This window comes from Brassica rapa, chromosome A02 (genome assembly GCF_000309985.2).
Source record: "Brassica rapa cultivar Chiifu-401-42 chromosome A02, CAAS_Brap_v3.01, whole genome shotgun sequence".
Taxonomy (NCBI): domain Eukaryota; kingdom Viridiplantae; phylum Streptophyta; class Magnoliopsida; order Brassicales; family Brassicaceae; genus Brassica; species Brassica rapa.
The window spans coordinates 21567383-21634018 of record NC_024796.2 but is presented as its reverse complement, the minus strand read 5'-3'; the positions used below and the strand labels follow the sequence as shown (position 1 = coordinate 21634018).

The 66636-nt window shown below is 30.9% G+C and overlaps 5 protein-coding genes and 1 long non-coding RNA gene across 15 annotated transcripts; 3 read left to right on the top strand and 3 right to left on the bottom strand.

The window, feature by feature from the left end:
• Positions 1-65: 65 nt before the first annotated feature.
• On the top strand, positions 66-4373 carry LOC103853610 (cyclin-T1-5). Of its 4 annotated transcripts, XM_009130519.3 has the most exons (8): positions 71-343; positions 701-935; positions 1258-1339; positions 1507-1641; positions 1763-1938; positions 2019-2170; positions 2256-3166; positions 4134-4373. In XM_009130519.3, the coding sequence occupies exons 2-7, from the start codon at positions 709-711 to the stop codon at positions 3161-3163; spliced, it is 1680 nt and encodes a 559-aa protein (XP_009128767.1). In that variant the 5' UTR covers positions 71-343; positions 701-708; the 3' UTR covers positions 3164-3166; positions 4134-4373. The 4 variants fall into 4 exon arrangements, with proteins under 4 accessions (XP_009128765.1, XP_009128766.1, XP_009128767.1 ...); XM_009130517.3 differs by lacking the exon at positions 4134-4373 and having other exon boundaries at positions 66-343; positions 698-935; positions 2256-3370; XM_009130518.3 differs by lacking the exon at positions 4134-4373 and having other exon boundaries at positions 66-348; positions 2256-3370.
• LOC103853611 (regulatory protein NPR3) lies at positions 3966-10658 on the bottom strand. Its single transcript, XM_033284023.1, has 3 exons — positions 4752-10658; positions 4480-4680; positions 3966-4390 (listed from the first exon to the last, which is right to left on the bottom strand). The coding sequence occupies exons 1-3, from the start codon at positions 6067-6069 to the stop codon at positions 4116-4118; spliced, it is 1794 nt and encodes a 597-aa protein (XP_033139914.1). The 5' UTR covers positions 6070-10658; the 3' UTR covers positions 3966-4115.
• Positions 10659-19437: 8779 nt separating this feature from the next.
• LOC103853609 (probable zinc transporter 8) lies at positions 19438-24574 on the top strand. The gene is made up of 3 exons (XM_009130513.3): positions 19438-20025; positions 20104-20253; positions 20778-24574. Exons 1-3 carry the CDS (start codon positions 19438-19440, stop codon positions 21081-21083), a joined length of 1044 nt encoding a protein of 347 aa, XP_009128761.1. The 3' UTR covers positions 21084-24574.
• Positions 24575-29017: 4443 nt separating this feature from the next.
• LOC108870519 lies at positions 29018-40031 on the top strand. 7 transcript variants are annotated; one of them, XR_004454931.1, is made up of 7 exons: positions 29018-29200; positions 29405-29488; positions 29636-29716; positions 36136-36298; positions 36670-36743; positions 38919-39078; positions 39190-40031. It is a non-coding gene; the product is annotated as an uncharacterized LOC108870519 (long non-coding RNA). The 7 variants fall into 7 exon arrangements; XR_004454927.1 differs by having other exon boundaries at positions 29405-29716; XR_004454932.1 differs by lacking the exon at positions 29405-29488 and having other exon boundaries at positions 29060-29200.
• Positions 36892-39418, bottom strand: LOC117131725 (replication protein A 70 kDa DNA-binding subunit C-like). Its single transcript, XM_033284027.1, has 10 exons — positions 39179-39418; positions 38837-39098; positions 38656-38752; positions 38439-38566; positions 38269-38353; positions 38049-38181; positions 37790-37974; positions 37591-37714; positions 37290-37508; positions 36892-37194 (listed from the first exon to the last, which is right to left on the bottom strand). The coding sequence occupies exons 1-10, from the start codon at positions 39335-39337 to the stop codon at positions 37048-37050; spliced, it is 1539 nt and encodes a 512-aa protein (XP_033139918.1). The 5' UTR covers positions 39338-39418; the 3' UTR covers positions 36892-37047.
• Positions 40032-42436: 2405 nt separating the features above from the next.
• Positions 42437-43884, bottom strand: LOC103848472 (BOI-related E3 ubiquitin-protein ligase 1). Its single transcript, XM_009125374.3, has 2 exons — positions 43521-43884; positions 42437-43438 (listed from the first exon to the last, which is right to left on the bottom strand). The coding sequence occupies exons 1-2, from the start codon at positions 43574-43576 to the stop codon at positions 42604-42606; spliced, it is 891 nt and encodes a 296-aa protein (XP_009123622.1). The 5' UTR covers positions 43577-43884; the 3' UTR covers positions 42437-42603.
• Positions 43885-66636: the final 22752 nt, after the last annotated feature.

Here is a 66636-nt window from a genome sequence, read left to right as displayed (position 1 = left end):
TTTTATATTCTCGTTCGATTTCAGATTTGGTTCAAATAAAATTCAAAAGTCGAAAATAACACAAAACGATTATTATTTTTTTGGAATCGTTTAGGGTTTGGAATTTGGACTCGTTGTTTTCTGGAGTCCTACAAAATACGATTAGCTAACTAACTGCGACAAAAACGATTATTATTTATTTTGCTTAAACGAAAAAAGGGCAAGAGTCTGTTGTTGCAGCTGTTTGGTCTTTAAATCAGACTCTTGAGACCTCTCCATCTTGTTTCGCTTCTCGCGAGTTCTAAAAGTTAGGGTTTGTTCGAGTCACGCCGTATTCTTCTTCTCCGAAGTGATATCATCGCAGGTAAGGCATCATCTCCTTCGTTCGATTACTCTGGTATTGAATTTTCGTTTGATTTTGCTTCTTCAATCGATCTTTATTTTCTTCTTCCCACCGTCTACTGAATTTTCAACGAAATTTTGAACTTTCCAATTGATTTCTCTACAAACACAACACTTTGGATCTGATCTTTTGAGCAAAAAAAAAAAGTTTCGAACTTTGTACTCAGAATGTATCTAATTGGCCAAGTGTGTCCGATTAGTGGTGGCTTAGTTCGTTTCCATTTGATTTGATTTAATTATCTTGAAGATGAACCCCCTCCCTTTGATAGCTGCTAGATCATTCCTTGTTTATGATCTGCTTTTGATTATTTTTAAGAAGATACAACAATGGCTGGAGTACTAGCTGGGGAATGTTCGTACGGTGAGAGTGGAGTATCATCTCACTCGAGGAATTCTCATGAAAAGCAAGACGAGCTTTCCCGCTGGTACTTTGGAAGAAAAGAAATTGAAGAAAATTCACCCTCGAGGCTGGATGGTATTGACTTGAAGAAGGAAACTTACCTCCGCAAATCCTACTGTACATTTCTCCAGGACTTGGGCATGAGATTGAAAGTGTAAGTTCCCTTTTTCTGTTTTTAGTAGCTTCAAGCTTGCTTGGTCTATCTTTACTTCATATTCTTCCAAGATAGTATCCAGATTGTAGGCATAGTTGTTTAGTGTAATTAGAATTTGGTGTAAAGTGTTTTTTTTATGTCAGTGTTTCTTTTATTACCGTAATTACAAGGAACATATAGTTATTATTGGTGAAGACCGAAGAGATTGTTGCCGTACTGTCTGAATTTTACTTCTTCTAGTCATGGTTTCTGCTATGTGCAAAGCTTTCATTTTTTTTATTTTGTTCTCACTGAAAGTGGCTGATATAGTTTTCCAAATCAGTCCCCAGGTTACAATAGCTACAGCGATTATATTCTGTCATCGATTCTTCTTTCGCCAGTCACATGCAAAGAATGACAGAAGGGTAAGTTTATTGTTTTCCACCCGAACAAGTTGAATGCTTAAGATTTATAGACTTTACTCTTGTCTTGTTGTTGGAATCACTATGTTGTAGTCTGGCTAGTGTAGAATTTGAGATATTGTAGTGTTATGGTCTATCCTTATACCTAGATCTTCATGTTGTTTCCACAGACAATTGCAACTGTATGTATGTTCCTTGCTGGAAAAGTTGAGGAAACTCCACGGCCCTTGAATAACGTTATTTCTGTATCCTATGAGATAATCAACAAGAAGGATCCTGGTGCTGCCCAGAAAATCAAGCAAAAGGTATTCATCATGCTTACAAATCGAGCTGAAAGTATCTGGTACTTTTGCCGATATATTGTGTTTTATTTGACGTTGAGGTTGTACTATAAGCACATATATTGATGTATATCACTTTTTGCAGGAAGTATATGAGCAACAAAAAGAACTTATACTAAACGGAGAAAAGATAGTACTTTCTACACTAGGCTTTGACCTCAATGTTCTCCATCCTTATAAACCCCTTGTAGAAGCAATAAAGAAGTTTAAGGTTGCCCAGAATGCTCTTGCCCAAGTTGCCTGGAATTTTGTTAATGATGGGTACGTTTGAAGTCCTGTTTCCTTCTAAATTCTATGTGTATTGTATTTTCGTCTTCATACAAATGGAAAGTGGCTTGCAGTCTGCGGACATCACTCTGCCTGCAATTCCAGCCTCATCACATTGCGGCTGGTGCAATTTTTCTTGCGGCCAAGTTCCTTAAAGTGAAGTTACCATCAGATGGAGAGAAGGTTTGGTGGCAAGAGTTTGATGTTACACCTCGACAATTGGAGGGTATGTACATGATGAAAATGATATGAAGGCTCTTGTTTCCTTTTTTTTCTTGATTTTAAGAGTGATCGCCTTTTGTTTGTTTCAGATGTTAGCAACCAAATGCTTGAGCTTTATGAGCAAAACCGTGTACCTGCATCTCAAGGAAGCGAAGTAGAAAGTAGTGTGGGTGGAGGGTCAGCTCATCGTCCAGGCTCTAGAAATGCAACGTCAACAGATGAGCATGTTGGTTCTAGGCAAGCATCAGCACGTTCAAGCCATGAACCTTCAAACTCTGATAATCATGGGGGTTCATCGAAAGGCGGTTTGGATCAGAACAATGGCAATGGGGATGTTGAGGCAGTTAATGCCAGTGTCGATCACAAAGAGGAGATAAAGAGAGAAAGAGAAGAAAGCCTGCATCATGCAGCTAACTCTAGACCTTTAGTTGAGGGAGCTGGGAAGGACAATTCAGAAAGAGAGAGTGGAGAGCTTCCAGATGATGGCGCTGTTCATAAATCTAGAAACGTTGAAACAGGTGTTGTTGCCCCAATCGGCCAATCGCCAAAGGACTTGAAAATGCTCCGGGATAAGGTGTTGAAGGCTAAGCGAGAGAAGGCTAAGAAGTTGCTAGGTGAAAGAACAATGAAAAAGGATTTGATGGATGAGGATGATTTCATTGAAAGAGAGCTGGAAGATGTGGAACTAGCTGTTGAGGATGAAAACGCCAAGCAAAAGAATGTACCAAAGGCCGAGAACTCTGATCTCATGGGCACAGAACATGGGGCAGTAAAAAATGCAGAAGAAGGTGAAATGGTAAACGATGTGTCTCAAATGATGCATAGCAGAAAGAGAAAAATGGGAAGCCCTCCTGAGAAGCAGTCCGAAGGAAAGAGACGCCACAGTAGCGAGAACGGTGAACAAGGCCACAAGACGAGCAGAGGTGGTAGTAGTAGTAGTAGTCATCATGGTGACAGAGAGCACAGAAGACACTCGCAAGAGAGAAACCATTCATGAGAGGTAATGATTATTAAAACTGCTACTCCTGAATTCATCTTATGGTCTTTCTTTCTAAGGACCTTTGGCACTTTGATGATGCCTAACCATGTGAACATGACATTCTACATGGGGTCGGTTCAGTCGTTGGAACCATGCTCGGTGTATGTTATGTTTGATTATATAATGATTATATTATAATCTATTTGTGCCCATTTTGCACAATCCAACACTATATGACTCATCATCCTAAAAGGATGTTGAGTAGCAGCTCATTAGGTTTTCCTTCTAATAATTTACTTCCATTTGGTTTAAATATATAGCTCATTGGGGAAAAGTTAGTTTTGGGTCGTTGCCTGAGAAACTTATCATAGGGGTGGGTGATTTGGTCAAGTCACTTTGATAACTTATTTGTACGCATACGTTGCTCAGGTTGAATTTACTTTTGATAGCTTCTCCAAAATATTTCTTACTACAACGACTTTTTTTTATCCCCCCCACCCCGCGGAAATATTACAATGTTCACTAAGAGTTGGTATTTGATGGGAAGGAGATACACCTTTGTACGGGTTCCTCCTAACCTCTCTTTAAGACTTGACTGAATAATGCTCAGCAAATTGTTATCCACTTATCTGCCCCTCCTGGTCTGCTCGATACCCATATCTTCAGTGACCAAAGAATTCAGCTAACATCTATTTACTGGGACTTACCAGTGAAGGTTCTTGTTCAGAATGCATTATTACAGGTTGCTGTTTGGAATTGGAACAGTGGTTCTTGTCCACCATTAGTCTCTTTCTCTTGCAACTATGTAAATATACATCTATGAGAAAAAACAAAAGGTTGCATGTGGTTAGAATGTTTTGGGTTAATATTCCTATGTTTATTGTTGTACAAGTAACTCTATCCATTATCTTTACTAAAACTGAACCTATAAGTATCTGAGCAGAGATATCTAACCATATTCAACTTATTTTCATGCTGAGTTCTCCAGACCATCTCTTAAAGAAGAAGACGAAGGAGAGGATGACGCAGAAAGACAAGACGGCGCAATCTTAGACTCTTTGTCTTTTCTATATGCCTTTTGGACATCATCCTTAAGCTCTCTATATCTCATTCTTTTTAATCTTCTCTCTTGTGGAGATCCTTTCTCACTATGCAAGTCATCGAGAATATCATCATCTATGTACTCTTCCATGTACTTATCTAAAACCTCTGAGCCATATGGAAAATACCTTCTACCTGTCTCAACTGCATTGTTAAACGTGTACTGAAGTCAGCCAAGAGAAAATAGAAAAGAAGAGACGCTCACAAAAGAGCAAATCTTTTTTTCTTCTTACCGGTTTTCATTAGAGCCTCCATACGAGTAAGAAGTCTTTTGGTTTGCATATGAGGAGTTTCGTTTAAATCAACCTGACTCAAGTTTCCTGTTAACCCATTTGAAGGCGGGGGAAGACCAGTGAACTCGCTTGTACCTTCTACATTAGCAATGTCCATAGCCACATTAGCTTCTGTTGGAAAGAACAACTGAGCAAGCCCCACTGCAGGAACAAAAAAAGCTCAATGGTTCAACAGAAATGTCACAAGAATCTGCCAATTATCAGTCGTTTACCTCTCTTTTCTAGGTATAACAGTCTCATTTGGAGATCTTCAGGCATAGAGAGGGAACACATTGGCGTATCAGCAACCATAGGGTTCCTCCTAACCTCTCTTTCCAAGAGATCTATGCACAGCCTTGCTTTACTAGCTTCCCTCTTTTTGGCTGTCTTTGTATGATAATCCTTTGGAGTTGTCAGTCTCCTACATATATTAACCGCACTGCGTCCATCAGAAGTGAAGCTAGATGCATTGGCGCCTTCCTTGAGAAGAGATATGATGATGGACGGCTCTTTACGCATGGCAGCGAAATGAAGAACCGAGTAGCCACGTGAGTTTCTGTGATTGACATCACCTAAACCAAGAGCAAGTATCTCTGCAACAACTTTGGGATCACTATACACCACTGAGTAATGCAGACCATTGGCTTCATCTAGAGTGATATCTGACTCGGTCAAAAGAAGCTTCACAAGCTCAACGTCATCTGAATCCAAAGCCTTGAGGATTTTCCCAACTCTCTCAAGCATTTTATCTGAAACCTTGGGACTGTTCTCTTCTTCCTCTAGTGGAGACTTGAGACGAATCTGTTTGATTCTCTCAGCTACTTCTAAAGGAACCATCTTTTCAATACAGAACCTGTAGAGATCAGACCTAGCCACTCTCTCAATGCATTGATCAAGCAGCTGAGTCAACTTACAATGGAAAGCAACCAAAAGAATAGGAATAACATTCTCAACCAGAGACTTCTCCACAAAGTTACAAAGCCGCCGCTGAAAAGATGAAACAAGCTCAGGCACTTGGAGGATAGATGAAGCATACATCAACTCAACAACGAAATCAATGGCAGGTCGACAAGATTCATGAGCACAAAGAGAGTCTACACAAGTGGAAACCTGCAAAGGAAACGACTTTAACCTCCCAGTGTAGACATAACTCAGGAAGTAAACAAAAGCTTCATGCCCAACAACAGGCAACACCTCTTTCAAATGGAACTTTGGTCTCTCAATCTTGGAACGTTTCTTGTCTTTCTTGAACAGTTGCTCGAAAAACTTGCTCCTTGCAGCCAAAATGCATCTGTGAACACCAACGGGAACACCCTCGACAATGATCTCTGCATCTGTGTAATCACAGTCTGGGCTACTGAGAAGCTGCTCAAGATTGGAGCTGAGTTTGGTTAGACTGATCACTTCGAGGTTAGAGGCTGAGCTTGGTGAGATATGGTTAGACCCAGTAGAGACGTTAGAGAAACGAGAAGACGTGAAGCTTAAAGATGATGATGGTTCAGTTAAAGTAGCCATCTTTTCATGCAGAAAAAAACTCTGTTTTCGAACCATACAGACTTTAAGATTACAGATTCAAGAGTTGTGTAATTCACATTTAAAATAGAGAATCAATCAAACCCTGCAAAACCCAGAACAGAAAGATGAAAAAGGATTGGGCTTTGAAGACAGGACAAAAGTTTCAAATTTTCAGACAGAGCATCATTGCTCTTGCACCTCTGAATCAATGTAATATCAAAGTCAAAAGGAAAGGGGCAAGCTTTGGAATCTGAAGAATGAAGTTAAGAAGATCTATCAAGGGAAAGTCAAGAAGAAGGGATATATGTGAGTTTGAGAACACAAATAGGTGAAGTGACGGTGAAAGAAAGAGACAGCTTCTTTGTGAAGATGAGATGAGAAAAAAACAAATGACTAATAATAATTTCTGTTTTAATAATGACGAACTCAAGTCTACATTGAAATCATCATGTGGTCCAAAGAATGCATAAAGAAAGACTCAAATGAAAGTTGACAAGCATAAATAAAGATTCCATGATTATGCAAAGATTTTCTGGAGGAAATAAATTAAGACAATTCTACAGAAAAAAGTTGACAACGTTTCATATATGTGAAAAGGTTTTTGGCATATTTGTAGGTTTATATACTAATATTGTTTTCACCTGGAGAAGTAGCCAAAGTCAAGATAGTATTATTAGAAGAAAGAGCCAATCGTCACGAGTGATGACGGAGCGAACGGCATACGACGGGTGCTGTGATGTGAAGACGTCGTAAATGATGTCGGTTTCGAGAAAGGTAGATAAATCATTAAACTATAGCTACTGGTTATTAGGTCCGGGACTTTTATCCGAGATCCGGATTCGATCCGAAAATCCGGATATCCAGAATGGCCGAATCCGGATCGAGATAGTAAAATATTGGATCCGTCAAAGCTGGATCCGAATCCAGATATCTTGATTTTTTAGTCCGGATATCCGGATCCATAAGTTTTATTAATAACTATTTCAGAAATAGTAATATCTATATATAAAAACTAACTTTATTTAATATTTTTTTTATTTTTATAATAGTATATGTAAATTTTGTAATAATATACACAGAAATAATTAAAAACATTATACTTTTTATTTTTAATATATATATATATAATATTATTTTATTTATTTATTTTAAGGATTCAAATCTGGATCCGGATATCCGCTGGATATTACAATTTTTAGAAGGATATCCGAGAACCCCGAATCCGGATAAGGATAGTAAGATTATGGATCCGCCGGATAAGGATCTGGATCCGGATACCTTAAAATTGCTCGGATATCTGATCCGTCCCAGGCCTAGTTGTGATATCCATAAAGTCATTATTTACATACTTTTATTTATTCTCCTTTAACTATCCAAAAGACATACCATGTGTAAAACTATACTGTTAGAATATTTAAAAAAAAATTCCCATCATTTTATAATAAAGTTGAATTTGAATGTGTTTTTTTGATAAAATCCCCTATATAATAAAAAGACACATTTGACATTAATGTGTTCACACTATATTTACCACGTGGCAGTTTCACAACGATTTAAAAATAAATACACAGACATGTCACATATAAAGAGTTTCTCAACTAAATTCTACATAAATATGTTGACACAATGTATTACTTTATGTCTTTTAATATAAAACTCACATCAAAAATTCCACAGGTTATACAAAGTTTTCACATAGAAATACAATTTGCAAAAAAATTACTAATGTCTAGACCTATTTTATTTTTACTTAGTTTTATTTTAATAATTTTATCTTTCATGTGTTATTTTGAATAAAAATATCTTTTAATGTTAATTAACGATATTTTTATATATTTATCAATCACCTTTATATACGTTTACATATATATACATGTGCACATTGACGTGTGCACCTATATAATTAAATATTTACCTCAAGTGAGGATTCAAATTCTTTTGAAAATTGGAATATTCTTTTTAATCTTTTCTTTCACCAACGACCAAATTGTAATAAAATGATTTGTCTTAATAATTTTGTTCTTCAACTACTATCTAGATTTTAATTGAAACCATTGATTGGGCATCAAGACTGCATAAAATTCATATAACATGAAACCAAACAAAATTTAATAGTTTTTGGTTATTATCGAAAAAATCAAAACCTCAAACATTGTAACTGAAAAAACAAAATAAATATGGATTTAGAATGTTAGTTATATTTTAAGTGATTAAAAACCAAAAAAACAACGTAAAACCAAACCGTTCTCCAGATTAAACAGACCTAATGTCTTTTATTTTTAAAAATAATAAAATTAATAATCTCATCTCGCGCAAGACGTGGATTATTACCTAGTGTAAATATATAACCAAATAAAAGATGGTTACATTAGCTGCATATGCCGGTTGCTTCTATGGCCAGAAAGAAAAGAATTTGAATGTTCATGTTAAGATAATTGTAATATCATATCTATTTTTTATTCTGTTAATTCTATCATTTATGCTAGTCTTGGGGATTCAGATATTTGGTTCGGGTAGGATCCGTTCGGTTCCGGATCTACCAGATAAATGATTAATATACTCAATAAGTACAATAAAATTTTGGTTTGGGTTTCTTCGGTTTCAGGTCGGTTACGGATACCCGTTTAATATATGAATCAAATATATATAAAAAGTATTAGTTAATATATTAATTGAAGTGGTTTAATGGTTACACACTTGCCTATTCGTCCATCTAGCCATGGTTCAAGTCACAAAAGTATAAATTTTATAAATATTTTAATATATAAATATTATATACAGTATATATTTTTAACTAGATGATGGTTTGCACTTCGTGCGGTTTAATCTGTGTTAAACTAATTTTAATTTTAACGTAATTTTTTATTTTAATCTAAATTATTTAATTAATTTCAAAAAATTAAATTAATCAGATATATAATTTGAATTTTCTATTACAATGCAACTTAGATAACGGTCTGGTATTTACAAAATCTTTTGTTTATTCTATTACCATACTACGCATATAAAAATAATCATCATCATAACAACCTAATAATGTCTTATTAATACTTTAGATTAACATAAAAGATAATCTACAAAATAAAACTGTAGTCACCAATTATCAGTGAAATATATGAAAACAAACCCATATTCATCAAAAAAAATTATGATTTAACATTTTTTTCCCAATGATTCCTACAAACATTAGTTTAATTATATTTTAAATGACCGACAAAATAAAAATTGTATTTTAAATAAATTTCCTCGTCAATGGAGTTTATAGTGACACCTATTAACAAAATATACAATAATTAAAACATGCTTCTATTTAACTAAAATTTTATAAACTAAAAATAGTAAATTATATACATCTTGTAAAAGCTGGATTTTTTAACTATAACAGCAAGAGATTATATCCTTTGGACTCGTAGCTTTTGATGGTAAGCCTGATGTTAAACCATAACATAATTCTTTGGTGATATAAAAGAGAAGAAAGCTTCCTTTACAAAATAATAAAAAATATTATACAATTTAATCTTACTAAAGCAAACATACTATGAAGATAGATATAAAATTATAGCTAAAATTTAATAATGCCGTTAATAATTATCCTGATTATAATGAAAAGTATTTATTAGATAATCACTATTTTTTAAAGCTAACAATTCATAAAATTATTTATTTAAACTAATGATTCAACCTAAGATCATGGAAAATATGACAAATAAACTTCTAAAATTAATAAAAACATGAAAAATAAGTAAAATAACATGGAATAAGTAAAATAATCTAAAATCATGGAGAACAAGATAAATATTATAACTAATGATTTAACCTAAAATCATGAAAAATGTGACAAATAAGCTTCAAAAACTTAATAAAAATGATAAATAAGAAAAATAACCTAAAATCGTGTAGAACATGACAAATAAGCACAATAACTTCTCAAATAAAATTTAAAATGGTTTGGTGGCAACACTGTTCTCACTCTTCTTATCTAACCCGGGTTCGAACGGGGTTGATTACATTTTACCATATATTCTGGATTTTAAGGATGAATTTCTATTTAATCAGGTACCCGATCGGTTCTGGGTAAGAATCAGAACCGAACCGATATCCATGGGCATAAGGCTGTAAAACCCGATAGGTATATATGGCATTACCGAAACCGATCCGAACCGGCCCATTTCAGGTCAGTTCTGGTTTGGGTTTTCAGTTCAGGTTTTTCTTGCACACGGCTAATTTATGCTATCAAAAGAATATTTTTATTTTATCTTTATATTTCTACCATTTATACAATTTTTTATATTTTGAATGCTCAAATAAGAGTTTGCAAAAATATTGTCTAGAATTCAATTATTTGATTCTTTGCTTTATTTTGATTTCATCTTTAGATTTCTAAGTGTGTGAAACATTAGTAGTTCTTAGACATAAGCTTAACCTTTGTTTTTGTGATTAAATCATATTTAAGTTTTCACATATTGAAAGAATCAATTAACCTACCAGATTGAGTGGGAGAAATTACATGTTTACCACTTTCATGGTACCACTTTTCATTTTTACCACCACTAATGAGACATTTTCAAAAATACATTCTTCATTAAGTGGCAAAAGAATTTTATGCCCTTGTTATTTATATATATAATAAATCATTATTTAAATAAAATAAAAAAATAAAAAATATAAAAATATAAAAATAAAAAAATGTAAATTTTTTATGTTTTTGAATTATACTTTTTCAAATTCGAATTTTTTTATAAATTTTTTTTTTTGAATTTGTTTTCGAATTTTTATTTTGTTTTCAAATTTCTTTTTGAAAAACAGAAATTATGTTTGAAACTATTTTTTAAAAATTTTTATATATTTTTTAAGTATTTATTTATATATTTATTAAAATCATAAATTTCACATTCCAAAAACCCTACCCCATCCCTCAACTCTAAACCCTAAGTCTAGATTAGTTAATCCTAAGGGTATAATTGTATTTTACACTTCATTAAAAGTAAAGGTAAAAGTGGTTAGTGTAAACATGAAAAGTGGTATTATGAATGTGGTATTTGTGGCAATTTCCCTTGAGTGAGTCCATCAACTCAACCAGATTGAAAATGTCGATCGCCTATCATCACTACCACCTTCATCAGTTTTTATCGATGATTATTGATCATTGTTTGTAAAATTGTGGAGTGATTTTGAATCTTGCATCAGTTTTTTCTACATAATATATAGAATAAATATTTACCTCCATATCATACAAAATTATCGTAAACAATGATTTTTTCAAAATAGTATATAATCTAGATAAGCGTCACATTAATTAATATGAATCTTTAAAAAAAAAATCAAACCCCATATAGAATACAAAAAAAAACCCTTTAAATTCTTAAACTTGACCAAATGGTTTCCACATCTACTCTATTAAAATAGAGTCCTAAAATATATCTACTGTTTTCAAGTCGTTTTTAATTTTCAGACCCATTACTAGAGAGTTACATGTGACATTAGTTATAAACTGATTAATAAATAAACCGATGACATATTTAAATCGTACCACCACATCGGATTATTTAACCAAACCATTATTCTTACTATCGATTTCATTAACAATAAACCGGTTATCTATTATTATAAACGTAGATGCAATACACAACTCTTATATATCAATTACATCTTACATACAAACTTTTCTTAGAGAAACATGCTTACTGCACTTCGTTTCATTACTCGAAGCACCACAATTTCTTCAGTCTTTGCTTTAGTTCATATCAATAACTGCATAAGATCAAATTCAAATTCGATATAAGAATAGTACAGTACACAACTCATACATCGTACGCACATACTCTGCTTAGACAAACTTAGTCTACTTGGACACACACTTTACTTCGCTTCATTTCATAACTTGAATCACGAAATCTAAACATACATTACACCTGCAAGTTTTTAACATTTATTTTCATTCGCATTATGACATAATATTGTCAACCATATAAACTTTAATCTTATATATAGATTATATCTGTTTTTTCATTATATTTATTTAATTTTTCTTATGTTAATCTACACTTACCATAGAAGAACTAACGTACAACATATAGTAGATTACTCTATTCATATATTTATATATATTTTTAAATCGTTTTGAAAATATAACTTATCCTCAAAGTATATCTAATTTGTTACAATAGATTTATATATGTTCTCAACTTTCTGATCAAGTATACAATAACGTGTTCTGCAAACTAAATATTCTTATTTTCGAACCATCAGTTATAATATCTTGCCACCACATCATAATAGATTTGATCAAATCTAAACTAGCTTTTCGTCCAAGTAAAAAAAGATCTAACAACTTAATTATGTTGAGAACATATTTTCCTTATTCATTTATTTTTGAAAACAGAAAATATTTTTGCAGGACACGTCATTGTGTTGCTTTGCAAATAAATGGGCAATACGATTATGGGTCTTTACCAACTAAAACTAATATTATGGAAGTTGAAATTTAAATAATAAAAAATAGTATATAATATATCCACAAACAATATTATAATTAAAAATATATAAAAACTCTATTTTGGAAATAATTTGTTTTTTTAATGTAATATTGTAATCTCAGTAACAGTTAAAAAGTTTTGTTTAAATAATTTGCTTATAAATTATGGATCTCAAAGATATTAACATTTATTTATATCGGATGTTGGAATTTAAAAAAAAACAGTATATATTATATCCACAAACAATATTATAAACAAAACTATATATATAAAAAACTATGGATTTTTTATAAATAATTTATATATTCTAATCTCAGTAACAATTAGAAAGATTTGTTTAAATAATTTCCGCCCTTGAAAAGGGCGGGTTACTATCTAGTTTACTCGTTAAATGTATAAATTGTAAAAATAATTTGACTTCAAAAAATATCTTTAACTTGTGGTTGCAATTTCACATATGTAGCCTCTCACCAGAGTTTGACTCCATTTGTTTGCAAAATATTAATGAAAAGAATGATATGATCAAGCTTGGGAACATATTTAGTAACGGATGTATGGTACGCTCAGTATGGAAGAGAAATAAACATATTCTTTGATTTTTGTACAAGAAAGAGCCAATATTCAAATGGTAAGTTGATAACTAAACAAAAACTGATGCAACTACCATAGACTGATGTCGACTAAATTTCAGTATGGAAGACAAATACCATAGTCAACCTTGATTCGGAGCTGACAAGAAGGTGGATAATAACTAGCAGTGGCTGTCGACTAAAGGTGCATCACTTGGTTGATACAATGCGAGTTGCACGAAAAGTATCACGTTACATGTGCAAAACTGATGCCAAAATGCAGATGGGACAATGTAAGTGTTGCATAGATTACATATATGATAGTTCCTTTCTAACACCTTTTTCTTATCAATAGATGACTTTGTCATGCTATGCCCTTTAGATGCATCCTCTAAGTTCCCCTGTGAAGAGACTAATCCAAAAATAAAAGAAATGATAAGTTATTATGTACATTATTTCTTTTTATATTATCATTTAAAATATTTATTTTTATACTATCATTCAAATAGTCATTTTTAAGTTTTTAACACAAAAAGTCTTCAATGAGGAAAATGACCAAAATAGTCATTTTTATTTTGAAAATTTTAATTTTAATTTTATTTTTTTTAAAAAAATTTGAAACTCTATCCTCAAAAACCCACTCCTTACTCTAAACTCTAAGTCTAGATTAGTTAACCCTAGGGTATAAATATATTTTTACCCTTTAATAAAACTTATTTTGGTCATTTTTCTTATCGAGAGTTATTTTTGTGACAAAAACTTAAAAATGACTATCTTAGAGAATTTTTCTATATTTTAAATTTATTTATTATATTTTTTTTATGTCAAATGGTAATATAATATATTTATTCTTATTATGTACATCATTTCTTTTTATACTATCATTTAAAATATTTTGAATTAAAAGAACTGGTAATTTTTATGTACATTATTTCCTTTTATACAATCATTTAAAATATTTCTTTTTATACTACCATTCAAATAGTCATTTTTAAGTTTTTGACACAAAAATAGTCCTCAATGAGAAAAATGACCAAAATAGCCCTTTTTATTTTGAAAATTTTAATATTTATTTTTATTTTTTAAAATTTGAAACCGTATCCTCAAAAACCCACTTCTTACTCTAAACTCTAGGATATAAATATATTTTTACCCTTTAATAAAACTTCTTTTGGTCATTTTTCTCATCGAGGGTTATTTTTGTGACAAAAACTTAACAATGACTATCTTAGGAAATTTTTCTATATTGTATATTTATTTATTATTTTTTTTGTTTTTATATTAAGTGGTAATATTACGATAGATGTTTAGTGTAAATTTTTATTCTTATATTGTTTATTTGCTTATTATTTATTTAACTATACATTTTTTCCACTTAACTATACATTTTTCAGATTTATGTTTAATTTAATTCTACCCTTTAATAAAACTTATTTTGGTCATTTTTCTTTTTGAGGGTTATTTTGTGATAAATGTTTTAAAAAGACTATCTTAGAGAATTTCTCTAAAAGAAAACTTTTCCACTTTAATTATGTTTGTTTTCAAAGAAAATATATGTATATTCTATGTCTCCATATACTTCCAAAGAGTTATTCGAAATTTGCTTTTGTCAAAAATTTAACAATATACGACATTCAAAATACAAATTCAAATGATCAATAAACATATAGTTAAGTTTCAAGGGTGTTAAAACTTATCCAATAAAAAATACTTCCCTTTAAACGACATCAGACGAATTAAAATACCTTTAAATTTGTTTTGTCAGATCATCGATCTTTTTGTCAACTGGTAATATTAAACAAAAACATAAATTACAAGATAGACCCAAAAGAAAGGATAAGCATGAAAAAACTAAGGTCCTCGAATGTTACGAACCGCTCCGTTCCGCTCTGCACTGCAAATAACAGTAACAAAAATCTCTACATATACCATATATCTATACGTTTTTATAACTGTTAAAATCGCACCGCAGTTAAACCGCTTGTCCCGCACCGCTCAAACCGCAATTATCATTCGGAGCCTAACTAGTTAAATAGTCCAAGAGGCCCAACTTTATAATATAACTTGCAGCCTTAAGCCTAGCAAGAGAAACCGTCGGGGAAGAGATGAAGAGTCACCCACCACGTGTTCAGTCGACAAACGATTTAGAAACACGCGTCAAAGAAACAGCCATCGTCTTCCTATGGAGCTAGAGAGAGGCGTGCGACGACAGAATTCCACAACCAGTAGAGACGAGCTGGAGAAGAAGCCGCTCAAACAGAGCAACCCTCACCACGATCGGCATCGTTAAACCTAAACTAACGGATTAAACGTTTCCAAAAAGAAATTCAACCGGTTTCAATCGAGATTATCAACTTCGATTATCTTATATGAACAATCTGTCATCCTAAATGATAAGGATAAGCTTGAGAATGAAACTACCCGAACAGAGGGGAAGGAAGAGAAATCAAAGGATTAGCTCAAGAGTCTGTTGCAAAAGAGAACGAAAAAAATGCCAATTAAACATAAAACCGGGGAAAAAATCCGGGAGGAAGCCAGCAAAGATGATGCGACAGAAGCCATCACTTCCAAGAGGCAAAAGCCGGCGAAGACGTTGCTAGAGAGACACCGCTTCCCAGAGTCAGGGCCCGAAGGACATGAGTGTATGTCGCAAGAAACCATCGGCAATCAAAACAAAAAAATATACAAAAAACAAAAAAAAAACAATCACTCTCTCTCTTCCCTATGAAAGATCCCAGAGAGGGAACATAGATGAGAGAGAGAGAGAGAGCTCTCCAACTAACGACTTGTTTTCTTTCTCTGCCATATCATAATCTAAGTGTTAAATTATAATATCAAAAATCTTATGATAAATATTAAACATGTTATAAAATTAACACTATCCTTTCGCGCAGGGAAACTAGTATTAGTAGTTCTTTCAAATGTAAACAGAATCTATAATATAATTGTTGAGTTTTTGCTCACTCCTCAGCACACCACGTCAGCGTTTTATGGGTTCCACTTTTAAAAAGTGTGAAAAAGTGTTAAGCCCATAACTCGAACCCAGGTTATTGAGATATAAACACCAACATTTATACCAACATTTATACCACTAAGCTAAATGGTACTTTGTACATTGATGGCCGAACCTAATATAAGTTTATGAAGGTCGAAATCCTTTGTTTCTTCGGCTTCCTCTAAGGGTCGGGCCTACAAGTATATTATGGGTTTCAATTTTAAATGAGCTAGATTCATCACGTTATATAAAAAAAATCAAGTTTGCAACAATTATAGTTTTCTCATATTGTAAAATGTTGTCGTTTAACATGAGTTTGAGTTCTTTTCATCATTGTCTCAAACAAATTTAAGTTACAGAGTTGCGCCGTGTGTCTGTTCGTAATCTATTTTTTCACCGGTGAACTCTTCATGTCACCATCTTTAATCGCTTAATCATAAATGTTCCTGATTTGTAGCCCCTCTGTAAACCCTATATATATGATTCTCATCTTTGATGAACCCAATCTCTATCTCCACAAAACTTATTGATTCCTCTTAGCTTTAACCATCTCCTAGAAAATGTTTCTCTCTACCTCTCCAGTTCCTCAAACCGGCGTCCCAGTGTCCGTCACTCAACCTTCGAGTCTCTCCGTCTTGGTCGTAGTAGGCAGAGCATAGCCTCTGGCTTCCTCCGTTTATGGGATTCCCTGAACTTCAAGAAAGATAAGGAGTTTGTGGGAATTACAGTTCTATTCCTTGATGAAAAGGTAAGTTAATAGTCGATCTATCACACTTATTTAACATTTTTTTAATTGATTTCCTGATTCTTTGTTGAATAATATTATTTGCAGATTCCGTGATTTATGGGTTTACTCCCGTCGGACGTGCTAATCATTACATGCCATCTTTGAAAGCAGGTTCCATTGTGAAAGTCGATCGTTTTGAGGTTGCTAGGTGCTCAAGCATGTACAAGATAACTGATCATCCATTTCTCATTTGTTTCATCTCACTAACCATTATTGATGAAGTCATCACGGGTGCTCCTGAGATTAATCTCCAGTCAAGATTAGACTGTTCGACAATCTCCAAGTGATTGTGAACACAAACCTAGAACTCCCATGTATATTATCATATTGCATATGGGTTGATATTATGTTTCGATATCATAATTGATATTCAAACTCGCATATGTGGTTGGAAAAAATTGTTCTGTCCAGGGCTCTGACTGTACCAAAGAAACAACTCGAGTCGTTATCTGTCTCCTTATGATCCGTAAGAAACAATATACACATAATTCCCTTTATATTATTGTCTATATTGTGCTAACATCAATAATCAAAAATATTTCATACCCAAGATTTGTGGTCGTCTATTTATATCCCTTACTTATCAATCTAATTTTACACAAATCTTTATTTTACAGCTTAAAAGAAACCACAATAACTCAAACAATCAAAACACCAAAAACTAGAATCCCAAAAAAGACGAATCATTAATGATCGCCTCTCTTTTTGTCTAATCTTACAAATAAACTTCAAAACAAATATAATAAACCAATCAACACAACTAAAATTCAACGACACGTACATTGATCCAGCTAAACAAATACAAACTACATGACCAGCTATTTAACAATTTACAAACTTACTTTCGGAAATGCTTACGAAGAAGACGAAGACGACAACCAAGATCAGTGAAATTATCTAAACAAAAAAAAGCAGAATAAATTACAAACTCTGATAAATACAAATAACAATGATTTTTGCTTACATATTACCTATCAAATAAAAGAGACACAAACACAGTCATACCAGGAGATACAAGAGACAATCCTAACATATACAAAGGCGGCAACAACATCTCCACCTGCTCACTCCTCTTGTCTTATGAAACTAGCTTACATGCTCAATGTCAACAGGCCAATACTATTGTATTCTTATGAGAAATACATATATTCGTTTAAAACCGTTAAGGCCCAGATACTAATTGTCATTCATTTTATAGTTATTTCTACAAGTCTTCATATATTTGTTTTAAAGGTCCGGTAAAAGCAACAAGTTTAAAATAAAAAACATATAATCAACATAATAAGAATTAAAAAAAATATTATTTAATACACACAACTTACACAACTAAACTAGAAAAAAAATATCCAGAAGCAAAAAGGTACTCTCAACAACCTTAATATAATTTATGTAATCTCAATAATACAAGTAACAAATTAAAAAGACAAACAAACAATATGTCTCAATGACACATCAAGCTTCAATGACACATCAAGCAACACCACGAACTGTATCAATCACATTACTAACACAATTTAGTTCTTCATGGGTGGAGAACAGTGCATACACAGTTCATCATCACAACTCTAATCCTATAACAATAAAATACTTGAAAAATAATGATTAACCCAAAACGTAAAATTCACAGATCCAATAATCCTAACAAATATTGAGATAAAACAAAAACTTTGTCCACAACTCCGCGCTTATGCGGAGGCAATAGCCCGAGTTCCTATATAGTTGTTGTCTTGTAGATTAATGGAACTATAATTTTAATTGTATAATTACCGTAGACTTATTAACAAGCGAAAGCATGAATGAAGCTTTTAAATCCTCAATCGGCGTGAGCTTGGCCAAATAATCCATGGAATGTACTGATAGGAATATTTGATATTTTATACTATAAAATAAAACTGAAGCTGTATTAAGTTTACTATATATGTATAGTGGATCTTATAATTAGACTAATCTACCTCCAACCAGATAGACCTTCGCGTATTTCATTGCATCGCGTTGAACATTCATATCTATGTTGGTATTGACTCGTGTATCATGCATTTTTGTTCTCCCTAAAGATATAAAACAAATATTAATGCATGCCACTATCATCACATAAAAACACCCGTCACATTATGTATTCCTTTTTTTTGTCTGATCAACACATTATGTATTCCTTTTCTTTTTCTTTTTTTTTTTGCTAAAACACATTATTTATTCCTCTATCTATATATATGGATCGTAAAACATACACATTAAAAAGATTTCAATTTTTGTTACTATTATATTTTAACATTGAGTAGAGAATTATCTTATAAGTAGACTAATCTACATCCAACCAAATAGACCTTGATGTATTTTCTTTGCATCGGGTTGAATCTCTATATTGATGTTGACTCGTGTGTGATGCGTTATTTTGTTTTCCATAGATATAAAACGAATAATAATACATGTCAATGTCGTCATATAAGAACACCTGGCATATCATGTGCCACATTGTGGCACATTATGTTGTCATCTATATAATATGGATATGAAAGTTTGAAACATACACATTACAGACCTTTCACTTTACTACAAAGTACAAACCCAAATCTAAAAATGACTACAACCACACAACACATGAATCTAATCGTCGTCGTCCTTCTCATAATCTCATTTGCTATAGCTCCGGCAATCTCAACGGTTCCGAAAGAATGCGAAACCGATTCAACAAACTCATGCATCGACAAAACCAAAGCATTACCCCTCAAAATCATAGCTATCGTTGCTATCCTCGTGACAAGCATGATAGGTGTCACGGCTCCTCTCTTCAGCCGATATGTACCGTTCCTAAGTCCAGACGGAAAAATCTTCATGGTCATCAAGTGTTTTGCATCTGGGATCATATTAGGAACCAGTTTCATGCATGTTTTGCCTGATTCTTTTGAGATGTTGTCCTCACCATGTCTTGAAGACGATCCGTGGCACAAGTTTCCATTTGCGGGCTTCGTCGCTATGTTGTCCTGTCTAGTTACTCTCGCTATTGATTCCATTGCTACGAGTATCTATACAAGAAAAGATGTATGTGACGGCAGTGAAGACACGACTAATCCGCTAATAATTCATATCGATCACTTGCAAATAACAACTAGAGAAACTAGCTCTACATGCTCAAAACAACTATTGCGGTACCGAGTTATCGCCATGGTCAGTTCTTCATCAAAAACTCAAATAGTTCGTGTTACACTGAAAGTACATGTTGAGTGATTATATATCTAAAATTAGGTATTGGAGCTTGGGATTATAGTCCACTCGGTGGTTATTGGACTATCGCTAGGTGCAACAAATGACATATGCACAATTAAAGGTCTTATTGCAGCTCTTTGCTTCCATCAAATGTTCGAAGGGATGGGTCTCGGCGGTTGCATTCTCCAGGTATTTTTTTGTTTCTAAATCCAAATCCCTTCAATCTCTACTTCGGAACAATACAAAAGAAGACCCTGAAAGAAAACAATAATAGACCAAAACCATAATATTGTTTATCAAATCCAAAAAGTTTAAACCATAACACAAACATATATATATTGGTGGGTAATAAAAGGAAATTTTATGTTAGTAAATGTTACTTTTGAATTTTGATAAATATACCTTTCAAAAAATGATGTGTCTTTTTGATTATTTTTTCGTAAAATTTATATTAATTAGGTCAAGGTGTTGGTAATCTATTGATAACATAAGATGGCTGGTTTTCTTGTGTATCGGGTTTAAACACCCTTAATATGGAAGATTATTCTTTAAATTGGAATATCTAAAGATTGACTCCGAATATGAATAAGATTATGTGTATAAGCCCAGAATTTCCACTGTTAACAAAAAAATTTATATTATTGGACATAACCATATAAGTATATAACGATAAAAACATATAATATTCTGAGAAATAAAGATCATTTTTACAGGCAGAATATACAAATGTGAAGAAATTAGTGATGGCTTTCTTCTTTGCGGTTACAACACCATTTGGGATCGCTCTTGGTATAGCCTTGTCGAGCGTTTACAAGGACAATAGTCCAACCGCATTAATCACGGTCGGGCTACTCAATGCATGCTCTGCGGGACTGCTTATTTACATGGCGCTCGTAGACCTTCTAGCTGCAGAGTTTATGGGATCAATGCTCCAAGGAAGCGTCAAACTTCAGCTTATTTGTTTTGGCGCGGCTTTGCTCGGTTGCGGTGGAATGTCCGTCCTCGCCAAGTGGGCTTAACCCATCAACAGGAAAGGGTTCACATCTTTACATTTTTATTATGATATTTCCCTAATTTTTCACTTTTATAATTTTCTCTACACACTATAGTTTCTTTTCTTTTTGAGAATTCATGTTTCACTATCCTACCATTCTCCGTTCATTTCTCAGGTCATTTCTTGAAATCTTCGCTCAAATTCTTTATTTTTCACACACTATAGTTTCTTCACTCGAATTCTTTCTTTATCTATTTTCACCACAAATCCTATTAGCTAATAATAGCCCAGTTTTAGATTCTCATTTAATCGAACCTAATTGTTGAACACTCAATCTTTCCCGTCTGTTCTAAACAGAGGGACTAATATACAACTTAATGAAGTAAATATAAAAGTAACAGTTGTAGTATTAACCATCAAATATTGTTAAAATGTTTTTATTTGATATGTGGTGCAAAATATGCATGGCATTCGGGTACTCTTTCGGATATGGATACTATCCATTTGGATATTATAAAATATGCATGGCATTCGGGTGCCCTTTCAAAATCCTTGAAAAATGATCTCATTCGGGTATTATAAAAACCCGGTCGTGTTCGAATCGGATTTGGGAGTTCGCGTTTTAACCAAAGTACTTGATTCGACTTGGATATTTTATATCCAAACTACTCAAACTTATCTAAAATAACATAAAACTCCCAAATATTTAATTTATATAGTTTGAATTGGTTATTTTTTTGTCTAAAATTAACCATGGATATAATGTTATTTAAGTATTTTTATCCAGAACATCCATTTTTATCTATAAATACCCAAAATTACTAATATTTGATTTTTAATCTTAATTTTAGGTATTAACATTATTATAAATATAATTAAAATAATATTTTATATATTTTTTTATGTTTGGATATGTTCGGATACTCATTTGATTCTTGATGCGGATTGGGTTCGGTTTCAGTTTTTTGAGTTTTGAAAAATGGTCTTATTCGGATATTTAGGATTTGACAGGGCAGGGTACCCTATTTTCGGTTCGGTTCGGATATTGATATTAAGCTTGGCCCTAGTGTAAAATACCGAAATAACACTTTATGAAAAGTAAGACGTACTAGTTTCTTACAATATTTAAAGATTAATACTATTAGTGACACAAGTTTATTGTAAACTAGGATCGGCCCGCCCTACGGGCGGGAAGTTAGGAAAAAAAACTATTTATATGAATTTACATTAATTTTATAAAGCGTTTTTAAAAAAATTGTAGACTGAAAACGATATTATAAACAAAAATAAATAAATAGAATTCGGAGATCATGCTGTTATTTTTAATTAATATTTTTGGATTGAATTAAAATAACAGTAACTTTCATTATCTATGAAGAACAATCTAATATAATAAAATTAGTGATGTCCACATATAATTATGCAATGATCATGCCAGAGAAATATGTTAAAGAAAAGCTTATATTATCTAAGCCAAAAAACATTTTGTTACTCTGAGTAGCTTAGTTTGTGTATGTTTTAATTAAAATGTGATAGTTTTCTTCTAATAAAAGTCATACTTCAACTTCCTGCCACTCTTTAAATTGAATATGGTCTATCATTATTAAATGAGTTTAAAATTTATTAGATAGGTTTTACTATTAATTTATTAAGTTGTTAATACTGTGGAAACTTGCATTATCAATAACAATATATTTAAATTAAATGATAATATTGCATGGACGTTTTTAAGAGAATTCATGCTTGTATGTAATAAAGAGCTTATGCTGCAGATGCGCGTAATTATCTTGCAAAATATATTTTTGCATTGGTGTATTAATAATTTGAAATAAAACCGTTTACTGTACAAAGGGAATCGTTCAAAATTTTCAAATATCAGAGAGTGTTCGTTTATTTAAATAGCTAAGTAGGAGTAATATATAATAATATGTTTCAGCTATTGTTTGAAAAAAGAAGAAGAAGTTAGGAGCACTATTTGTCGTGAAAAATCTGGACCTTAAAAAATAAATTGATGTAAATGGGTAAAGCAAATAATTATAGGAGCACTATTTATCATGAAATCATGGACCTTAGAAAATAAATTGATGTAAATGGGTAAAGCAAATAATTATTCCTATGTTTTTATTGCTAAAACATTATTCATATGTTAAATGCTCAGTATATGTATATCAAATTAGTAAATTCAATTTTTCATTCTCTATATAATATTATACATTTTGTAAGTATGTTCACTAATATACTATAAACCTATTGGTTCACCTAGTTTTTTTTTGTTTTTACGGGCTATTTTACACATTAAAATAAATAAAACCATTTTATTGTATTTTTGACACATGTAAATCCAATTAAAATCATCATACTCGGTTCTGTTGATTTACATTAATTTGTCATACCGGTATGATCGGATTGAATATCAACGATATCTTAAGTGCTGTTTTTATGACATGTTCATAAGACGAAGAACACAACATTATTTGTTTACTAAAATATAAAAGTATGCTGTTAAAAGTATTATCTTTAATTTGATCTAAAGTCCACATGACAATATTCCCGCATGTTTATGAGTTACACTAAAAGCTCACACGATCTCCAACTCCAAATTAATGAAACGCCGCGTTTTGGACGCATACATGTGTCGGCTTCTCAAGACTCGAATTAGTGACGTATCCGCCTACGTGGACAGCCTAGGAGAATATCAAACCTAACTTTATATATACAGATTTATAAAATGGGATATAAGAGGTAGTGAAGGTAAAATTATAATGATTCTGAATTAGTGAAGGGAAGAATTCTCTTTTTAAGTTGCAAATTAACCTTCCTAGTGAGGAAAAGATTTGAAGTGCCAAATATTCAGAGTTATAGTTCTGTTGATTGTTGTTATGTTTGTGCTGCCCAGATTCTTGCTTGTAAAATATTGTTGATATTGTTTGAATGTTATAAATATAATTATACATTAATGCAACAAATTATCCCTGACTATATTTGGCGAAGTATGAAGCTCATGTTTTTATTTTTAATGGAACCGTAATGATTAATCATGTCACAAATACATCAATTTATTTAAACTTAGAAATATTTTTAAACATCATCTGAACCAAACGTAGCAAATCCAAAGGGATGAAACGAAAGGAAAAAAACTCGTTAAGCAACATTGATATGTTAGCATTATCCAAACAGGAAATATGGCGTTCAGAGCTCTCGTTATCTTCACTTGTGCCATTGTACCATGCATGCTTTCTCTGCCATCTTCAAGCCGGAGGCTTCTTAGTGTTGAGATCACTTGGATCTGGTCCTGTAGTCGGTGCTCCCTCAAGAGTACTACCGCCAACGTCCACCTTGGCAGAGACTGAGTTCATTCCAGGCATATCATCGTCATCATTGCCAGAACAAAGGGAATCAATAAAAAGAAAGACCAAAGGGAATCAAAAATCAGAAAATGAAACATCACATCGTTGGAAATCACAATGACCATTTATACGTGGAAGCATAATTACACTGCAGATGAAGACTTGAACATTAAAATTTTCTGTAATTAATTATCTCATGATCTTATATAAAACAATATATTCATCGCTCACCAGCAAAAATTGAAACGCAAAACACAACACAAACTTGAAAAAGATTAAATTTAATACCTTCAGTTGCAGGAAGGCCAGGGAGATGATGCTCCATAGACTAAAAACGATGTAGAGACTTAATAACTTTATGATGATATAGCCCATGCAGCACAAGATTCTCTCTCGCCATGAACTTAACACTTTATGCTTCCAAATAATCACATCTAACTTTCTCTGAAGCTACCATTTCTTAGTCAATAAATCTTCACCTTATACACATTAATGTGAGTAACTTTCACAATCTATAATTTTTAAAACATTAAACCATTCATTACATCAAAAACAAAATATAATTAACCAAATTAACTAATTTAAAAGGTATCTAAAGCTAAGAAAACAAAGTGTTTAGGGTCCTACATACCGGAGGACACCAACAACATTAGCGTTGTTGCAGGTCACGCAAGTAAAGGCTGAGCCAGTCCGTTGAAGCTCCTTGGTCCACCTGGAGCAAGAGACGTAACAACACCATTTGTCCTTCTTCATGCCGGTGGAGCAAGACGATTGACATTCACGATTGACTGGCATGAGTGTTGACCGCAACACATGTATAAAGAAAACATAATCATTAAACGGGTCCAAGATTTATCATTCAAAAGAGTTTCAATAAGGATCTTAATACAGAGTTTTGGATTTTTATGAGTTTAAAAGCAAGAAATTGTTTAAAATTTAGGAGTTCATGAGGTTCAAGAACGGAATACCTCAGCATCAAGGAGGATCATTTCAACTCCCATTTCTGGCTTCACCGATCTGAGCAGCCGCAAGGAAGTGGAAGAACAACGTCGGGACTTCAAATCAGTAAGTAGAACAAACTGTTTAGCTATTATACTTAGAAAGAAATGCATATCGAATCCTATTGGAAATTCTAAAGTTTTGCTGTTTAAACATTCTGATAAGATGATTGTAAGAGGAAGAATACTGACCTATTTATACTATGCAGATACACCGGCTCCGATTCCGAAAAGCGAAGCAAGCATTCAAGGCTACATCGTGGTTGAAGAATTAATAGAGACTAAACACGAAGAAGAAATAATCGGGAGCGTTTCAGTGGTAGAGATGATGAAGATGAGAAGTCGCCGTACAACAACGAAGAAGGAAACGATGGCGAGTTGCTTAGGTTTACCTTATTCAGGTTACGGACCTTTACATAGATGAAAAGCCCAAATCACGAATGAACAGATATGACTTAATGGAATACAGAGTTTCATTTAAGTAGACGCGTGTCAATCTGTAGGAGCTCGACTTTCCACGTGGCATCACAGGAGAGAGACCAACATATTTTTATATATATAAATTATGGCTATTTGCATAAGGGCATATACAATATACACCAATCGTGTTAACATTTGCTCTACTGTCAAAAAACTTTTATCAACCAAACCAGTAATATTTTTTTTTTTTTTGTAACTTACCAAACCAGTAATATTGTGTCCATAAAAACTAATTTCACACATATATAACGAGAAGTATTTCAATTATTGTTGGCAAAATAAGTTGCTGAATTATGAGGTCGGCCCCTTTGCAGAAACAGCCCATTGGCAACTATAAAGGTGCAAAACACAATGCTTCATAATCTGGACTTTTTTAATTAAATAGTCTGGATTTTGTTATACGTCCAAAACTTGATCAAATACTAACTAATAATTTACCAATAATGTCGATTATTTGTTAAGGATTGCAGGACTGATGACACAGATTTCTTTTTTATTTGTTGAGATCATCTCAATTTTCCATTGGTTTTTATTTTACTTTCCGAGTGTGTATACATTACGTATATATACATGTAATTTTTAGTTTTTGTAAAATTAATATTCCAATAAGTTTCAAACCATGTGACATATATGTCGTTAAGGTTTTCATTATAACAAAATGTAAACTAAGTATACCATCGTTCTTATTCAACGCTGACTTGTGAAATTTTGTTTTGTACAAGTGTACACTATTTTTTTTTTTTTGCATCAATACATACACATCGCGGACACTATATCTTTGTGATTATAATTAATTTAAAATTTTGGAACGATATTTATTATGTTTTCTTTTCTTTGCTAAAGTTTGACGATATTTATTATGTTGACTAAGATAATAAAGATAATGTGTTAACTAAAAGTCAAAATGGATAATAAAGGGAATAGTAAATTTTGACTCGAGCTCTTTTTTTTTTTTTAACACGAGCGCTTAAAGCGGGGTTTTTATTATAATTTTTTTCATATGAATTAATGTTTTGAGATTGTTATCATTACTATTTTAGATTTTATATGTGCATTTTTATCTAATTTTTTCATACGATTTGACAGTTTGTTGAACCTGAAAAACTAAATCCGAAACCAACCTGAAAATATAGGTGTAGTTCGGGTTTGAGTCATGGGTAAAGTACCTATTCAATATCTTTTTGGACCGAAAATCTCTGTTCCAGTTTGGGTCCTATCCGAGATTCGATCGGGTACCCAAAATACCTGGAATGATTTGTGTACATTAGGTATGTTTGGGTATTTCATATATGTTTTCGGCTACATGTATTTTTGAGTTTCTGGTTCGGGTTTTCGGTTATAGTTTGGGATTATGGGTAAAATTCAATTTTAGAAAAATATATTTTGGGTTGGTAAAATTTTGAGAGCTTTCTGTTCTCCGGATTAGGTTTACGCCATATTAGGTTTACGGGTAAAATTTTGGATCTTTTGAATATATAAATATTTTTCAGGTATTTATTTGGATTTCGGGTATTTTTGTGTTTCAAGTCTTTTTTGTGTTTTGGGTACTTCGTGTTTTTTTTTGGATTCTAATATCCAAACCAATCAGAACCTGTTACGTATTTAAAAATTAAATTTATTTTACAGATATTTGAATTATGAATATGAACCAATCCGAAACCAAAAAGAACCGACCCTAACTTAAACTATAGATTTTAAAATATTTAGTTATGTCAAACGTTCAGGATCCAAAGAATCCAGACCCACATATCTAAATATGAACCCTATGTTTAGAAACATTTTTATTTCCTTTGATATAATGTAGAAATATTAAAGGACGTTTGTATGACTAAATTAACATATGAAACATTTGATATATTTTAAATCAAATTTTCAAAAGTCTAAGAGTTTAAATTAAGTGTTTTTAAAGTCAAGATATCTTGTATATTCGTGTGATTGAAATAATGTGGATTGCTAAAATGTAAAAAGATAACAATTATATAACTGTTGAAAATTGAGAGTTATTTATTAAAATTTAATAAAATGTAATAAATTTTAAGTTGTTGATATAATAAATACATGTTATGATATTTGGCTTTATATTATAGGTTAGAGTAAAATATGAAAGGATCTAAACAATTTTCATAGATAGATTTTTAGGATTTCTCTTTTAATAGTATCGGTGGTTCAGTCAGGATGTGAATCATCTAACCAAATATCGTAATCTCATTACTAAAAAGCTGTTGGACACATTGTTTAATCAAGTAGAAAATAAGAAATTGGATTGAGATATTGTAACGTTTTTTGGACGCAATCATCGTAAATCGTGGTTTCACACATCGCATTCATCGTTCTGCGTTCTGTATATATGAATTCTTATTTTTATCTGGTTGCACAAATAATTGTGGGTCTTTTGTCTACATGCACTGCACAAGATACGACCCTCATTTAAAAGTTTACTAGATACGGACCCGCGCTGTGCGCGGATATGGTTCTGCCAATTTTGTTTAAAAAATATTTAGTAATATATTATATTTATATAATATTTTTATGTTAATGACTTGAAAAAAAATATGTTTTTAAGATATATTGAACTGTGATGTTGTTATAACATATATTGTACATGGTGTTTTTTTGTGTGCAGAAATTTTTAATATTGTGCATAGTGTTTTTTTGTTATATATGTTCTTTAAAATATATTTATATGTTATTTAAAATCTATTATTAACATATTTGGGAAAATAATTTTTTGTGTCCCCGTATTTAAGATATAGTTTACTATGTTTTAAAAATATATGGTCAATTTAAATTAACTGAGATTAGATTTATTTTAATAGAGTAGATTATAATTTTAAAACAAAAAAGCCTGATTTTGTTTATCTCATTAAACTCAACATAGATGTTTTTATTCATCTTTTTAAATGGAAAGAAGTCTGAACTTTGTCTCATAAATGGGTCAACCTTAAGTCCAACATAAAACCATGCAACATATATGTTTTATGGGCACTATTTTGTTTCTTATATTTTATACGTGATGATCCATTAAATTTTCAAGCATTATATTTGTTGTTACAGAAATGGCCCATTAGTTAAAAACGTATTAGATTCATCGAAAGGTAAAATAAGGCCACACCTTTTTTTTCCGGGAAGCAAAACCACTTTTAACGTTTTCTTGAAAAAATCAACAACCTTTTTTTCTTTGCTTCTCCGTCGGTGGTTCTCAGTTCGAGACAATACTCATCTCTGTAATCACCAACAAAAATTCTTTAAAAGTATATCAAATCCAGGATAAACACCGTTCAGTCAATCACCAAACTCAATCGATAACTGAGTTCTCGGTAAGTTTTTATAATTTTCTGATTGTAAACGATCCGGGTTAACGATCAGGTTTCGTTATCTAAAAATCTGGTTCTTACTCATATCGATAGATCTCTTAGATCTATCTCTAGATCCATCATCATTATTATCTTCTTACTCAGTTTTGTTTCTATTAATTTGTCTTGCTCGCGGTAAGCTGAAAAAGGAACTTGGTATTTTATTAGGTAATTGGCCAGGATTGTTTAAACGATGGATCTTTAAAAAGACAAAAGCAGAGTAGAAGACAAACCTGACAGAGATTTTAAAAAGTTAAGTCTGACCTGAAATATAATCATAGTACATATGTTCACATCAACACAGTTTTATTTATTCTCTTGTTGATCTTTTGCTATGTTTTCGTTTATATTATTTCCTTGTTCTTATTTTTTTTGTCTTTTCATCTCATATATTGATAGGTCATTGATAAGGGTTGTATGCCAGAGAAACTGGGGAATACAGCTTTGGAACAATTCACAAAATAAACTACAGAAACAAAGGTTAGTACTATATTAAATTTTTATTTAATTCGAGAAATCGTGAACTGAACTTGTAGAATCATCCTAGGATTATCGGCTTTAGGATTGTACAATTACTTAAATGATAAACTATATAAACTGACTTGTTTGTAGATTCATGTACTTGATCTTGCATATCTGTTGTTGGGTTGCTGATTAACTGTTCTATGTTTTGTTGAATTTTATTAGATACATGGTCAGTTTAATTTTAGATGGCAAACTGTTATTTCTTCTTTGTCAAAACATGATGATCAATACATGTTTGGTTTGATTTCAATCCTCTATTAGTAAGATAGAATAAAATATTTTAGATTGAGTCTTCCTAACCGATTGATTAAAGAATTTATTTAGTACAAAATCGGAAATGACTTTGAAAACTTTAAAGCAAATGTAGTACAACAAAAAACACAACCAAAACACCAATTTCAGTCTGCAAGTACTAAAACACAAAACAAATTCGCAGCAAGACACTCACATCAGTCATCTATGGTTTCCAGATTAGTAAAAACCTCTTTGAAAACAACATTAGTAGTTTTATTTTGCGGCTTCCCTTCTTTATCCACAATCAAGATTTTCAAACCTTTCTTCGAAGTAACCCTTGAAATAGCAACATATAGCTGGCCATGAGAAAAAACTGGTCTAGGAAGGAATAATCCCACTTCAGACAATGATTGTCCTTGACTCTTGTTGATGGTTATTGCAAAAGCCACAGTTAAAGGCAATTGTCTTCTGCGCATCTTGAAAGGAAGTCTTTTATCTGTAGGCTCGATCAACAATCTAGGAATATAAACGTCTTTACCAACCTTGTCACCAGTTAAGATTCTAGCTTCCACCATGAAATCCATAAGTTGTGTAATTTGCAATCTTGTTCCATTCATTAGACCTTCATTAGGATTAATGTTCCTAAGCAACATAACAGGACAACCAACCTTCAATCTTAGACTATGATTTGGTAGCCCAGAAACTTTAATGCTGTTTAGAAAGTCGGAACTGAGGGCTTCATTACTGACCGAGGCAGTATCAGATGGATCTATACTGTCAGATGAGATATAAATCATTTCTTCACCTGATGGGAAATAACCAAATTTTATAAAAGAGTCAGTGTCAATAAAAATAACGAAAATATATACAGTAAAAAAACACTAAATTACCTTCGAGTTTAGATAACATATGATCATTAATCATATTAACATCCTCATTAGTTGGACATAAGATTGCTCTCTCTTTGAAAAACTTAGGATCTTTTATCCCTTTCAATGAATCAGTGTCTCCATAAATGGCCAGACTTATAGTCTCAATAGGATCGTTAGGGTCCATAATTAGAAACTCTTTTGGAATTTCAATTAATGCCTCCCCATCATTAGGCTCTGATACTTTCCCATCACCAACAGCCAAAATCCACTCTGAAAATTCTTTCAGATCTTTTGCCTCATCATCTGTGAGATTGTTTGAACACAATCTCATGTTCTTGGTAAGCTTCAGAACTTTGCAGTGTTCCCAGAGATATGATGAGTTCATGGAAGCCAGAACAATCTCAGCCCTACAACCTCCTGTAATAACAGGAAGCACTTGTCGAAAATCACCTCCAAACACAATTACTTTTCCACCAAAAGGCTTTTTATCTGGATTGTCCATTAGATCATTTAAACTTCTGTCTAAGGATTCAAAGCAATGTCGGCTCATCATTGGTGCTTCATCCCAGATAATTAGAGATGCTTCCTTTATCAAATTAGCTTTATCCGATCCGGGAGTCAGTGAACATGTAGTGAATTCATCTGGATTGATGGGTATGCTAAAACGGGAATGAGCAGTTCTGCCACCTGGTAACAACAGGGAAGCAATTCCGGATGATGCAGTATTAAGAACTATATCTCCCTTGCACCTCAAAGCAGCTGATAGAAGTTTCCAAAGAAAGGTTTTTCCTGTGCCACCAAACCCGTAAACAAAGAACATTCCACCTCTATCTTCAACAACAGCACTAATGATCTCATCATAGATTTTCCTTTGCTCATCAGTCATCTTTGAAAAATCTATATCATGAGTGGCTTGCAAGTCTTCCATATCATAACTTAGCTCATCCAATATCAAGACATTTTCAATCGATTTGGCATTGGCAGGAAGCTTTGGCATAGACTCATATAGTGAAAGTGAACTCCCATTTCTTTTCATAAGCTTCTCAATCTCTATTAGAGCATACAACTTCTTGTCATTGTCAGTCAATTTAAGTCCTGCCAATTCACAAAAAGAACTCTCATGTGAAGCTGTAAACTCTAATAAAACAACAGTCTCACATAATAAATAGCTGATTATTAGAACAATCAACAAACAACAATTTGACAAAAACGTAGATACAATAGGGGAATTTGATATAATAAGTTAGTAGTGTACCAGGCCTATTGAAATGATGTCTGCGATTATACTCGATATCTTCAGATAAGAGTTCCCAAGTTTTTTCCCAAACCACCTCTGGTTGAGAAAGACTGTTCGAGAGAAGCATTAGAACAAATAGATCACGAACAACTGCTGCAGAACTATCATAGCTACGCCTTATCAAATCATCTATGTACTCCTGGTCATCATCCAATATTCCCCGAGCATAACATGTTTCTTTATACCCCTCATAAAGCACATCATTATATGTTTTAATATCCTCGTAGCTAGTAGGACCTTTGACATAGTTCAACAAAACTCTCAAATAATAAGAGCTTTCCTGCTTCCTTGGGGCATAATTAATTCTTCCAACACTGAAACCTTGTTTCCTTCTATTGAACTTCTTCTGACTCTTCGAATATGTATAATAGTTGGGAATCTGAATATATGTAAGAGTCCGAGCAAACGCATCAACCTTACACAGCTCAAACCATGCCAAGAACATTGTGTTTTCGATGAGCTTACGACTGACAACATCCTTAACTTTATCCTTCCCTTTGAAGATAATGGTCTGTTTCCCTGGAAGATGAAATGACAACTTCTCAACCGCAGTAGATCTGTAATGTATTGGAAACTTAAAAATTCTCCATGATCCTTCACAAGTTGAAACATATCTACATTGATCAGAACAATATAAGTTAGAATCTAAGATTGAAATAAATACTACCTCCTGAAAATAAAATATTTATGGATCAGTTAATAAACTACCTGCAATCAAAGAAATCCTTTATTTCATTTTTTTTAATCTCCACAGTTTCTTTCAATATGTTACCACCAGTCTCCATGGCAGAGTTTCCTAACGCCGAGTTAGCTGCTACTGATTTCGCTGCAACTGAGCTAGCTGCGGCCGAGGTCGCTGTAGCTGAGTTCCCTGCAGACGAATTTGGTGCTGTTTGATTCGCAACATCTGGCCCTGTTGGTTCAACTACCACAGTTACACGGTCAGCTCCTTTATTAATGTATTTAAATAAATACTTAATGGAACCAACTTGGTTGCACCACTCTACGTTAATGTGTGCTCGGTACCGAAGAGAGAGTTTCTTGTTATAAGGGATGACCCATCTGTTGTCACATTTCAAACCATTCTTCTCAACATAACTGTTAGATTGCTCACGTCTTCTGTAAACAGGAAATCCATCTTTTTTCACTCTAGTATTATCAGCAAAGGGTTTAGGAAAACTTTTCGAACACTGTCCATTTTCCATGCACGGTGAATTCCTATTAGCTGCTCCGCACGGACCATGAATCATCATATCCTTAACAACATTGTAGAGATCTGGATCAAGCGACTTATCAGGAATCTCAGCCGATATGATTTTATCGATGTCTTCTGTTTTTGGAAATTTGGATGAAGGATGCATAAAAAGCAGTATGTGAGCATGTGGCAAACCTCTCTTCTGAAACTCAACAGTATACATAGCTGAAATATATTAAAAAAAACAGTTGCCATTATTGTAAGAAAACGACCAAGTCAGTATAGAAATAATAAGAAATATTTTAAGCTAAGATTGAGTCAAAAACGAACTTACATGAAGCTGTTTTCCCCAATATATTCTTCTTTGTCAAATCATGCATCAAAGAATCGAGTTTCATCTTAAACATCCGACATATAACATCTGGTCTGTCATCTGAATTCAGGCCTCTCTTTTTCAGAAATCTCGTAAGTTCTGGCCATTTTGGATTGCATGTAAAGGTGATGAAAAGGTCTGGAAAACCAAAATGTCTACAAATGGCCATAGCGTCTAAGTACATATTCTTCATGTATCTAGGACCCCCTGTGAAAGTAGCTGGTAGCACAAATTGCTGACCTTGTTCATTCATGTCCGACTGTCCAGCATTTTCAGACTCCTTGATAGAGTCGTAACTATCCGAACGCAAGCATGTCTGGTTGAGCTGCAGATACCTAAGTCTGTTGGCTTCTATAGTCGTATATGCATCAACTATGAATTGTTGAAATAACCTTCTGGAGTATAGAAGAACATGTGATTCATTTTCTCGCTCTTGCATCCGGAAAGCAAAAAACTGTCTCATACTGATAGTATCTTTCTTGAGTTTCTTCGACGCTTCTGTGACACCCTTCTTAATGCCAATCCTGAATCCATCCTCACCATACACAAATAGCAGAGGATACTGGAGTGCTAAATAGGAAATATGAATCTCATCGATCCTTGTAAGTCTACCAGACTTATGCTGTAGAACAATATCCCGCTTATCCATTCCTAAATTAAAATCTCCAGGAATCAATGCAGCAACCTCAGATGCAGTTGGCATATTATATGTCCGACCATCTCTGTCACTTCTACTTACGATTCGCATATGGAAAGTCTCTTCCGGATTCATTCGAAATCTATCTCTAGCTGATCGAAACTGCTTAACATATGGATTAACATCATTCAACATCATCATTATAGGCTGAATAATTTCTTTCTTCAACCCATCGATTGTACTCTCTGTCTGAGTATTTTTCCCATTCCTGAAAAACAGTAAAGTAGATATAATAAGTTTATATAACACGCATATAGTAATGTTTAAGCACTTATATGCAAAATTAAATTACTTACCTCAAAGCTTTAGATCTGTTTTGAAGTTCATTCTCTGTGTCAACAATGTAAAGCTGTCCAAACTTGGCATAATTTCCTTCAGGTGGGGTTAAACTTCCCATCAGATGATAATTCTCACCATGAAGCACCAACATTTGTGGTCCTCTTCCCTTTCTAACAGACTTATCTACTTTACCACCAAGTGAAGTGAATGAAAAAACCATATTATATGATCTGGTATTCTTTTGGAAATGTTTACTCAGCTTATCATTTCCTGTGAGAAGCTTCATTAGAACATCCGGGGATTTCTTTAATAAGGGCAACTGGACCTGACCTTGCATGCAACACAATGTAAATATAGGTTTTTTTCTAGATTTGGTCTTATTTATGCGCTCTCCAAACCACATGATAGCTCCACAATGAACACAGGTGTAAGTTGGGTCACCTTCATCAACATAATCTGCTTTATAATAATGTTTATAGGTTAGAAAAAAATAGTCTACATAGAAACCATCTATTGACAAATTTTAGCTTACCATATTCAGATGATGACACTGCTTTCACTTTTGGCTTCGGTGGTTTTTTCACCTCAGAGAAGTTTTTTTTAAATAAAGCTGCTAGAAAGCTAACTCTCTCTGTTTGATCTTCTTTCTGTGGTTCTTGTACAACAGACTGTTCGTCATCTGAAATTTCAGTATCCGAACTTTCCTGACTACTACATTCGACTTCTAGATCATCACACTCATCTATGGATCGCAGTAAATCTGCAAAACATACACATGATAAAAGTATCTAACGTATGAATTTAGAAAGGGACGAAACAACATAAAGTTCAAATCATCCTCTGGATGGAAAACGGTTTACCTTCATTCTCTGGATCATCTATAGGAAAATCATGTTCTACATAAGATGTGTTTGAAATTCCTGAATCAAATGTAGTATGACTGGTGGATGTTATAGGTATTTTTGTATTTGGTGTGTTTTCTCTTTGAAATGTGACATGACTTGAACATGATCCTCTTACTATACCTGAAATGGGAGTATTATATTAGTATATTACATAATGAACAAAAAAATTAATCATCTATCATTGCAGTCTCAGCTATTATCAGTAAATTAGGATATATAAACAGACCTTGATCTCTTCGACTCTTTTTCTTGTCATTAGGGTTCTCATCATTTTTTTTGTCAAAACAAACTACACCAAATGAAATTAGAGATTTTAGCTGAACGTGAGGAAACCTGGTATATAAACAATGGTCAATATAGAATATAAAACACCTCGTTTGTTTGTAGGATTTGACACTGAAACTTGTGTTTTAAACCTTGATGAGACTCTATTATTGGTAATATCACTCTTTAATCTTCCAAAAACTGTACTCAAAGGGACATCTTTTCTTTGAGAATGATCTATTCTCTGTTTTGAAACAGATTGGGAACGCAGCCGATGACCATCATCCTCAAACCGAGGTTGATGCTTTCTTTTCATCCTCTTCATTGAAGGGCTATGTTAGCAGAAACTACACGGTTTGTTCTCAGTTACATGCACTGGAACTGAGGAATAGTATAATCACCTTTAAAACAAAGTTGATAGGTATAAAATTGTTCAATGAATTCTCACAGTCATTCTGTTGCTAATAAGAAAATAATGGCGTCAATGTTAATACATTGAAATTTCTAATTTGTAGTTAGGCGGGATTTTGAAAATAATTGAAAAGAGAATTAATTAAGTTAAGATTCTTTACATATGAAATATTGTATAAAATCTCTTTAGATCACATGAATATCTAAATGTAGATTAGTTGTCGGTTATATCTTCACGGATACGTTTAATATCTTTACTTGTTGCAAGTAATAATTGTAATTGATTATAACATATATTCGTTTGAGTTACTTTTTTGAGTACTACAAATTATTTCTTTAGATAACTCTATTAAGTATTCTAACAACTTCATTTTTGTTTAGGATGCAAATATAGATTTATCAAACAATCTACTTTGGCTTATTTACTAAAGGGAGTTCAACAACAGCTTATTAAAGTAAGTATATTTGTTGTTAAATTTCCGTATGCTCATATATTTAGTTAAGTGCGTTTTGTGAAAACTTTTATAAAAATTTATAAGTTTAATGCCTTATTCATTTTCCCGATAGTCAGTTTGATAGATTAGATTCACAAAACACATATTGTTATTATTAAAAAATCCTCTTTATTGATAAAAACAAAACAATACAGCATATGGAAATAAACCAGATAATAGAAAATTCAAAAAAACATAGTTTCTGAAAATAAAACGATTATTAAAAGCAAAAACAAAACACGTAGCATCTCAGTTTTCTCCACCACTACTTCTTTTCCTGCTTAATTATCTTTGAGCATTGTTTCTTATTGGTAGAAGAAAGATCATCAATCTCACATTCTCCCTTTCGTTTTGATAGTGGAGTTGACGACAAACATGTGTTCTCTTCACTTTCCATGCTGACCAAAGAGACCTTGAAAATAATAGAATAAACTTTTAATGAATACGCATATAGGTTGTGAATAATAAAATATCTAATTAGGAAGAATAATGATATTTTGAGTAGACCTGTCCTGAGGAACGGTTAGATAAAGCTCTGTTAGTCAACGTATCATCAGTATTCTCATCATCCGAGTGAGTTATGATCTCATCAGCAGACCATGTTTTCCCAATGTTAAATATATCAGCTCCATAGTCAACATTGTCTTTGCTCACATAGACACCAAATTTGAAAGTTTTTCCAATAAGCTCATTAATAGCAGCAGGCAAGTCTTCAGGATCTTCAACCTAAATAAAAACAAACACCTACTATATTAAAAACGACTATATGTATGCAATATACAACAATTAAATTGAAATTTTTACATACCTCTTCTAGAGAACCATCTAATAGCACTTCAGCACTCACTCCCAAAATTGGTTCAGCAATAGTATCAAGCAGCATCACCTTAGTTTCACCAGTGTCATCCTTTATAAGTAGATGGAGTTTAAACCTGTAAAAATGTAAAATTGGTAAGTTATATGACTCAGATACATATATCTAATACTATTAAGATTAAAAAACATACTGAGGTGCAACATTGGTTACAGACTGATGGCATGAATCACAATACCACAGATGTTTCACAGGAACCACATCCCTTTTGGTAATGTCGGTAACCTTTTTGAAGTGGCACTTAACACAACCAAAATAAAACCAAGCCCAGTCTGTGTCTATTTCATAAATTGTGCCCTTAACAATGCAGGTTTCAGTCTACAAAAATAACATTAGTTTTAGAATATAGGTAGATTATAACAGTATATACCTTAGATATACTAAAAAATTACCTCAGTCGCCATAATGATATCCAGAATTGATCTCTCAGGATAATTAGACCATTTATCAGGTTGGCGTTTGCTTCCTTTATGTTTTGCAAGCTCATGACTACCAGTTGTGAGAGCAAGCTCGTTCCTAGGCAACCTGAATAAGTAAAAAACGGTTTGAGAGATCATGTATATTTAATTAGCAAACATCAAATAGTTGGTATGTGATTAGAATTAAACATACACTTGAAGATAGTCTTGGACATCAAATCCGGGTGGATTTATTTCGACAGTGGAAGAATCAAAAGCATTTGTAACCTGAACTTGTCCTGCAACAAAGAATAAAAATTTATTAAGTAAATCAAAAGCATAATAAAGTATATTTTTTTCTCAATCGATTAGTCAAATTCTTACCCTTGTAAACATTGATTTTAGCAAATCTCACTAAACAGAGAAAATTCTTATTGACTTGAGCAACTTTGTATGCATATAGCATATGTTCAGCAAACCGGCCCCAAAGACAACATGCTATTTGGTGATCCCTGAAATATACATTAGTAGATTAACACATTAAAAACACGATTTGTTTACATATGAAAAGTATATTTGCAAAAGGTAATCTATAACTTACTCTGTGTCTATCAAAGTAAACTCAAGCTTCTTTGTTTCTTTACCTTGCACAGGCACAACCTGAATATCTCCGATATCAATTGGTTGACCAATAACGTCTGCAAACATATTATTAAAAAATAAGAAGATTATTAATCAGAAACCGTAGCGTATTTGTGAATAAGAAAACTCTTAAAATTTACCAATCAAAAAATTAGAATCAAGACTTCCGTTCATGATTTCTGTGAAAGATGTTAATGACAGAAAATTATCCTCATCTTTCAGGGTGGAATTGGTGACGTTGGAGTTGCTGATGATCGACATTTTGTACTTATGACTTGTCGGTCGGTACTTTCCGGCAGCTGCGGTTAGTGAGAAATTTTCAATGAACCTCCATTGTCCAACTTGAAGTTTCTTAACACGAGCAAAGAAGAGTCTCTTGCAGGTACAATGAATCTTAACTCCCTACATTGACATTTGATATAAAGATCAGTTTAGACGCCAATTTTAAACATGTACAGAAATTAACTAATAGATAAACTTACTGTTTTATCAGCAAGAATGAACTGAAGAGAATCTCCACCAGAATAAGATGAATGTTGTGTCCATGAATGCAGGACTTTAACTTCGACCTTCCAAGATGTTTTGTATGGTTTGACATCATTGAGCAAAGTCATCGTCGGGTCTGAGGTAATCATAGCCATACGAGTGTACGTTTTTTTTTTGCGGACATAGGAGGTATTAGTTGATCGTCTTATTATTTATAGTGATCATTAAACGTTTAGGTTTAATGATAGCGTGCTGAAGATTTGATTTGATATCCATATAGTTAAATTCGATAGAATATTCTGATTACCATATTCTGTTGGAGTTGTTATATAAATTGAAGATCTAAAAGATTATGAACGTAGATGGATAGTCGATTAAAAACGTAGTAGAAAAATAAGGGAGGAAATCTTGTTGATTATTCAAGATATACTATATTAAGTTGTTATTGATTATTGATAACTTGGTGTGCACGTCAAGACAGTTTAGATTTGATGAAATCTTTCTGGTAAATATCTTTATAAATTTTCTTGTAGATAAGAATTGTTTATGAAAACAGTATATTCAAATTTAAAATAAAATATCTTTAAAATGATATATGCACGAAAATTAGGTGTAAAATGATCATGTATCTAACATACATATTCTTTATGTGATGAACATGTCGATGATAAATTTATTAGAAGTCAACTTAGAGCAAAGTTACATACATGATAAATCTCTTAAAAGTCGATGACTAATAAGGTGTAATATGAAATTGTATCTAACATACATGTTCTTTGTTAGAAGTCAACAATCAGCAAGGTATATATGTAATTCGTTTGTTATAAGCGTGACTAATAAGGTGTAATATGAAATTGTATCTAACATACACGTATCTTGTTAGATGGTCCGTATCAGATTATATTGGTTTACATTTAATAGAGTAGATGCTGGGTTAATAGATGTAGTCGGTTTAATAGGAGATAAAATCGTGTCATATATCTACTAATAATAATGTAATTAACTTGTTATGGTCCATAAATTAAGTAGCTTCCTAACAAACTTCAAACAGGCCAAAACTTAAATGAGAACTTTTATGGTAGATAAATTTAGGACTCTATTTTAATAGAGTAGATTGCACGACAAATAATAATAACTTCGAAATTGCAAATACGTTGAAGGTATCAAATCAGACTATTGCTTTTTATGATGTTTTCCTCTCTGCTTTTTTTTTTATAGTTGGGACAGCGAAATTTCGATTCTTCTTAGAAAATAAAATATTTTCATTTTTGTTATGTAATGTTAAACGTCACTAGACAATTTCATTGTTATTGACTTTGACATCTAGACAATATCATTATTATATAGAATGCAGTATTTTGAAAATTACAAGAATAAAAGGAAAACACGTTTGTGTTTGTTTGTATAGACAATAATGATACTTTGACTAAAGAAACTCACAATGACATTAATAAATACTATCAAACCTTATATATTTTGTTTCTTTCGTCTAATTGTATAAGAAAGGATAAACCTTATGTAAAATGTATGGAGGCTAAAAACCTTTTGTTCAACATTATTAAAAATGATTTTTAGTTCCATATATACATTCAGTAACCAAAGTGAATCTACCAAAAAAATGTAAATATGTATATACTTATTATAAGAAAACTGTACAAAATTAGGTTTCAGATATACATACAAAAGATTAGTTGCTAAACAAATATGAAACCATATGATTAAATATTGATAAAAACAAGAATAAAGAGAGGAAAAAATTTGAATTTTTTTTTCAGAAAATAAGTATATTTTAAGTTTTAAAATGTCTTATTACGAGTTCTCAACTAATGGATAATTCAAATTAAATGCATGTCAATTATGTAAAAATATTTCACTAATGCATATTCAAGTCAAATTTTTCGAATTGCCAATTAAATTAATCAATACATTTTGTTTCAAAATAATCTAATATTTTTTAAGAAACTGCTTTTAAAAAGATACTTTTTTATATTTAAATATATTTTTATTAGATAATAATAGTAAATTGTAAATTTAACAAAAAATGTGCTTATTTAATTTCTTTCGCTTAAAATTATGAGAAATAGTTGATTACAAAAAATAATGAAAAGTTACACTAAAAATGTAGAATGATATTTAAAAAAAAAACTTAAAATGATATTCTTCGCAAAACATAAAAAAATATACTCTATATATATTTATATAAACCAAAAAAATATAAAATATTTTGAAACTGATGAAGTATATAACTTCCTAAAATATAGAACAATATATTTTCTCTTGTTTTGTAGCATCTTCATCCTCATTCTATATTTTTTTTTTTGGAGTGAAAAATGGAATAGTGAAAAAAAAAAAATATTGCTCTATAAATTGAATAATTTTTTAGTTTTTTTTGTCTATTACTCAATTTTATACTCTAAATAGAATAAAATATAGAGCACATGAAGATGCCCTTCACCAAATAAGAATGTAAAAGGCCAAGGACCACTCTCACATGTCTTGAAGAGATTCTTCAAAAACTTAATTTTCCCATTCAATTATTATGTCGTATGCTGACAAACAAAAAAAATTATTATGTCGTTTTTTGCAACTTCCACTGACGTTTCCAGGAAAATAACAAAAATATATATTTTCTTATATCAATAATGACGACAATAAGTCAAAAGATTATTTATATCTCACATAGATAGAATGGATGTGCTTTCAGGTTTATACCAAACCGATAAACACGATGTCATTATTAAGTACTATTATACGTAAGGCCATGTACATCGGTGAACTCTATGGGAGGGGTTCACAAAGCATTTTTTTATTATTTTTTTTTTGAATTTTGTTTTGAAAAAAAAAGAAAAAAGAATTAATCGGATCAATCGCGGGCCGCCACGCACCGTAGGACTCGTGCTACAGTGTTGACCCGGGTTCAGTGCAGTGAACTTGCAAGAAACAGATTCACTTCTTTTATTTATTTTAATATTTTTTTTTTTCGAAAATCGTGTGAACTCCCCCATTAAACTCTCAGTGGGGATGCCCTAAGGCCTTCACAGTATATTGAGTTGTTAAACCAAACCAGTTTAATACTGAATGTTGCAACAAAGGTATGAGTTAAATGCACCGATGGGATGCTAAACAGAGCAAGATACAATTTTAAAATTTAATCGAACGTTATTTCTTTATTTTCAAATGTATACTAATATTTATTTTAAAGATATATCCCACATTTTCTTAATCGTAGCAAAAGATGAAGTCGAACTGTTACAAAACAAAATGTAAATCTATAATCAATACGAATGAAGAAAACACAAATTGTAACTACAAAAAAAATGAATCAATTTGATAATTAATAGTTCCAACAAGATAAATAAAAGAGCAGTAGTTTGCTATTTAATCCTTCACTAAAAAAAAACTAAAATTAGAAAAATTACGGTCACGAGTCTGACATGTTGACATGTACACTAGCGTTCATGACCGTATCACATACAGGACACGCCTGTAACAGAGCCGATCCACAAACCGTACACAGACACAAATGACGGCAAGGCAACACCAACACACTCGCCCTTCTTTCACCGCACCTTCTACATCCTCCCGTCACCGCCCCATCAGCTCCTTCACAGCTTCCGCAGCTCGACACCGCATCCTCTTCAACCGAATGACGAAACCCATCTCCGCCGTTTACCGTCCCGGGAAAATCATCGACCTGAGCGAGAACTTGTTCAAGATTTGACCGGAGAGTATTAGCTGTAGCTTCATTGGTCTGAGCGAGATCACGCCAGATCTGATTCTCGACGTAAAGACTCTTCACTCGCTCTTGTAAAGCCCCGTTTAGCTTCCCCATTCGTGCAATCTCATCGTCTTTCGCTTTCAGCGTTTTGATAATCGCTGATTGAACCGCTGACGCTAATATCCGCGTTTGCGTCTGTTGCCTCGCTTCTAACTCTAGCCTTAACGTTTCGGTTTGTTGAGCGACGAACCGATCGATCTCTGATTGTTGTTGTTGGATCTGAGCGTCCATAAAAGACGTTTGCGGTTCAAACGCGCATGACCTCCGTTTCTGAGATGGCATTGGAGCGTTTATGTCAAACGTGTGATCTCTCTGACGTTTAGATATTGAAGGAGGAGCTGGAGATTTGTTGAAATTATATGTGAGATCGCTTTCTGATTCAATGGTCCGAGCGTACGGTAACTTTTGAACTCCGAAAGTTGTCGGAAAACCGACGGTGATATCATTGTTCATGTTCGTTTCAAATTTAACATATTCTCTGTGGAGGGAAAAAAAAAAACAAAATCAATGAAACTGCTCAAAAATGGTTTACAGAAGAAATCATGAGAAGATTAATTTACCCGGTAGTGGTAAACTGAGAAGCAAATAGATTCATATATGTTGCTTCAACAGCCATTGATAAGTTTTCTCTGAGGTTGAGGAGAGACTTTAGACGGTAGCTTGTGGTGAAGAAAGCAACGGTGGCTTTTATTTAAAGGAGGAAAGAGAGAGAAATAGCAAAAGAAAAGTCAAAATATTAAAATAAGAGATTTGTTTAATAAGAGATTTGTTTTAGAAAGAGGATACTTTATCTTTTTCTGATTTTATAATTCTAAAATTATATATATTTTTTAAGAACATAAGTATAATAATATCTGATATCTTAACAAACACCAGCACATGTTGCTTTATATGGCATTTTTGTTTGGTTGGACTTGTAGTGTTATATATCTTTCAGTTTGTAAGTTAATAATTTTTATTTGTCAATAAGTTTTAATAAGGAACTAGATCTCGACCCGCGTAACTGCACGGATTTTTGTTTTCATTTATTTTTATATAAATATTTTATTTTCAATTCTAAATTGGTATATATTATAATATATATGTGTCTATCAATTTTTAAAATATAATAAGTTTACGATACATTTTTTATTGAATAGATTGTTTCAAACTTTCACATGTATTTGCATCTTCTAATATATATATATATATATATATTTTGGATTATAATTTCATTATTAAAATCATAACTATATATATAAAAAGTAGTAAAATATTGTTTTATTGTCATATTCAAAGATATTGTAACATTTCACAAATTTAGAAAGTTTTTAAAAAATTAAAATTTTCACTTCATAGATTTATATTATCGAGTAAATAATTAAACATTTAGTTTTTGTTTAATTTTTAAAATAAACTATATAGTTTAAAATTTGTTTTCATTGGTTTAAGGTAGTAAAGATTAATCATTTTTAGATAATATGATTTTTGTTATTTAAAAAAAAATCTATATAGTTTTAAAAGTTAACATCGACAAATATTTAAATATTTAACATATGGAAGTATAGTATTGCAACATTAAATTATATCTATTTAATTTATATTATCTACAAATCCAATGAATCATCTATTGTTTAAATCCAATTATTGATAGCCCATTAAAAATTTCTGGTAGGCCCGAAATTTAAATGATAAGATTAGAGATTAAATGTAACATGATTTTATATGAATAGGTCCATTAGGTCCATTTTTTTTAAAAAAACACACATGAATCAAGGTTGTAACTTCTGTTTTAATATATATGACGTCTTACTCTATTTCCTATGAAATCTGTTTGTTTTCTTTAGTCAAATTTCCATGAAATCTTATATGTTATTTTTACATAAAGGCTATTTTACTTTTGTTATTTCAAAGGCACCGCAAAAAAAATGAAATTTACCTAAATTTAAGATTGTATATCAATTTTGTTTTGACTACACGAAAATGAGGAATTATTTAACTAAAATAGTAAGGACAAATTAAATTGCATCTGGCAGTTTTCTTTTGCCTAAACCAAAATAGGAAGTTATCAGAAAATAAAGAAAGAAGACTAATGTTATACTAGTCTAAAATAATTACATGAAAATTTATAAAATGTTTTGATTGGTCAGAGATTCCATCATATCAGAAGACAAATAATTTATAAAATTATAAACTAAAGGGCTTAACTTCCTCTTTGTTTCCTCTTTAAAGTACTCGTTGAACGTAGCAGAAGACAAATAACAGTCGGAGGCTGGCACGTCGTATATTCCCCACGTGTTAATTCCTCTCCACGCTTGCTACATAGACTACCGAAAATTTTACTGTAATGTACTATTGGAAAATGATATCCTATTTTTTTACAGTTATTAAATATAGAGTATTTTTTCTTGAAAAGGGTTTAATATTTAATATAGAGTTACTTATTATTATTTTTTTTAATAGTTAAAATATGTTTGTTTTCCGTTCATCATGCATACTATTACATATTAATTTATGTTTATGTTTTAAATAATGCATTATGTAATAAAAAGCTTACATAATTTTTTAAAACTAAAACATCAATTTTTTAAATACAAAAAAGCGTAATTTTTAAACTAAAACATCAATGTTTTAAATACAAAAAAAAGAAAGCTTATATAATTTTTTTAATTATATTTAATATAGAGTTACTTATTTTGTTTATTATAGAGTCATTAGCTTTTTTATTCAATTACATTTTCCTTTTTTACGATAGCATATATAAATTTAAGTTTCAAACATACAGAAATTTTATTTATTGTTATACTTCCATAATTTTTTTAAAAAATAATAACCCATTAAAATTTTTTACATAGATGTACATGTTAAATTATTTAATTTGTTTGTTTTTCTGATATAAAATCTTTTAATTATGTATTAGTATTTTTATTTTAAATAAATATACAAATTAATTATTTTATAACTTCACTTTTAAAAATTGGCGTCTCCACAAATTTGGAGGTCTCGTTGCCAATGTTTAGGGTGTTTTCTCTACTACATACACATGAGGCCATGACATGAATAAAAACCATTAAACCTGCATAAGTTATACTTTCCTCTAATATTAGATTTAAACAATTCCATTTTTCAAAATGTGATTAGTGAGTAGAATAAGATAATAAAACAACAGTTCAAAAAATTGAATCGATCACGTTGAACTGAATCATTTTACATCAACATATATTAGATCATCCACATCAATACATTTTTTTGTCATCCACATCAATACATTTTAAAGAAGTCTTCACACAAATATAAAAAAATATGAGAGAAAATAGAATCGAAAGAAAAGACTATTGTATAAAGTTGAAGAGCTAACAATATTTTTAAACACTAAATAAACTCTATAATAAATACTAAGAATATAGATGAAAAACTCTATGATAAGTATTCACTTATTTGTGGAAAATATTCACTTTTTTTTGGGGAAAATATTCACTTTATATTTTATGATAACAACAATTTGTAAACTAAATGATAATATATATTATAATATTTGTAAGCATAGTACATGGATGCAAGACATTGTGAAATTAGTGTATAGACCTAAAAAATTTTGAAATCTCCACAGTTATAAAAAAAAAATTTCTAAGCACGAAAAAATATACTGATTGTACATTTTTAATAAATTAAAATTACATGAAATGAAAACATATTATATATTAAAATATCTAAAACGGATATTAGGCGCTAGTCGAGTCTCTCTCGGGCATCAAAAGAAAAATACTGATTGTACATTTTTAATAAATTAAAATTACATAAAATGAAAACATATTATGTATTAAAACATCTAAAACGGGCTAAAATATCATCTTATCAAACGGAAGAGCACTCGTAACAACTTTTTCAAAAAAAAAAAGAGTACTCGTATAATTTATTAAACATATGAGACCTTCTTCAATGGTACACAAAATTTTCTCTAAATTTTACTCTAAAATAGAGTAACTCTATTATAAAGTTAAATTTTCTCCAATGTTCACTCTATAATAGAGTTACTCTATAAAACAATTTCCAATGGTTTACTCTAAAATAAAATAACTCTAAAACAGAGTAGAGTTTCTCTCCAATGGTTTACTCTATATTTAACTCTAAAAAATATAATCTTAAATATATACTTTTTTATTTTATGACTAATAACTTTTACTTACAAAATTTACAAATTGATCCTTTATACTTTATTTTTCACAAAGTTCTTATAAATTATATATTTATATCAAACATTTATTATCTTAAAAATTACATTATATTAAAACATAATACATTTAACTTAAACATCACCATTAGTGTATCTTTCCCACAAATGATCAATTAACGAATTTCGAAGCACCAAATGAGTTTCTTTATCTTTGATTTTTCTAAATCTACCAAATGCAGGAAAACCATATGCTAACATCCGAAATGCGGCCGTTACTTTTTCCAAAGACGATAATCCAACCATGCCCGTTGCATCCCTTTTTTGTGTGACGTAGTCGTCATAAATTTCAATGGCTTCGATTATACGAAGGAATAGAGGACGCGACATATGATATCTCCTACGAAACATAACATCATTGTACACCAGTATCTCCAAAAAGTAATCGTTGAACAATCTATAACTAGGTGATCAAACAACATCGGTTATCAATACCTTAAAAGAAGGAAATACTGAATTTTTGGAACAACTAAAGAAAACAAGAGCACAACGAGAATATCACTTGGAGATTCCAAAGAAGAATTATGCTTTGAATGAGCTGGAGAAAGAAAAAAATTTTTTATTTTGTGACTTGAATTCAGTGCAAGATGCAGAACTTTGTGCATATTTTCAAGAGGAATGAACACGAATTTTACAAAAAAGACGTGGTCAACAACATGAACAAAAAGCTACTTCTTCATCTACCTCATTTGGACAATACTTTAATAATTTTGGTGGAAATGGAGGCAACTTACCAGAATATTAAATCACAATTATCTTTGACTTTATTTTTATGTTATGTTGCTTATTTCTAATTTTAGTATTTGTTTTCTTTGGCTAATTTCATAAAATTATTTTTAATTTTAATGCTTTTTTTTCTCTGGCTAATAATAATAAGTTTCAAACATTTATATATTGCCTTGAAGAAAATTATGTGATGTTTGCATAATTAAATTACATAAATAGTTACAAAATGAAAAGTTTAAAAATAAAAGGACTAGAGTATAAATTAAAAGGTTCACTCTATAAGGGCATCTCCAATGGTACACAAAAAAATTCTCTATATTTCACACTAAAATAGAGTAACTCTATTATAATGTTGGATTTGCTCCAATAGTTCACTCTATAATAGAGTGAAATATAGAGTAATGTTATTTTGTTACTCTATATTTGGAGTCAAAAACAACATTACTCTATATTTCACTCTTATAGAGTAACTTTATTATAGAGTGAACCATTGGAGCAAATCCAACTCTACAATAGAGTTACTGTATTTTAGAGTGAAATATAGAGAAATTTTCTTATGTCCCATGGGAGATGGTCTAATAAAGTAAGAAATAGAGTTATTCCAAATATAGAGTAAGAAATAGAGTTACACTGTTTTGGAGTGAGATATAGAGTAGAGTTGGAGAAGATTTTACTCTATAATAGAGTTTGGTGTAGAAAATAGAGTGGCGTTGGAAATGCTCTAATAGAGTGAAATCTATATATATAAAGTTGAATTTTCCCTTCTTCTGACAAGTGGCAGGGGTTTTTCCGACATATGTCTCATATTTTTTTTTGTATTTTAGATCCTTCTTCTTTTATATTATTATTATTTAGTTCATCATTTTTTAATTGTACACTATCTAATCATTATCACACTAACCTTCATTGTAATTTGAGAATCTATTTTATTGGTCACTAAAATTCAAGAAATAAGTAAATAATATAAATATATTTTAAATGTTTTTTTGTATTTTAGATCATTCTTCTTTTATATTATTACTATTTATTCCATCATTTTCTAATTGTGCACGATCTAATCATTCTCGCACTAACATTCATCGTAATTTGAGAATCAATTTTATTGGTCACTAAAATTCAAGAAATAAGTAAAATAATATAAATATATTTTAAATGTTTAATTTATTCACAACTGAATTTATCATAAACTTTCACTATTTTATTATTTTTACTATTTTCTATTATTTCATTTACAAACTATATTTTTATTAAACTATTAAAATCACAAAATAACCAAATTTAAACCTAAAATTTCAACAATCATTGAGAAAAACAAAATGTCATAGTAATACTAACTCAATAAAGGTCTGGAGCGTAAAAGAGATCAAGACCGAAGACTAACTTACATTACCGGACCTTAGAGTGTTTTGGCCATAACAAATAGAAATAAAGAAGGATATAAAGATAAAATCTGAAACAAAGTAATCTGAGAACACAAAGAAGCTTTATCAAGCACCAACGAAATCAGCAATACACTGGTGCCGTCCTCGAGCTATGAAAAAGAGTATAAAAGTCAAATCACCAGAAACTAGATCTTAAAAACCAAGACGAGTAACTATTCATGGTAAGCAAAAAAAGAGAACGACAACACAAAAGACGACTAAGTTCTGATCCAACCCAAGGAGATATAGTTTCTAACATCAGCTGAAATCTAAGGAAGAAGAGGAACAGCGAATATTGAATAGAACAACCTAAAATGACGCAAGAAACAACCGCACAACTGGGAACACCTGAACCCGATCTACAACAAATACGAGAAATCTCAAGGTGAAGAAGGCAGAAAGAACAAGAGCAGGAGGTGGTCTTTTTCGGTGATGGTGAGAAACACCGCATACCAGAAAGGTAAACAAAATACAAAGATGTTGATGGTTCAATGCCAAATTATGGGAAGAAGACAAAAATATCTTAAAAGTTATAATGTTCAAAAATATGAAAAAAATAAAAGATAATTTTATCTTAGAATCAACAACTACATAAATGCAAAGTTATTGCAATTCAATATATTTTTATATTAGAAACTCACTTCACTAATAACAAGTACTATACGCACAAAACACATTATTGAAAAAATAAAGATAAAAATATATTAACATATCACTACTACTACTACGTAACATAATAAAAACACCAAATAATGTTCTTAACAAATAAAAGTGACCACATAATTACATTATCCAAAAAAATCATATTCTTAACAATAATAAAACAATATTCCGTGCGAAGTGCGAACACCCCCTAGTATTGAGTAATGTTGTTTTTTTACTCCAAATATAGAGTAAAAAAATAACTCTACTCTATATTTCACTCTATTATAGAGTAACTCTATTATAGAGTAAACCATTGGAGCAAATCTAACTCTTTAATAGAGTTACTCTATTTTAGAGTGAAATATAGATAATTTATTTTATGTCTCATTGGAGATGTCCTGAGTACGTGGTGTGTAGTATGTGGTTACATGTGGCCACGCTTGTGGGGCCATGATGGGAAATATAAACGGCGATGCCCCGTTATGGTGTTAACCTTCAAAAACCTCTCTTTTTTTTTCAAAAACCTCTGTTTCATTTACCATTTTAGTGAGAAAAAGATTTGCCATCTCTTTTTTCTGTTTCCTATTTTTTAGCTTAGAAACAAAAATCAAAGTGTAATCGTTGTGTACTGGGTTAGTTGGGACATAATGTGTTTATATAAACAGGAAAGTGGCATGGGTTTTAGGAATATTGAGGCGTTCAATCAAGCTTTGCTTGCTAAACAAGCTTGGATTATACTCAAAACCCCTGACAGTCTATTCTCTCAATTTATGAAAAACAAATATTTTGCAAATTCGGATTTTTTGTCTGCCTCTCTTTCTTCACGACCCTCTTATGTCTGGAGAAGCATACTTCATGGTAGGGATCTCTTGACTAAAGGTCTTTATAAATTGGTTGGAAATGGTCTTTCTCTTCATGTTTGGACAGATCCTTGGATTAGAGATGGACAAATGCTTAGACCGTTGATTAAAAACCCAGTCATTGACATTGATCTCAGAGTGAGTGATCTTATTGATTATGAAAGAAGAGATTGGATCAAAGATAAGCTTGAGGATCTCTTTTACCCTGAAGACGTTAAATGCATCTTAAAATCAAAACGATGATATCGAAAGATGACTTTTAGGTTTGGGGTCAAAATAGAAGCGGTGAATATTCGGTCAAATCAGGTTACTGGTTGCAAAATCAGATTATTAACAGTCAGTTGTTGATACAAGCATCAGCGTTACCATTTATCAATGAGCTTAAAGTTCAGGTCTGGTCCTTAAATACTTCCCCGAAGATAAAAAATTTTCTTTGGAAAAGTCCTTTCAGAAGCTATTCCAGTGGCTGATATGATTCTATCGAGAGGAATGAAGGTTGATTCTAGATGTCAAGTATGTGGACTGGAAGGTGAATCTATAAATCATCTCCTTTTCTCATGTACTGTGGCTCGGCAAGTCTGGGTGTTATCTCTCTTTCCAAAGCCATACTCAGATTTCTCCAGAGACTATCTTTACTCAAATTTCCATCACCTTCTCAAAGTAAGTAAATCATCCTCTATGCCATTTGAAATAGCTAGGATGTTTCCTTGGATGCTTTGGCATATCTGGAAAAGCAGGAACGCTTTCACTTTTGAAGGCAAAGGCTTCTGTCCTATAGATACTCTTACAAGGATAAGACAAGAGGTGGATACTTGGTTTGTAGCTCAAAAAGTTGAAGCATAACAGTCTCTACCAAGTATTACCAAAAGCTCTTTCTAGTAGAAGTTGGGTTCCTCCTTCAATCTCTTGGATCAAATGTAATCTTGTTTACTCTTGGGACAAAAAAAACTAAATTGGTTGGAGTTGCTTGGTTACTAAGGAATCATTGTGGAAAAGTCCTTTTACATAGCCGACATGCTATTTCTGATATTGATAGTCTAACAGAAGCAAAACTTCAATGTCTTCTTTGGGCTATTAACATCATGTCAGAATTAAAAATCTCTCAGGTAATCTTTAGTACTGAAGCTTATGAATTGATTGGGGCTGTCATTCGTCCAAAAGCTTGGCCCTCCTTTGCTTTCCAAGCTTCAGAAATCAACCTGGCCTTGTCGAAAATTCGAAAATGGAAACTACATGTTAAAACAGCTGCGACAAATCTTAGAGCCTATCTCATTGCTCAAAGTGCTTCTTTTGGTCGCCGGATACATTCATATGTGGCTTCTGGGGCTCCTTTTTGGCTTAGGAATACTTCGGATAATGATATGGCTTTCGTTTGATTGTTGTATAGAGCTTGTTTAGCTCTTTTTGATTCCTCACTTGTTTGAGGCTTTTGGTTTTTGTAACCATCTTCTCTTATACTTGCTACCATGTCTATAAAACTTCAGATGTAAAAAAAAAAGTATAATCGTTTTTTTGACACAGTACGGAGAATAAATAATTTAAAATAAATTTTGGGATAAATATGGAGTTTTTCAAAATCAACCCATTTTTTTAAGTCAAATCCAAAACCAACATCTTCTTTTGTCATTACTATTCATCAATGAATTTTCTATATCATGCCTATGTTTTTGAATTATTTACAAGATTGCCATTATTATTTAATTTTTTATTAATTTTGAAATTCACAAAAAAACCAAATACACCCACACAATTTCTTCTTATTTACAGAAATGCCATTATCATCAATTTTTTCAACCATCATGAACCACCATTTTTTAGCTCGTAAAGCTCTAGAATTCAATTTTCAACCACTTTGTTTTCTCATTCTAAACCAACAAATCTTCATTTTCTCTTATTTCTTCTACATTTCCATCTAAAAAACTCTCATAGCTTTCAATTTCATAAACAAAAATTTCATTTTTTCGAGTTTCTTCATTATTGAATCGTTAAAAGCGGTTCTTTTTGTTCATATTTGGAGTAATTTGGACGGTTGAGAAGGTTGGAAACGAGCTTTACACCAGAAAAAGATAACTATTTACATGGTTTTCATCATTTTTCATATCTGTGTCGAGATAGTAGACTGTTTTGTATGTCTACGCCTATATGCTGACGTACGATGTAGTCTACTTGTCAATGCACATGTCAGTTTTGCATTTGACCAAACAAATTTTTTTTAGTACCGCAGACTTCCCCAGCAGTCTTCGTCTTTATTTTTGACAACAAAAACAAAAATTTAGGTAGACTTATTAAGACGGCTACGTAAAAGAGGTTAGTTTTGCATTTGACCGAACTTTTAACTTTTTATTGTAAACTCCAATAGAAGTCTACGAAGTGTAGACTGCCTGAGAAGTTTGCAAAATGTCAGTTTTGCATTTGACCAAAACTTTGAATTCGTTGAATAGGTTACTTTTGTGTTTGACTAATTCTTTTAAAAAATTTGTTAAAATTTTATTAAATATTAGACTTCATATGTAGTTTTCTTATCATAGAAAAAAAAGGTAGACTACATGTGAAGTCTATTATTTAATTTTGGTCAAATGCAAAACTAACCCGTCGAATTTGAGAGTAGACTTCAAACAAAGACTAAAAATATGTAGATGTGCATTTCTATATACTCGTAGAAAGTCAAACTTGGTCAATTGCAAAACTAACCTCTTTCAAAAAAGTTCAAAAATGTAGACTGCATATGAAGTCTACTTCCGAAAGTAAAATCATGGGTGAATTTTGGTCAATTGAAAAAACTAACCATTTTGAAGTGTATACTGAAATGGAAGTCTACATGTATAGAATCACAACTTTTTTTCAAATATAGAAAGTAACCCGTAAAATTTTCAATTGCAATAACTAACCCAAAGAGTAGACCTATTTGATAGTCTACATTAGTAAACTGAATAGAACGCCTACATCTTCGTAGATGGAATATGGAGTCTAGAAAAATATATTAAAAGTTAATTTGTGTATTATTCATTAAGTTTTTTCAATATTTTTTTTGTTTGACAGTATGTATTAGTTAATCCTAATGGGTTCGAGTGATTTTGAAAAGAAAATCTGTTATAATTATGAAAGTATAATACTTTTGATTTGACTATGTTGTTAGCTAATAATTGTAGACGTATTTGTTAGTCTACCTTTATAGTTTTATAAAGCATGAAATATTTCTCCGTTAACTATGTAAACTGTATTGTTTCCGTAAATAGCTCTGTTACCTGTTGTATACGAAGAATGGGTGGTGAAAGACTCTTTGTGGGAGTTTGTGGTCAATAATCGGAAAGGAAGAAAAATGTTCCTTGTGCATGATGGCTGTACACATGGTGAACTTCTTGAAATGGCACAAGAAGATTACGATCTGGACAAGAAAATCGAGAAGATGGTGCTAACATATTTTTTACCAGACGTCATTACAACAAATGACTCCAAATAGGCGAATACTCCTCTTTTGCCTGTCATGAATGATCAACAAGTGCGGAACTTGATCGAGTTATCAAAGACACACTTCATACGCCTTTACGTTGTAAATTCTAGTAAAAGTGCATTTGTGTATTATTCATCATATTTTTTTCACGATTTAATTATTTTCCAGTGTATGTTAATAAAATTTTAATGGTCTTGGATGAATTTCAAAAGTTAATGTGTTATAATTATACACTTAAAACTTATTGCAAAAGTTTGTGATTAGTTTTACCCTTGAAACTTTTTGGGAATTTTATATAGATTTTCTTCTTCTCATATTTGTGTTAGTTATTATTTTAGCTTATGGTGGTTTAACTTGTTTGGTTGATTAGATCTTGTGAAAAAATTGATATCTAAAAAAAAATTAATAATATCATACAATTGAAACACAACTAAAAATGAATAAAATATTTATAGATTATGCATTAAACAATTATTTAAAAATTAATATTTTATTATGCGAAATTATTACGGAGCAATATATTAAAAAGTATTCTTGAGTGTGTTTGATTTTTCATAATCTTGATGACTCAAATAAAATCTTGGAAAAAAGTACCTGCAAAATAAGATAAAGTTATGAGAAAAACATAAGATAAAAAAATTAAATCATATTTTAGTAGACTTTTTATTACGTCTACGTAAAGTTATTGTTTAGTAAACTTTAGTTGAAGTCTACACTGACAGAAAATTTTCATATTTAAAAGTGTACATTTAGAAAATTTGAAAATACTTTGTTATGAAAAATATTTCAAAATAGTTTTTTTTGTCAACCTTGTAACAAAGCAAAAACATAAAGTATGAATCTATAAATTTAGTTCAATATAAACAAAAATATATCTTATAATGAATATATGTAAAACTTACATTTTTGGGAAGATGATTTGAAAACTTTGGAAGAGAATACCTGAAAATAAGATAAAATTATGAAAAACAAGATAAAAATTAAATCATATTTGATTAAACTTCTAATGAAATATGCTTTAAAGTCAAGGCTAGTAGACTTCGAGTGAAGTCTACCAACCCTAACTTTTAACTAGATTTCATTTGAAGTCTATTCTATCAAAAAGAAATTAGATCTGAAAAATATATACATTGAAAATATGAAATAAGTTTAAATCTAAAAAAAATTTAAAAATATAATTTAATAAACAAAATATTAATAAATTAAAGACATGGAATTTGAATATGTAACTTTATTTAAATATAAATACTATTAAAATCTATAGATGTAAATTTTACATTTTGGGAGGAGAAGAAAACTACCATGGAAAAAAATACCCGCAAAATAAGATAAAATTATTAAAAAACATAGAAAAAAATTAAAATCATATATTTGTAGACTTCCAATGAAGTTTACTTAAACTTTGTGGTTTAGTAAACTTCATATGAAGTTTACTAGCTTTAGTTTATAAGCAGACTTCTTTAGAAGTCTACGCTGTCTGATAATTTTCAGATCTGAAAAAATATATACTTTTTGAAGTGTGAAAATAATTTTAAATTTGAAATACTTTACAAAATAGAATTTATAAGATAAAATAGTAGCAAATTAATGCACAGAGCTTGATCTATAAATTTATTTGAATATAAACATATAAATACATATTTAAAATCTATTAATCTAAAACTTACATATTTAGAAGAGAAGATTAAATCCATGAGTGATAATACCTACAAAAAAAGATAATATTGTGAGAAATAAATAACATAAAATACACATTTAAAATCTATAGATCTAAACTTACATTTTTTAAAGGTCAAGATGAAAACCATGAATCATAATACCTAAAATGACAAGATAATATTGTGAGAAAGACATGAGAAAATTTTAGAGAGAGAGAAGAGAAATGAGAGAGTTTTTGAGAGAATGGAGAGAGTTTTTGAGAGAAGTGATAGAGTTTAAAAAAACTTATGCGCCACTTTAGAGATAGACTGTATAAATTTTCCTTATATAGAGAGACAAAAATGTAACTAGGTTAAAATTTACAACACGCTAGACTTTTTTTGAAGTCTACTAAAATTAAAATTTTGGAGTACATTTTACTATAACATAGTAGACCTTTTTGGAAGTCTACTATAATAATTTCATTACTGTTGTTTATTCTTTATTATTTTAATAATTTTAATATATAATTTACTAAATTTATATCTTTATTTTTAATAGTTATAGTATATGTTTTTTTTACTCTTAAGGAACTCAACTAATTAGTTTAAATATAATTATTTTTGTAAAAACAATTGAAAAATGTAGACTTAAAATGACGTCTCCAGCTAAATATACTTTATTGTAGGTCTAGGAAACCCTAAACCACAAATCTCAAACCCTAAATATTTTGCTTTATAATAAAAAGTCTTAATTACTTTATCAAATATCAAATTATACAAAATATAAACTACTAAACATTAATAGACAAATTTAAGTCAATAAAACAAAAACAAAAATCTAAATCTAAATCTAACTCTAAGAAGTCTACCAGTAGAATAGATAACATTGTATAACCTTTTGTTTCTAAACCATATTGTCTAACACATGGTTACCAAATTAGAGTATATTCTTTAAAATTGTTCAATTATATAAATTTTTAATTTATTTACTTCATATTGATCATTATATATTTGATGATTAATTAGCAATATCACAATAATTATTTTTATACATTTCTAAAATTAAATTATTAGATCAAATTACGATGTAGACTACAGAATAAGTCTACACAATAGACTTTTTAAGAGGTCTACATATATATACTTACTAATGACATAATTGTAAAATACATTTCTATTTTTTTTGTTTGGTAATAAGAGTTACATAGTATTTTTACCATCTTTTTAGGTTGGTTTTACATTTGATTTAAAGTGGGATATACTTTTAGGTTTGATATGAATATTTGTATTGGTTCGAGCAATTCTCCCGGATAAATATGTGGAAACGATGAAAAGGACGTGTGTATTTAATGTCTTTTAGTCATTGTTAAACGTACAGAGCCGAATCTACGCATCAAAAGCTTTATCTCTCTATATATATGTGATGTCTATAGACTCTTTAGCAAAAAAATATGTTATGTCTATGGACGAATACATATGGATATAGCTCACCAAGAAGAGATAATTGTACATATAAAAATAATATTTATAAATTTTGAAAATGACCCGTCGGTGTGTAAAAGAAAATATATAGGAGTTGAATTTAAACAAGGAAAGAAACCTTTTGCTCTCTTAAAAACCTCTCTGAAACAGAAGAACACTAATCTCAGATCTCGCTGGGTGGCTGGCGCCTCCTCGGCTCCGGTCCGCCCTCGCCCCTTGTTGCTTCTCCTCTCTCTTCGCCTCTCCTCTCCCTCCTTTCCCTTGCTTCCTTTCTTGGTGTTCTAGGAGTTTGCACCACCACGGGTTTAGATCTGGCACTGTCTCTCTCGAAACTCCGGAGAAGCATGGTGGAGGAGTGGATATGAGGTTCCTTCGGTCGGGCGTGGTCGTGGAAGTCTCGATCTGGTGTCAGATCTAGATTCCGGAAGTAGATCTGTCTCTTTCATCTGCCTCTTCTGCCTCGATTCTAGGCTTGGATGAGATGGCTCTCTTGGTTGAAGGCGTTTCTCGGTTTCTCCAGGCGGTGGTGTTGCGGTGTTTCGCCGCTTGTTCTGGTGTTCTCCGCGGGGTTCCTTGTTAGACCGGACAGTCTATTTCTCAGGGGCTTCTAGGAGTTGATTTTGGTTTGAAATCGTGTAGGTCCGTTACGGGTTCTCCGTTGTGGTGCGTGTGCGAAGTGGAGAGTCGTTGGCCTTGTAAACCACGTTTTCTTCCTTCGGTGGCAGCACGTTCAGAGCCTGCTTGTTTCAGGGACAAGGTCTAGGGCTTCCTCCTGTCTACTTTGACTCAAGGTGCTGCTTGCTGTCTATGCTTTCTTGATGTAGGTCCGGTAATCTATAGTAGGAAGTTCCTCATGATCATCTATCTCTTCTTCTTTTCGTTAGCTTTTCTCCAATATTCTGTTTCAAGAAATTCATATTGGAAATATCAGTCGGGGATATGACTTTTCCATTAAAAGGTTTGTCATTTCTCACCTTCTAGATGAAGAACTTCTGCTTTAATAAATCGGAAAGACTATATCTCTCTATTTCCTACATCAAAATAATATATAACTATTATGTTTCTAGAGAAATTTATTGAATTTTCTATACACAACGCAAAATCTACTCGAGATGTTAAATTCAAGTACGATTCTAATACAAATAATAAAGATTGGGAGCGTAGTCTAATTCTTCTGTCAATCGCCGAACTAATGGCATCACCACTGGAATTAGGAAATCATTTTCTTCTCATTGTGGTATGTAGGTTTTCGTTGGTATTTAACGGAATAAAATGGTGGAAAATAAAGGTAAAAAGGAAAGAAATAAAAAAATGAAAATGAGAATACAAAATGAAAAGTTATGGGAACAGTGATCCCCACTAACGAACGTAATGTGGTCCGTCATCCTAAAATTAGGATTCATTTCCTGTCGCAAATATTCACTTGTAGCATACCATATTCTGAGACTTGCTAGCATTGTCTTAATAAATTCCCTAAAGCACCACTGGCAAAAAGATCCTCCTACACATGTATACAATATATACATATACTTAATATATGTATAAATAAGGACTAAATATAAATAGTTATAATTTTTAATGGACAAGAGTGGTGGAAAATCATAAATGGAGATGCCACCAGAAAAGGTTACATAACCACAGGTTCTCTTTAGACAATAGTCTATATGTAAGTGTATTATTTCAAAACATAGCTTTATTGGCCAAATTATACTGATCATGAAGTCACTTTTGAAAAAGAAATTAGAAAACAACATCACATAAATAACATTAGAAAGCAGTTAGATAGTATATTTTTTATATTACTTTAATTTTACTATAAGTGCTATGCAAAATGTGAGGGTAGCACGGTAAAAGAATACACCGATTTTGTTGTTTTATTTGGTTTCTTATATATGTGTGAAGAAAACTCCAATATAGATAAAAAAGAAGTGTTTAGAAATCGCTTTCTCTCTCACCTCTGTTGCATCACTTAATCTTTCACAGGGGAGATGAAGAAGCAGTTGTGTTTTTTTCGCCCGTCTTTTCCGGTCTTTTCTGGCTTGCCTCCCGAGTTTCGGGCTCATGACTCTGGGTTTCGGTGGCTTCCACAGCTCCGCTTCGGAGGCTTTTGATTCTGCATCACGCTTCTTTGGTGTTGACGACGGTTTTTCACCGAGGTTATCCCGATTTTGTTGATCGACGTTTCTTTTCTCTTCCTTCGCAATCGACTCTCCTTCCTTGGACTCCTCTGTCTATTCCTTCCTCGTCACGAGCCGCTTCATCTTCGGGCTTACTCAGATCTTAAAATATGTCTGATTTGCATGCAAGAAAATCAATGGTTGAGGGATGATTGAATCTGTTAAAAATGTGGGTCCAGTGAGCGACTCGATCAATCGTGAAGATGGCTCTGTTGAGTGTCATTCATTACCGGCTCCGGCGCCGCTGATGCAGAGATATGTCGCCTCTCCTCTGTAGCGCCGATGGAGGATGGCTGACTCTTGCCTTGACACGTGTTTTAAGATGCATGACGTCTGTTCACGTGGTGGGCAGCTGTCAGTTTCTTCTTCAACGGATTTTCATTTTGGGCTTACGGTTCAAAGTGGTTTTGTATAGTGTTGTTCGTTTGTTGAGCCTTCTGTTTCTTGTTTGTAGGACTGGGTCCAGTTGGACCTTATAAGTATTACAATATTTTAGCTATTGCATGTGTCATCATTATAATGCTTCTTAATGTTTCTAGATAAATATGTTGGTCCACTAAACATATATTATATACTTCTCATTAAATTTACCATAAATTATTATTTTTTATCACATACCATAAATTAATTAACAATCTACAATTAGTATTTTTCATTTTTTTCTTAAATAAAAGCTAAGGAATTGCCAAAAGTGAATAAAACATATATTTGAAAATTAATAATTTTAATAATAAAGATTTGATAACAATTTACATATTCTCAATTTTTTGTTTAATTTTATATTATTAAATAAATTAAACAATCATATCAACCACATAATAAAAATTTAGATTTTTTCGTATATGTTATATTTTGAATTTTTAAAAATGACTTTAAATTATGAAAACTGTTAAAATTCTCACTTTAAAAATTTTATGATTAATAGTTTAAAAATTTTGAAATTAAGAACTTAATATTTAAATTTTAAAATTTGCATCAAATTTTCAAAAAAGATTATAAAGTATTAAAAATATTAAAAGTCCACATTAAAATTTTATGTTATTAATGGTTTAAATTCTTGTTAAAAAATACAAATGAACATAAAATCATATGATTAGAAAGTTTCATTTCATAGTTAGTAATATTAGAAATTTACTATATATATGTAATATTATTTAAATTTAGTTACATGCAATACAAAATAGAGAAAGTGATTGTTTAAATATATTTACCAAAAAATGATTGAAAATAACAAAATTGATTTATTTAATTTACGTATTTGTGTCAATTTAATTATATACGTAAGAGTTAATAATTTTTCAATATTCAACATATATATTAATTTGTTTCATAATATGTAAAAATGTTAAACAAATAATAATACTAAAAATAGTGTGTATAAAATATTCGTCCCGCGGGTGTTAAACTAGTAAAGTTATAAAACAAATTCGGAAGACCAAATAATTGGATATATTCTAATCCTAAGAATAACTAAAGCATCTTCTTAAATTAATCAATATATTATTATACTAGGTAATGATGATCTAGACTTTCCAATAGTACTCACTGTATATATGATAAAATATATCAGATGAGTGTTCGCTAAGTTGGAGCATGGAGAGCATATTAGGTAGAGATTTTGTGTACTTTTGGAAACACATGCCAATTTTTTCTAAATAATATAATTAGTGGAGATTGATCAGAACTTAAGGCTAACTAGTCTGTATGATTGTGTCAGCATAATCTATTCTATTAAAAGGGAAACATTCTTGATAAATCTACTTATAAAGGTTGTTTGAACCCTTTCATTAGACTTAATTTTTATTGGTCTTACCTTATATATTTGTACAATATATTAGTCAATACCATATATTTAACCGATTTTTATTCCTTCCCCTAACAAGATGCATGATATTAATTATTAATATCATTAGTTTGTTACCAAAATTAGAGGAAATCAAGTTATGGAGATTTTCCTAAAACGTCAGAGTCAAAAGGAATCGAATTATGGGAATCAAATTAATATCGTGAGTTTGTTGCACCCTTTTGTGCATTCCCATCTATGCAGCATGTCCATATGTGTTATTTTATTGTTTATAATTCTTGATTAAAATAAACTACATATTTAATTTAGTATTATAAATATACATTAGAACTTCTATAAACTAATACTCGATAGATTAATAATTTCTATAAATTAATAAATTTTCGTCGGTGCCAACTTGAATCGGTTCAAAATTTGACGTAAATCGATAAAATAATAAAATAATATTTTTTTGAATATTCTATTTAAATATAAGATCCCATTTAAATTATAAATTAATAATTTATATGTATACATATTTTATATAAGTAAAAACCTATTATTATATTATTATTTTTATATTCACAATGAAATTATTTTTATATTTTCTTAACACTTAATATATTTTTGATGAGATTTAGTAATATTATATTTAAAATCACATTTAAGTTCTATGCAATATATATTATTATACACACTAAATAATATAATAAAGTTAATATTTTTATTTGTAACACAATAATAAAGTTAATATAAATGTCAAATTTCAAAAAACAAAATTAATGTCTATACACTAAAATCAAATATTTTTCTTTTCTTAGAATAAATATATCTTAAAATAAAAAATATAAATAAGAAAACATTTATAAATTAATAAAATTTCAAAGTCCCAACATTATTAATTTATAGAGGTTTTATTGTTTACATATATAATCTTTCCATGATAAAGAAAGATGGACGTCTAATAATACAATCATCCATCAACTAAAAACATGGTTCAAAATCTTATTTTAAAGTTATTATTATTATTCGTTTTATATAAAACAGTTATTCTATAAATTAACTTTATGCTCAGGATCTACAATATTTATATATATTGTATCATTAAACGTATTGTACTATATCATTTTACATTATATAGTTTCAAATATTTACAAACTCAAATTTAATAAAAATAGTTTGGCAAATCATATGTTAAAACAAAATTATATATATATATTACCTCAACTTAATTTTTATAAAAAATATTATAATAAAAATAATTATTAAGAAAGTTTAAAAACTATTGAAAACATACAAATATGTTCTATTGAATTAGCTAAAAAAATCTACTAAGTAAATCTTAATCCATATCAATTTAACAAATGTAACTCTTATAAAATAAACAAGATATAGTGAGAGAGTAGGTCTGGATATTCAGATATTCGGGTCAACTGCTTTTTATCTGGATTCTTTGGATCATAAACATTTAGACACAATAAATATTTGAATTCTTTTAATTAGGGTTTAGGTTGGTTCCATGTCCGGGTCGGTTCGGAATAATAATTCAAATACATGTAACATACATTTAATATTTGGGTACATATCAGATTTAGGTTGGTTCAAATATTAAGATCTGAAAAGATTAGAAATACCTGAAAACCTTAAAATAATCTGAAACTTGAAAAATAACCAAAAACTTAACAAATACCCAAAATATATTCAGATACTCGAAAAAGATCTGAAATGCTTCCCGAAATATAACCCATAAAACCAAAAATATATTTTAAATTTTTTACATGAAATCTGAAAGTACAACTGAAAACTTAACTAAAAAAAAAGAATATCTGTAATATCAAAAACATATGCAAAATACACAAATATACCTAATATACATACAACATTTCATGTACGTTGGGTATCAGACCGGGTTTTGGGTAGGATCCGTCCAAACCAAGATCCACTGGTCCAAAAAATATCCAATATGTACATTTCCCTGGACTCGGACACGATCGTTTTTTTTAGATTCGAGTAAATGTCTAGGTTTAAGAAAGATAATTATCTAAAAATGTACATAAAAAATCTCAAATAAACTAATTCATATATTATATAATTTTAAACAAATCCACTTCTTCAATATTATACAATTTTGTTACATAATAATGTACAACAGCCACAAAATACTAATTTATGTCAAATTTTGTCTATAATTAAAAAAAATCACGCTTCGAGTATAATTCAAAAAACCCCGCGCTTTCGAAGCGCGGGTCAAAATCTAGTCTTTTATTAAATAGTCAATCAAATAACCTACAAACTTAATAATATGACCCACTTGCCTTTGGTTTTTGATCTATATTTATTTATTACTACTTTATTTCGAGAAATGGAAGGTTATAAATAATCATCACATTCACATGCCCCCATTAACGAATGACCACCGAAAACACGACAAGTATATAAAATGGCATAATTTCATAAATATTCTATCGATCAATAAATTTTGAAAATATAAGAAAATAAAACGCAGACAAGTATATACGTTTTAATATTTAAAGATTCAGTATTTTTTTCAAATATTATTAAGTTATTTCTAAAATTTATAAAAGTGAAAATAAACAATTTTAACTAATAATATTTAGTTATTTAATTAATGGAATAAAACATATCTTAAATAATAAAAATTTTATTTAATAAAATTAAAAGATTTAACAAATTAATAAATGTACTAAAATAAGCTAAATACTTATAATAAGAAACGAAATTATTTTAATTTGTTTTTCTCTCTGTAATGTGTGTTTATCATAATATTTAGTGTAACTACTAAATTTTTTTCTTATAATATATCAAATAATAAATGCAATATTTAAGTCTATATAATTCTCTGTCATTTTGCCAAAATAATCAGTCACATAAAAAAATTATTCCTAAGTCTTTATCCGATATTAATATTTTATTATTTAATTATTTTTTTTCGTGATTTCATAATTAAAAAGTATTTACCAATCAGAATAAATATAAACTATTATCAATATGCAGAAATTAAATTATGAATAAAATTAAAGTTTCACTATCTTAAAACCCGCCCAAGAGCCAACATAAATTTGCTTGTTTATATGCATATACAAGATTTCTTATAAAGTTAAAATTTAAGTATCTTAAATCTATCAAAAGGAAGCTATTTTGTTGTTATCTCGAGGTTGAAGATACACTTGTTCTGGAAACCAATTTATTAAAGGTTCTGAATAAAAATATCGGATCTTGCGGATCAATCGGATCGAGTGGATCATGCAAATCTATCAATCTAAAATATATGTTTGAATGGTAAAAGTGGATAAAAAATAATCTAAAATATTATACAAATTAAAGAAATATATAAAAGGTTATATTATTTATTATTTTCCCAATTAAAAGTATTTTTAATAACCATTGTACTCGATCAAACTCTATTAAAAAGTCTATTTTTGTCAATCGGAGTTTGATTACATCTTTGTGTTATGAAGATATCATTACCCACATTATTTTCTTTCTTAATCTTCTACAAATAATCACTACTAAATATCTAGTGTGGTTTTAAGATTCACAACCCTTGATTCATCGAAATATTTACAACTCATGCCATTGCCTTACTAATAGCTTTCTATTTAAAATTAGTCACTAATTATCATCATACACAATTATTAGATACTAAATCCTTTCTCCGCACTACGCGCGGAAAATATATTTAAATTTGTTATATTTATCATTTTTATTTGTATGTGAATTTCTGTATAGTTGAATAGTTGAAAATTGACAATTGAATATCGATCTCGAGTATTATTTTAATATATCTAATGGTAAAATATTAATTATAGTAAACACATTTTGAATTTTGTAATATTACATGAATTAGAAGTCTTTAAAATCTAAAATCTATTTTATTAACATAATATATTTTTTATTTGTTTATTATTTTGACGTTACAAAATATTGTTTTAGTTTTATTTGTATATTAATTTTTTAATAATTTAGTTTCTTTCTAAGTAATTTTAAAGTTATCAAGAATATAATATATTTAAAATTATTTATTTAAATATATCCAAATATGATGTCTCATTTTTATGTGTGTTTACGTTGAGCATATTTAGTTTGTAGTTTGTATATTTAATAACATCTTGTTGTGTGTCGTTCTATGTTTTTAATAAATGTGTTGTCATTTCATTTTTATTACTACTAACATGATTTTTTAGTGATCAGTGATAATGTATTTTTAACGTTATGTATTATATTTTATCGTATATTTTCTAATTCTTCATGATGTCACTTTTTTTAGAATCGTTTTAATTAGATAATATGTTTAAAGATGTAAAAAAAACTGTTAGGGGTAAGGAATGTATGGGCATGTCTCTCTCCTCTCGATTCGGAGATGAAATCATTAATATGGGCAATAAAATATATGAAGAATTTAAGACAGTTTCAGGTTAAGTTTGCTATGGAGTGTTCTCAATTGGTGAATATGGTTTCAGAAACTGAAGAATGACCAGAGCATTTGAAATCTACCTGGAAGACATTAAGCTTCTAAGAAGAAGTTTTCTCAACTCAGAAATCATTCATGTTCCTCGGACGGCGAACCCCAAGGCGGATAACTTAGGACGCAGTGCTAGAAAACAACCGTTTTTCGTCGTACACATGGTTGCAGAGTTACCACTTTGGTTTATAGAGTTAACATGAGTCTGTGAATGTTTGCTGTAAAAAAAAGATGTAAATAAAACAGTGTATGTTGTAAATTTATACTTTTTAGTGTAACTGAGCACTATCAATTATGGAAATTATATTATGATTTTATTTTACTAAATCTTTCTTTTTGTGTATATTTTTTGTTTTATTTTGTATTTTTACAATTTTATTGCCTTATTCTTTAATTGCTGAGAATTGCTATTTCTAATTTTTGTTTCATATACCTTAAAAGTCTTCGGTTGATTTTTGTTTGTTTTCTTTCTCCAATTACAATGTACAGTTCGACCGTTTTTTTTTTTTGGATCAAACTACTAATATCATCAGATAGAAAAGCATCAACTCCAAGAATGGAGTGAGTATTTGTGCTAGAGAGAACTGATTTACCCACTAATATAGTGAGATATTATAATATTAGAAGGTATTTGTGGTAACTGGAAATACATCTTTACGTATTCCTTACATCATCCTTAATTGGTTTACGGTTCGACCATTTCTAATATACTGAGAGTAATATAATATTAGATGTTGATTATCTTCTTCTAATTAGGAATGCACATAATGAGAGAAATTCAAGGTGAGACCACTTTAC

What these genes read in the sequence shown, in the direction of transcription:
- LOC103848472 (XM_009125374.3), bottom strand. Translation starts at nt 43,576, where the DNA reads ATGGCTGTTGAAGCAACATATATGAATCTATTTGCTTCTCAGTTTACC. An exon ending in TCTCAGTTTACCACTACCGG is followed by an intron (nt 43,439 to 43,520) that starts GTAAATTAATCT and finishes TTCCCTCCACAG; the next exon opens with AGAATATGTTAAATTTGAAA.
- LOC103853610 (XM_009130519.3), top strand. Translation starts at nt 709, where the DNA reads ATGGCTGGAGTACTAGCTGGGGAATGTTCGTACGGTGAGAGTGGAGTA. An exon ending in TTGGGCATGAGATTGAAAGT is followed by an intron (nt 936 to 1,257) that starts GTAAGTTCCCTT and finishes TTTCCAAATCAG; the next exon opens with TCCCCAGGTTACAATAGCTA. An exon ending in TGGAATTTTGTTAATGATGG is followed by an intron (nt 1,939 to 2,018) that starts GTACGTTTGAAG and finishes AGTGGCTTGCAG; the next exon opens with TCTGCGGACATCACTCTGCC.
- LOC103853611 (XM_033284023.1), bottom strand. Translation starts at nt 6,069, where the DNA reads ATGGTTCGAAAACAGAGTTTTTTTCTGCATGAAAAGATGGCTACTTTA. An exon ending in GTTATACCTAGAAAAGAGAG is followed by an intron (nt 4,681 to 4,751) that starts GTAAACGACTGA and finishes TTGTTCCTGCAG; the next exon opens with TGGGGCTTGCTCAGTTGTTC. An exon ending in GGAGGCTCTAATGAAAACCG is followed by an intron (nt 4,391 to 4,479) that starts GTAAGAAGAAAA and finishes TTAACAATGCAG; the next exon opens with TTGAGACAGGTAGAAGGTAT.
- LOC103853609 (XM_009130513.3), top strand. Translation starts at nt 19,438, where the DNA reads ATGACTACAACCACACAACACATGAATCTAATCGTCGTCGTCCTTCTC. An exon ending in GGTACCGAGTTATCGCCATG is followed by an intron (nt 20,026 to 20,103) that starts GTCAGTTCTTCA and finishes ATCTAAAATTAG; the next exon opens with GTATTGGAGCTTGGGATTAT. An exon ending in TCGGCGGTTGCATTCTCCAG is followed by an intron (nt 20,254 to 20,777) that starts GTATTTTTTTGT and finishes TCATTTTTACAG; the next exon opens with GCAGAATATACAAATGTGAA.
- LOC117131725 (XM_033284027.1), bottom strand. Translation starts at nt 39,337, where the DNA reads ATGGCTATGATTACCTCAGACCCGACGATGACTTTGCTCAATGATGTC. An exon ending in TTTACTTTGATAGACACAGA is followed by an intron (nt 38,567 to 38,655) that starts GTAAGTTATAGA and finishes TGTATATTTCAG; the next exon opens with GGATCACCAAATAGCATGTT. An exon ending in TAAAATCAATGTTTACAAGG is followed by an intron (nt 38,354 to 38,438) that starts GTAAGAATTTGA and finishes TCTTTGTTGCAG; the next exon opens with GACAAGTTCAGGTTACAAAT.